Below are 60,948 nucleotides of genomic sequence, written 5' to 3' on the forward strand. Positions count from 1 at the left end.
TCAGTCTTGTGACCCTTTCCTCCCGCTCTCTCTCTCACGCTCTCTCTCTTTTTATCACGCTCACTTTTACTATGTGCCCCATTCATTCACGGGAAGCCTTGATTGCGCCGCAAACAAAAGCCAATTACGCCGGGGAAGAAGAAAGCTGGGAGGGTCTGATTAGAAAGACCAATTAGAGCCAGGCGCCCCCCGTGCCACTCCCCTAGTCGCAGCCATGGTGCTGCATCGCCACAGTAACAAGCTACAGCAACGCACACACTTAATTAGCCCCAGGATCTGTGCATTAATAACAGTGCGAATGAAGTAAGTGAATGACTGAGTGGGTGAGTTTTTGATTGACTATAAGGAGAGGAACGAGAGGGAAAGAGAGAGAGAAAGAAAGAGAAAGAGAGAGAAAGAGAGAGAGAGAGAGAGAGAGAGAGAGAGAGAGAGAACAGAGAAGAGGAAGTCGTCAGCGATACCAGCTCTCTTTGGTGGCAGCCCACCCAACCGTTTTTGGATTCCCCTCCTTTCCATCACCACGGTGACGCACACGGTCCCCCACCCCCCAACTCCCCTCAAACTGAACTGGGAGACGGAGGGTCGTGAGGTCAGACCCCAGAGCAATCAGTGGAGTTTGTTTTGTCTCTTATCCCACACCCATCCTCACCATCGCACCGGCCCATAAGAATACCGCAGGCCTGGGAGGGGAAAGTGCGCACAGGCATGCCGTCACCTCAAACCCCCATTACACACACACACACACACACACACACACACAAACCTCAACACTCACACTCCCAAAAACATACACACATCAGCAAATGCACACTCACAAAAACATTTACACACACACACACACGCACACACACAACCATCACACACCCCAGCAGTGCTCACCACACATATCCTGCTCTGCTTGCCTGTCATCCCAGATGACCAGATGACTGTCTGCAGATGGGCCAAAGGGACACGTTGGCCCCCAGTAAGACGTCAAGAGTGCAATAAAGCATGTGTGGGTGTGTGTATTATGTTCATAATTACAAGTTGCAGATAGCTTCACATAGACATACACACACACACAAACACACACTAGCAGACACCAATACTTCACAAATCTCTTCACTTTCCTACCCCCTCAGAGCATTCCACTCCTTCACCAGCTCTGTCTGAATGACATGTGTGTGTGTGTGTGTGTGTGTGTGTGAGAGTGTGTGTGTGTGGGTGTGGGTGTGTGTGTGTGCGTGCACTTGCACATGTGGGTGTGGGTGTGTTTTCCAGTTGCAAACAATAAGAGTACAGCATCTGTTGCATTCCCAGCGATCCGTGTTAAACTTCGGCCAAGGGGGCGTCAGATATCCATTAAACTGGAAACCACAGCATTCTCAGACTCGCAAGAATCTCTTCACGCAACCCTCCGATATCTGCTGCATTTCTCACTTTCTGTTGCATTTTTCAATTCATCTCAGTGTCCTCAGAGTACGGGGTTTGGCTCCATGTTCCTCTTACACGGAGACGCTCACAGGAGGCTCTGTGTGACACTCTGCTCTTACTCTGAGCCATGTAACACTTGATGTGTGTTACTCTGCTCTTACTCTGAGCCATGTTGATGTGTGTTATTACGTTATTATGATCAAATGTTATTACCTGAACTTATCATGTAGGCAGTGTCACAGTTACATCTCTGAGCTATACATATATCTGTGGATGGTTACCTATGGCTGAATGGATAACTGAAAGGATGAGTGGATGGATGGATGGATGGATGGATGGATGGATGGATGAGTGGATGGAAGGATGGGTGGGTGGATGGATGGATGAGTGGATAAAAGGATGGATGGGTGGATGGGTGGATGGATGGATGGATGGATGGATGGGTGGATGGATGGATGGATGGATGGGTGGATGGGTGGATGGGTGGATGGGTGGATAGATGGATGGATGGATGAGTGGATAAAAGGATGGATAGGTGGATGGGTGGATAAAAGGATGAATGGATGGGTGGATGGGTGGATAGATGGATGGATGGATGAGTGGATAAAAGGATGGATGGGTGAATGGGTGGATGGATGGATGGATGGATGGGTGGATGGATGGATGGATGGATGGGTGGATGGACGGATGGATGGATGGATGGAAGGACAGGCTCACGTTTAGAAGCAGCAAGCAAGCTGAACGCCTGCAGTGAGACACAAGTGTCTGTGTGACGTGGGAGTGCAGGGTAAACACAGCTATTGACGTGCAAATGATTAGACATTGTGTACATTTCCACAACGCTACAGTAGACATTTCAAAGGAGGCGCGCGAGAGGGAGGGCGGCGGGGGGGAGATCCCGTTGGGTGGCCACACAGCGCTAAGAGAGGCTGATTTCTGTTATGACAATTGGGCTTGTTTAAAGTTTGCCAGCTCTCAGTCTCTGCTTCTTTTTTCTCTCCCTCTTCCTTTGCCTCACATCAAACCGACTTTGCACCACCCTCCTCTCCCTCTCTTCATCATTATTATTAGCTTGTTTAAAATGCAAATGCTTTTTCACCAACAGCTGCCTAAGACAAAGACCACCCAGTAGGCCTCAAGCATTGTTGATTGCAGATAAGCCCCAGCGGAGTGGCAAAGGGAAAGTCTCTTTCCATCTTTCTCTCTCTCTCTCCCTCTCTTTCCCTCCCTCTCTCTGTCTCCCTCTCTGACTTTTGGCCAAGCAACTCAGCATGAGGCTTACAAACATAATCAGCGGCACAAACAGAACACAGTCCACGTCACCGCTTCTCCTCCTCCGTGACCTTTTAACAGGGCGCAACAACATGCGTGGTGACGTGACACCACCGCCACCGCCACTGCCACCGCTGCTGTTCCTGCTGCTGCTGTTGCTGCTGCTGCTGCTGTTTACCCCAAAACACATGTAAACAAACTAATAATGATGTGAGCCTTGAAAACATCTCCCCATTGTTCAGAAAGGCAAACGTTGACTCCAGCTACGTACCCACACGCACTCCAACAAAGCTGGCATAGGTGGTACCCTGCTCTTGACAAACGGCGAGGCACGACCCTGGCAGGCCCCTTACTCTGGAGTTGGGCTTGGCTTGGCACAGTTCAGCCAGGGCCTTTAGTCTTCTGCGAGCCATTGGGGCAGATTTCAGCAGTCTCAAAGGGGGGTTCCCCGTCGGGGGCCACTGCTGACCTGCCATACAGTGAACAGTTGTATGCTGTGGCTGGGGGAGCTTTAGCTCTTAAGCCCTCTGAAAATCCCGCTAAATTTCCATAAGTATGTTTTTATTAACAAATGTGCTGAAAACACACTTTTAAATATGCGCTGCGGTGTGTCTGTCAAGGGTTCCGACGTTCTCATATTCTTCCTCGGGAACGATTATTCCTCGTACAAGCAGTTCCCTGAATCGCACCGCTTTTTAATTTGTTCAGCGTGCCTAATCCTTTTCCTGGGGTTACTCCACCATACTGTACTCCCCGACACTAACCAAAAAAAAAAGAACAGGCCCAGGCCAGCAACCAGGCCCCAAACAACCGCGGCCACTATCTTCTTCCAGCTGCACGGACGGGCACTTCATCAACAACCGTCCCACGCCCCCCAGGTGGGGCCTTGGGTCTACGCACAGGCTCAGGGTGACAGAGTGCATTGGCTGAGCTCAAATGAACCAAGGGCAACCTGAGGGGAGTCAAGAATGTCTCTGGCCGCAGGCCAGCACTCTGCAACCTCCGATGGGCCCCTGCTCTGGTTGTCTAAGTGAACTTGGTGAAACGCTGAGATGCGCTGCATGTCTGCATTATACACATGTGTGTGTGTGTGTATGTGTGTATGTGTGTGCGCGTGTGTGTGTATGTCTGTGTGTGTGTGTGTGGATACTGGGGCTTACAAAAAGACGGTCTCTGCTCTTGTTTTTCTCTTGGCGGCTATTTATAGGACGGGTATTCATCGTCTCTGACCATTCTTGCTGCCATCCCTCGCCTCTGCAGACAACTGTGAGCAAACTGCCACAGCGATCCTCACCCGAGGGTAAATGGAGGGCATTGCCTGGGCATTACCCGCTTCCTCGGTACTGTCTGACCCCTTTTGCTGACTCTAATGTGTATGCTGCGGCACGGAGACTGTTCTCGTGCCACTTTAAACAGACACCCTGGCACCAGGGGTCAGGGGTCGCGGTCGTGTGACGCTGGCAGATTAGGAAAATCAGGATTGCGTTCACAGCTCTGATTGAGTTTGAAATTGCATCTCACCCGCTGGCTAGCGGAGGGTGAGAGAGGAGGCTACACACAAGAGTGTGTGTGCGGGGTCCTCCACAGGGACGAGCCAAAACCAAACCAGCATTCCACAACACCTGCTCAAGGGGACAGACAGGGAAGTGGGGCTGCTGTTCCAAAGATGACTGCAGAAAAAGACCCTAACCCGACTAAGCAATGAAAACATACCGTATTGATTAACCAAAATGTCCCACTTTGCCGGCTATCTTATTTGTTTGTTGGCATAGATGTCTCTGAACTGCCATATAAATCAATGTGCTACTGTTAGCACCTAATCTATCCAGTCTGTCTACTCCTAAATATTATGTAGGATATTATGTTCCTCTGACCAAGGCCTAGCTTGGGACTTACGACATCACAGCAATAAATTGTAATTGTAGCTCAAGCAATAGCACAGATTAATGACAGATTTGATAAATTGCCTGAGTTAACGTTTCAGTACTTAAGAATAGCCTAAAAGAAAAAGCTGAGAGGCAGAGACTCTGCCGTCCCCAGACTCACGCACAACAGCAACTTATACCTCCACTGCTAAAACCAGGGAATGATGTCATGCCATTTCCAAACTTGGAGTGTACAGAGAGAGAGAGAGAGAGAGAGAGAGAGAGAGAGAGAGAGAGAGAGAGAGAGATGGAGAGAGGGAAATATAGGGATGGAGAGGGAACAGGGTCACACACAAGCACACACACACACACACACTCAATGACACGACTGAATGGAGGGGCTGACAAGAGCTGAGGTCTGCTTAAAATATTCAACCTTCTTCCATTAGCCTCCCACGCATGGACAGGACCTGTACAGTACATTTTCGTAAGTGAGAGAGAGTGAGGGAGATGGAGAGGGAAAGAGAGAGCGCACAAGATGAGAGAGACAGGGGCTTTTGACATAGAAAGAGAGGAAGAGTGAGGGAGAAAGAGGCACATATGCAGAAAAGGTTGGATGAGAGAGAGAAACGTGCGTGTACCAGGTGAATGGCTAAATCTAACCCTACTGTCCTATTCCAAAAGCCAAGTCAGCGGTTTTTCGGTTTTTTTTCTCTACACATTAACGGTCTGGCATGCACCTTTGGATTCTCCTGTCTCTGGGCCATTCACCTGAGCTTCAGGTTCAGGTGAATGGCCGCTTCAGTTTCCTGTCTTTCGTTGCCTTTTCTTCACCTTTAACTAAAGACTTAAGCCTGCATCGCCTCATCTCGAGATACCGTGATATCCAAGTGTATATCATTTTTCAGCTTCCAAAGGGACAGGCTTTCATATCCATGTCACGTCCATCCATGTATAACACACCTGCTATAGAAGACACACTCCCACTGGGCTAACATTCTTTTCTATGGGACTCATCAGTCTCTCTTTGTAAGCACCCCCCATGCAACCACTTACTAATATTCCCAGCTGCAAGCTGCAGTGAGTCTGTAACCATGTTCCACAGAACTACTTGAAACACTTCAGCAGTGGACAGGTGCTATGGATCTCAGTCTATAAACTTTTACAGGCCTGAAGGGCTGTTGGGAAAAAAAAAAGATACTAAACAAACTAGGGCTATTTGGCACCTGAGCCAGACAGTGGATATCTATGACGTCGGCTGGAAGAGCACTGAACTCAGATTCATAACCCAGACCACAGCTCAAGGGTCGGCGTGCCCCTCAGCTCTCCCACGGTGAGTGGGATGTCCTGAGAGCCGGGGGCGAGATCTCTTCTCCTCTCAGACCAACACAAGTATTGACACCCAGTGCATGTTCAGCCCAGCTCTGCACATGCGCTGAGGATATGATGGGAAAGGAGAGGACCACAGGCAACAGCTGGAGTAGTGCGTTGTGCTTAAAAACGTTTTTTTTTTTAAATCGGTTGCCTAAAGAGGATGAAGTTTCAGTGTGTGTGTGTGTGTGTGTGTGTGTGTGTGTGTGTGTACTGGGTTTTTTGGCAAACACAGTACAAGATTTCCAAACTTTCATGTGGGGGGTCACTCCTGGCAAGAAGCATCGCAGAGAGGAATTTGAGATCTGTGGGCTTTCAGTCTCTTATTCGCTCCTTTGTTGTCCATCTGCTGTCTTGCAAGGCATTTCTCTCTGTTTCTTGGCCCTTTTGTTTTCCCTTAAATCAAATGGCTTTATAGCAATGCAGGGGGCCAGTGTAGAAGACAATGGAGGATGCTATCAATATTGACATTCTCCCCAGAGATCGCCTTGTTGGCTGGGTGAGGTCAGTGATTGCTGTTAGATTTGGCAGCAGATGGCGCAACACCGGTTTAACGTCTCCGGGAAGGACTGAAGGTGTGTGTGTGTGTGTGTGTGTGTGTGTGTGTGTGTGTGTCACTGCTGAACATTGTGAGAATCACACAAAACACAGAGGTGTTCTGTTGAGCACGGCAACAATGGGGTCTTTGCTATGGGTGCTATTGTGCTGCTAAATTGCCTTGTAAATGCGAGAGCATTAACATGACGGTGAGTCACAGCTTGAAATGGATCCTCCCAGTAGGTACAGTAGAAGCTTTCAGCCTGAGTCAGACAGGTTTCTGTGCCCCAATACCCATCTGACTTCACCATACGTGTGTGTGCTTGCGTGTGTTTGTGGAGAGAGGGTCTTAGGAGTAATCTTTCCGTTTCCAGGAATACATAATCCATATGTAATCATTTCCATGTTAAAAAAAAAAAAAAAAAAAAAAAAAAGACCCCCCTGACCCACGGTCTTATATTTACAATGAATTTTATTAGAAAAGATGCAAAACATCTAAGCACCTCAAGTAAAGGCTTTTAGCAGCATTTTCCTGTTTTAAACATGCACAAAGTGTTAAAACACTACCCATGGTGACTTTAATTCCAGTCTCTCCGGCCAGTAAAGGTGAGACGGAGGATGGTGATTGATTGAATGTGGGTTTCCTGGACTTCTTCCTGGACTCACCACTCCTAATGAAACACACATACACAGAGGCCTCTGGCCTACCATCTCATCATGAATAAATGATAGAGGGCAGGGGAAAGAGAGATGGAGGACAGGGAGGGCATATGGCCCCCGGGAGAGATGCCCAGCTGGATCCAGTGTGACAAGATGGCAATGCTGCTCGGGTTTGTCCACAGCGATACAAGAGGCTTGGTGCGGTGGGGCCTGGTGAGGTGAGGTCTCTCCACACACACACACACACACACACACACAGTCTCTTCAGAGGCCAAACCACTCGGTCACGCCGCCCCTTCGTGGGTCGGGCTTCTGCCTCTGCTTCTCGTCTTCCATGAACTTCTCCTGCATCTCTTCGACGGAGCCCTCGGTCGCCTTGGCGTCCTTCTCAGGGAAGATGTTGGGGAACTCAAACGTCTGCTCCTGAGCCTGAGGGGACACAGAGAGGCAGGAGCGTGAAGACATGAAGGAACCAAAAGAATATTCAGAAACTTACAACATTTGACTTTAAGAAAGAGACACGGAGAAGGAAAAAAAACAAAAAAAAAAGGTCACTCAAATCTGAAACACTTGTGTTATGTTTCATGTAGCCCATATGAAAGATCGCCAGGGGCTGTTCTCACAGTCAGCCCTTCACATCTATTACAATAAATGACCACAAGAGCAGAGCTTAGCTTAGCTTTCACCCCACCAGCTCTCTAATCACCACCAGCACCACCACCCCCCACACACACCCACAGAGGGCTTTTCTTACCACCCACCCCCAACCGCCCTCATCTCGTGGAGATCACAGCTCCCCAGCTTCAACTGTGTCCCTGTTCCCTCTTGGCTGCGGCACATGGCAGCCAACCAAACGCTGTTAAAGACATTGCCACGTCCATCCATGGAGCGCGCGGCGTGCGCGTGTGTGTGTGTCCGTGTGTGTGCTCGTGCCTATCCAAAGACTGCCTCTGAGTCAATGACCCCTGACCCTCAGGAAGCGTGGGCAGTTGGGCTCTGAGCCACCACCGCCAAGAGAGACAGAGAGAGAATGGCCACACACACACATACACACACGCTCACTCACTCAGTCTCTCTCTGACATGGTTGGTCTTCATTTATTTAGAAGCACAGGACCACATCCATTATTTATCCCAGCCAACATGAATGGCCCAGCTTAATGCACCAGCGTTAATGATAGTGGGCTCTGTTACCATCCCACATTTAGCAATCAGGGGAGAAACCTCTGCCAGGGCCGTACTCACTCTCACATGCGGCCATATAGACGGGACTCTTCAGTGTGTAGTGCATGGGGGTTTGTTGTATGTACACAAAATGGCCTTGCTGCAAACATTTTATCCATCATGAATTGTTCATGTTACAATGGCCCCTTTCAACTTTCAACAGACTAAAATCAGTCATCGTGCACACTCAGTGCTGGTTTTGACACATTGAATCTATGATGCAGAATCTTAAAAAAGTTACAAAAACCTGTTATGTTACTTACAAAAATAGACAGAAGCTTTGCATACAACTGCAATGTGTTTTTTTTAAAATAACCTTCTTTACTGTGCTATGGCTGTTTGACTATTCAATAGGTCACAACACACACGTTCACACCCACTTAGGCTAGCACAAGCCTCTTTGGCTAGTTGATGCTTCATAAAGCATGCAGCGGGTGGTGCTAAGGCTTCGGCGCTCACGGGAAGAAAAGAGGTCCCTGCACGCGGCGTGGGAGGCCGTGCCACGCCGCTCCGCGGCGTTCTCCACGGACAACCTTTGCCGTGGTAACATCTTGATAACATCCCCTTCGTGTGAGCCCTGTTTGTTTAACTTCTCATCAAACCGCACGAGTAACTCAGAGAACCGCGACTCCTGCTCCAGATCAAGAGCCGAGACAAGACTGAGGGAGTGGAAACCGGAGAGGGGCCTTGAGAATGCATCCGCATTGCGTCACTCACAGCCACTTAGGGTTCGGCGGAGAAGCCCAGCGAAATAGGCAATACATTCATTCGGGCGCGACAGCGAAAATAAATAAATCTCCTTGGTATTTTGGTTCTTGGGAGAGTAGGGGAGTTGGATGGGGGGGGGGGGGGGGGGGGGGGACGACAGGACAGGGAACAGGGTCACCCAACGAGGAGTTCTCCTCTTCTCCTTCTCTCACTCTCTCCCTGTATGGCCCTGAGCGCCGAAGAGAATGCTTAGGTAAATACGACGTGGAGGTCCACTCTCTCCTGTCCTGCCGCTGACCTGGAGTTCACTGTTGAAGATAACTGTAAAATACACTCTGTATTATTGGCCCCGGTTTTAATGGGAGGGTGAGAAGGGTTCGACCGGTTACAGTGAACAGCGTGTTCCCACAGGACTGGTCAGAAGCGCTAGCACTGAAATAAGGCCAAAGGCACGGTGAACAAAGCAAGGAATAAGATAATGTCTGTGTGTGTGTGTTTGTGTGTTCTGTGGAAAAAAAATATAAGCGGGATTTCAGAAAGGCAGAACTCTTGGTCCGTTCCATCGATCTTCGGCTCTACACTTCTAGAAACAAGAAAAAAAACTGCAAAGGAGAAAGACAGAAAAAAAGCGAGTAAGAGAAAGAGAGAAAAACTGAGAAAGAGCAAGTAAGAGAAAGAAAGAAAAAAAAGAGCAAGTAAGAGAAATGGAAGGGATAAAAAAATTAAAAAAACGTCCAACTCTGCTATCTAGGATATGTGAAAGCCCTCTTTCTGAAAACACACAATCCGCACAGAGGAGGAATAAAACGTTTCGGCATTTTTTTTCAGGGGTGTCAAAATCCCTCTTTCACCTGTAGTAAACCCTTTTCTCCTCTGCTTGGAAGAGTCCAGTGAGAGTGTCTTCCCTCTCCAATTCTTTCCTCCATTTCCTCAAGTTCTCTCCATAACAACTCTCCGTTTTACTTTTGTGTTTGGACACCGCAAGTAAACAGAAATGATGGGGATTAATGTCCACTGAACAGGAAGCGATTCCCAGGAGCGGCCTTGCGTATTGGGATCAACAGGACTTTCAGGCACATTAAACAATCCTCTCACTGCTGGCAACGGCCGCCAGCTTGCACGCATGTTTGTGTGTGTGATGTGTCTGTGGAGCCATGGAGTGTTGTGTGTGTGTGTGTGTGTGTGTGTGTGTGTGTGTGTGTGTGTGTGTGTGTGTGTGTGTGTGTGTGTGTGTGTGATTGGTGGGGAGGGGGTGGGGGTGGACACATGCATTAAGCGCCCTTCTCGCAGATGTATACATTGCCCCACGGTCTGGTCTGGACTGGTCATGACAGGGGAGTTCAATGGTAAATTATGCACAAACAATCAAAAATTGGAACATGCACCCACTGGATCAATCAAGCTCTCTCTCTTTCTCTCTTTCTCTCAATTTCTCTCTCGTTTCAATTTGTCGATCAAATTTGAATCCCTTGCCTCTTCAGAGCTTATCCACTGGAAGGTACTTCGGAGGTCAGTATTGGATTTCTCTCTCGCTCACACACACACACACACACACACACACACACACACACACACACACACACACACACACACACACACACACACACACACACTGATGGAGATAATTTCCAAACACTGTTAATGACTTAAGAATATAAAAATCAAGGGGCCCTTGTCTGTGCAGAGAAAAATACTGAGCCATTTAAAATCAAGACCTAGAAGGGCACTCGGAGCATTAGGCCTTGGCGCTAGTCTGCGCTCTCCATCTCGCAATATGTGTGTGTGTGTGTGGGGGTGTGTGTGTAGAAAATGAACTCAATTCCTGGATCCACCCATTGATCCGGATCCACTCTAAGATGGGTGGTTTCTTCTCCGGCCCATGCTATACATCTCCACCACGTTTCATGAAAATGGTGGAGGCATGTGTGTGTGTGTGTGTGTATGTGTGTGTGGTTTGAGCTGGTGAGGGTGAAAGCTAAACTAATGGGCTGATATTTTTGCGTGATCCTGCTGACAAACAAACAAACAAACAAACAAACAAACAAAGCCAAACAACACAGAAAACATAACCTCCTTGGCAAAGGTAATAAGACCTCGGGGAGGTCTGGGACAAACACAGAAAAAGCTTTGCACAAATAGCAATAGGAATGGTGTGTGCGTGTGTGTGTGTGTGTGGAGGGTAGAGAAGAGGAGAGGAGAGAAAAAAAAGGTTTGATGTTATTGAGTAGCAAAGAATGTTGTTCTTTGTGTATCCAGCAGACCAGGAATGCATATGAAATCAATACGGAGCCTGGCCTCTGGTCTGCAGCTTACCACTCGCCCTGAAAAATAAAGATGCAGGGAGGAAGCCCTGCCGGCCGGAGCGCAGGAGCTATTCACTTGAGACAATGGTGCTGCTCCATTACACCGGAACCCCAGCGAACGCTCTCTGCAGGGGTGTCTGGCATTGATATGCACTGAGGGATGGGGTGGGGGGTAGGTAGATGGGGGGGGGTTGAGATGGTGACGCAATCGCAAAGCACAATCACGCCACATCACACAGATGGCCAGCATGATTGGTGTTAGTTAGCAGCCGCAGCCTCAGCTAGTGGTGGGGTGTCATGTGTGTGTGTGTTGAGGGGTGGTTGGTTGGTTGTGGCAGGATGAAAGGCCTATCACTAGAAATGTCCACAGGGCCTGCACACACACACACACACACACAGGGGCCTCAGTATTGGCCAGCAGGCCACAGTCCACAGACCCCCAGCTGCTGCAGCCTTGTGGTGACTCAGCACCTCCTCAACACATCTGCTGCTTGCCCGAGGTGTGTGTGTGTGTGTGTGTGTGTGTGTGTGTGTGTGTGTGTGTGTAACCGGCCACAAGCTGGGTGAGTGGTCTTCAAGAAAAGGCTGGCTTTCTCGTGGGGGAAGCTCAAACTGTGACTCGCAAGCTCCTGGATGGTTCCTTCAGTCTGGACAGAATGCACTAGAACATCTCTGATGCTGGTGATGATGCGCTTGGGTCTATATTACAATCAAGGGGTGGACAAGGGGTGTAAATCAGACCAGTCTACTTCCTGTATTCCAGTGATTTTGGACAGTTCCTTTGCTTCCTGAAGGTTATTCATGTTTAGAATTCTAGTCTTCTCATCATTCTCATTTAAATAAGTCAAGTGGACTCTGGACATATTTCACTGTTGAAATCCGCTTTGGAGCATCTCATGCAATGACAACTTTGCTTGTACATCTGTGGTGTATGAGTGGCAGGTAAACCTCTTAAAGGGATAGGCCTCTAAGTGTGCAGTTCCTCTTAAAGTGCACAATGCCATAACCTGCTCCTGGCTGCCTAAAACTGCTCCCTCTCCAGTGAAAGGAGGGAGGGAGAGAGGGTGAGGAAGAGAGAGCATGAGGGGAACCCTCAATGCCACGCCCACTCGGTTGAGGAGTGCGCTCCTCCTCGGCCGCCTCCCTCTATCCCAAGATTCACAGGCTGCCACAGCTGCAGTGACTGGCAAAACACAATGACACTCCCAATCTGGCTAATGCACCACAAGTTCAACCACGGGAGGAAGTAAGCAAATCTAAAACACTTGTGCTTCTCAGCATATGCTATTTGCATGTGTTGGCTCTGTGTTGTCTGCGCATATGTGTGTTTGTGTGTGTGTGTGAGAGAGTGAGAGTGTATGTGTGTTTCGGACACTTAATGATGGGGAGCTTTGTTTGCGTAATGTTGGGAGTCTATTAACAAGTTCATTACCACACGCGGGGAGCAGGAAATGCGGCGAGGGGGCAGGCTTGTAAACAGCTGCCGCCGCTGCCAGCCGCGCTGGGTGGCCGCCCTCCTGACTTCCTGCAGGCGCTGCGCAGCGCGAGCTGATGCGTAGGGAAGCCACACTCATCTGGCTGCCCTCAGAGACCTCACGTCCCTGGGGCCTAACACATACCACACTCAACAGATTAGAGGCTAGAGGAGTGTGTGTGTGTGTGTGTGTGTGTGTGTGTGTGTGTGTGTGTGTTTGGGTGTGCATATGTAAGTATGGGTGTGTGAGAGAGAGAGAGAGTCTGTGTAAGAGGACATTCCTCATTCGTGGAGCTAGAGGTTAGGGTTACCTAGGGTTTACATTCACCAAAGGCATCACCAAGAGGAAGTCTCAATGACACGTGGATGGGATGGACTGGACCGCATCTCTTGCCTTGATCAGAACATAGGCTAAGACTCCAAGCAATGGGATGAAAAAAAGAACCCCCGTCCCCCCTCCCCCCTCCCCATACATAGACATGTGAGTAAATAAATAAACAAACTGTAGTGGAACTGTGTCTGAAAGGCTGGGACAGCGAGCGAGTGGCGGGGGCAGACCACAGGCCTGTAGCTCTCCGCCCATAGCTGGAGCATGACCGTAAGAATCTCAATAATAAGATGAATTACATCGATTCGGTGAAAATCCTCCACCACAGTGACCGATTAAAAGAAGCATGCATTTGCTGGTTCACAAGTTTGTGTTAATGTTAGCATGAGAATGTTCGTGTGTGTGTGTTGGTCTGTGGTTTCCGATAATGGCTGTTGATAATTTCCTTTCATTCTATGATTTAATACTACAATGATTCTCTCAGCTGCCCCCGTTGTCATCAGCTATGATCCCATGCAGCTCCTGCAGTACACAAGAGCAGGAAGGCCAATCCAGTGTCAGATCTGTCTCCTCATCCAGACCTCCAGTCACCATGACCCAGGCTTCACCACTGATCTCAGGTCACCATGACCCAGGCTTCACCACTGATCCAGTCACCATGACCCAGGCTTCACCACTGATCCAGTCACCATGACCCAGGCTTCACCACTGATCTCAGGTCACCATGACCCAGGCTTCACCACTGATCTCAGGTCACCATGACCCAGGCTTCACCACTGATCCAGTCACCATGACCCAGGCTTCACCACTGAAGGGAGTATGGACTCAGGCAGCAAGAGTATGGGAATAAGGGAGTACTTTGGTCTTACCTAAGCGTGTGAGAATGTAAGTGTGTGTGTGTGTGTGTGTGTGTGCTGGGTCAGTCTGCCGTGCCAAGTACACACATTGTTCGTGGAGTGCCTCAGCAGCACTTGACCCAGACGATGCCTGTTTGGGTGTGTACCAAGCATGTACGATAGATAAATAAGGCTTCCTCTTCCCTGCAGAGAAAAACACACACCAGCATCAGTGAGTATGTGTGTGTGTGTGTGTGTGTGTGTGTGTGTGTGTATGTGTGTATATACAGTGCCTTGGATGTTTTACCCTTTTATTGCTTTTATAAATCAATCATGGTCAATATAAGTTGGCTTTTTTTGACAAACAAAATCACAAAAAAAGCCCTCTTTAATGTCAAGTTGAAAACAGATTTCTACACAGTAATGTCAATTAAATAAAAATATGTAATGAAAAATAAGTGATTGCATAAGTATTCACCCCCTTTAAAGTGACTGACTAATTCAACAGAGGTCCAGCAAATTGGTGCTAGTAGTCTCACAATTAGTGAAATGGGGATCAGTGTGCAGTGAATGTGTCTCAAGTGATTGTAGTATAACGACACCCTTGTCTGGAAGGTCCATTCACTGGTCAGTATTCAGTAATCAGTATTCCTGGCTACCGTTACACCATGAAGACCAAAGAACACTCCAAGCAGCTCAGAGAAAAGGTTATTGAAAAGTCAGGGGAGGGATACAAAAAAATGTCCAAGGCACTAAACATCCCCTGGAATTCTGTTAAATCCATCATCAAGAAATGGAAGGAATATGGCACATGTGTAAATCTGCCTAGATCAGGCCGTCCTCACAAATTGAGTGACGGTGCAAGAAGGAGACTAGTGAGAGAGGCCACCAAGATACCTATGATTACTCTGAAGTTGCAGCTGCATACAACAACCGTTGCCCGGGTTCTTCACCAATCAATGGAAGAGAGCCACTGTTGAAAAAAAGCTCCACTTTGGTCTCATCAGACCACAGAACCTTCTTCCACTTGACCATGGAGTCTCCCGCATGCCTTTTGGCGAACTCTAGTCAATATTTGATATGAGTTTTTTTCAACAGTGGCCCTCTTCCATAAAGCTTTGATTGGTGAATAACCGGGGGAACAGTTGTTGTATGCAGAATCTCTCCCATCTCAGCTGCTGAAGCTTGTAACTCCTTCAGAGTAGTCATAGGTGTCTTGGTGGCCTCTCTCACTAGTCTCCTTCTTGCACGGCCACTCAGTTTGTGAGGATGGCCTGATCTAGGCAGATTTACACATGTGCCATATGTTTACTGCCTTGGACATTTTTTGTATCCTTCCCCTAACTTTTTACGAGCTGCTTGGAGTGTTCTTTGGTCTTCATGGTGTAACGGTAGCCAGGAATACTGATTACTGAATACTGACCAGTGAATGGACCTTCCAGACACAGGTGTCGTTATACTACAATCACTTGAGACACATTCACTGCACACTGATCCCCATTTCACTAATTGTGAGACTACTAGCACCAATTGGCTGGACCTCTGTTGAATTAGGTCAGTCACTTTAGAGGGGGTGAATACTTATGAAATCACTTATTTTTCATCATTCATATTTTTATTTAATTGACATTACTGTGTAGAAATCTGTTTTCAACTTGACATTAAAGAGGGCTTTTTGTGTGATTTTGTTTGTCAAAAAAGCCAACTTATATTGACCATGATTGATTTATAGAAGCAATAAAAGGGTAAAACATCCAAGGGGGTGAATACATGCAAGGCACTGTATGTGTGTGTGTGCCGATACAGTTTTGGGAGAAAAAAAATTCTGCTGAACCCTCCATAAGCAAACACAAGGTTCTGGCCTCTGTAAGTTGCTGGAGACAGATTTGGGTAGGGTGGGCTTCCCCACATCAATAGCCTCCCCACAAAGATGGCTGTGGGGAAGAGCTGGGTGTTGGGGCTGGGAGCTACTTATTCTAGCCTCTGGATCGGAGCAGAAGCTCAGGGAGTCAATCTCTTTCCACCTCTGTGTCGTTGTGGCCTGGCACAGCTTGTTAAAGAAATATCGGTAACCTGTGTGTGTTTGAATGTGTGTGTTTGAATGGGTGTGAGTGAGTGTATGTGTGTGTGTGTGTGTGTGTGTGTGGCGGGGTCAGGCTGGGAGCATATGAGGATATGTGGATGAAGGTGGAAATATGCACGTCCGCGCACACACACACACTCACACTCACACTCACACTCACACTCACACTCACACTCACACTCACACTCACACTCACACTCACACACACACACACACACTCACACACACACTCACACTCACACACACACACACACACACACACACACACACACTCACACTCACACTCACACTCACACTCACACTCACACACACACACACGCCCGCCCATTTCCAAGAGGGATATGAAATGAAAAGGAGGGCGCATGTGTAGGTGGGTGTCTGTATTTCCTGTTAGTGCGGGATTGCATGTGACGGGGTGGCTAAGTGCTTGTGTGTGTCCACATGTGTGTGTAAGTGTGAGTGGGCAGGAGGCGGAGGGGTGGGGGGTGGGATGTGGGATGTGCAGCGTGTCTTGTTTCAGGCCACAGGACGGGGTCACGGCATGTTTGAAGCCACTGACTCAGTCTCGCCTGCTGTGCTCTGCCCAGCGACAGCCTGAGCCGCGGTGGGCCTGTCGGGGCTTGTCCCCGCCACCAGCCAGCACCATATTCCACTACCCCAGAGACGGCCCCTCTGACCACATCCAAAGATAAAACAGCAACGACGGCCAATGACCTCACCAGCTACCTGACCTTCCAAGCAAGCCTGTCCTCCTCCCATCACAACAAGCCATCCTAACCCCCCCCACACACACACACAAACACACACACACACACACGTAAACAAACCACACACATGCACACACTAATTGAAAGCGGTCACCCAGCAGGGGTGGGGTGGCTGGTGGCTCCAGGAGGAAATGCCAGGGGACAGGAAGTGCATCAGCACGGGGTATCTGTGGAATCTGCCCGTGTGCTCAGGAGGCACTTTTGGGTGGTGTCGCCGGTACCCCCCCTCCCCAAACCCCTCATCCCAGCCCCAATCAAAGGGGCTGAGAGAAAAAAAAAAAAAAAGGGGGGTCAGGCCTAATCAGAGACGATAGCTATGGAGACGCCATGTTTACTGTCCTATCTAAATGAGAGGCGTCTGCAGGAAATGGACGTCACTGGTCAGCAGGAAGGAGGAAGAGGAAGAGGGTAAGGACAGAGGAGGGAGGACCGAAAGAAAAAGAGAGAGACAGGAAACAGGGCCGAGATAAAAGAGATGGAGAGATGAAGAGTGGGAGAAAAGAAAGAGAGGAATGAGACTGTCAGTATCATCTCATCAACCACTGTCACTCAAAGGACCCATTTCATAGTTGGCCCACTGAGGGGCTGAGTGTGTGTGTGTGTGTGTCGGTTTGTGTTTACAAGTGTGTGTGTGTGTGTGTGTGTGTGTGTGTGTGTGTGTGTTCACTTGTGACAGCAGGACGCCAGAGGCAGTGCTTTCTCCTCTATAATTCATGCCGAGCAGCTTTCACCTTCTCCTGCCCGAGTTCTTATGAAAGCGCCATCTTCCTGAGGACGGGTTACAGAACTCCCCCAACTCCGCCGTGGCCTAGGATCAGGTGAGGGCGGCATCACGGCAGCAAAGAGTTGTATGCAAACTTTCTGGTGCCCATCCTTCCAAAACTATTTATTTTTCTAGAAGCTTGATGACAAGATGCTACACACCCCCCCCCCCCCCCTCCCCACACACACACAAACACACACAGAGACAGACACACACATTCATGTTGACCGGAGAGGAAACCAGAGAAGGACGATAGGAATGCTGGAGGTGATGCTTCCCTCCCCTCACTCAGGCCAGAGAACATGAAAAACATGAACCCTTCTTCAACTCACGACCACCCTCCCCGCCAGAAAAAGAGGGAGGGGGGGGGGGGGGGAGAGAGAGATGAAGAAAAATAAAAGTTGCGTGACATGGAGAAGGGACGGGAAGAGGAGGGGGGTGGGAAGGTGGAGGGGGCTGAAATAGACAGATGAGCTGTTAGGAATTGAGAGCGAGAGAGAGAAGAGAGAAAAATAAAATTCCACAAAGATAGCAGGATATCCACACCGGCAGAATTTCCTGATTCAGCAGCTGCCGTTTCACACTGCTCAAGCCTCCAAAATGCAACAGGAAACAGGAGTGTGAGCCCGGCTGGTGTGTGTATGTGTGTGTGTGTGTGGGGGGGGGAGTTGGGGGTACAAGAGGGGGTCCACTTCCTGCTGCAGACTGCTCAGTACTGGGATACAAACATGGGAGTAAGGTTTGGAGGAGAGAGGAGAGGAGAGGAGAGGAGAGGAGAGGAGGGGAGGGGAGGGGGAGGGGGAGCAGCCTTTCCTAACCTTCCCCTTCTGGTTCTGACTGGAGCCCCAGCCCATGTCCAACCGAAGAAAAATAGCCCAGCAGCCAGCGAGTCTGGGGTCCAGCTTATCCCCAGTCCGCGCTTCCAGCTGGCAGCGAGGCCAAACGGTGCCACCTAGTGTTGACTGGACCAGCAACTTGCCTTATTTCAGCTGCGGATCAACTCTGAGCTCCCAAAACTTCAATGTGCCCTCATGCACTGGCACAAACTATGGTGTTCTTGTTAAAGTGTTTGTGTGTGTGTGTGTACATGTGCGTGTGCGTGTGTGTGTGTACACGAGAGCATTTTGAATAGAGGAACAACACTAACCCATGCCAGGCTTGGGTTACAGTACATTTTGTTGGCTGGTAATTGAGCAGAGTGTTCTCCAGCTCAGGTGGAGCAGCATGACCAAAATCTGGTAAGTAGCCTGGTAACTGGCCGGGCTGGACGAGAAACACACAGACACACACAGACACACACACACACACACACACACACACACACACACACACACACACACACACACACACACGTGTGCGGGCAGGCTTGTTTCAGCAGGCTCGGCAACAAGGGCTCAAACAACAACAAACAGCCATTAGCAACAACAACAGTTGCCCTGGCCTGCCAAACTCTGATGCATGCAATAAGACCCCTGTGGAAAAGAGGGAGGAAAGGCGTCTGAAAGAGACAAACAACCGGGTCCATAGGCTCTGTGGACTTCTGCTAAGGACACTTGTATTCAAGGGTCCAAGGGGATCGAAGGCTACACACATTTTCCTGAATGAATGAATGAATGAATGAATGAATGAATGAATGAAAGTCAGTGCCTGTGGACATTTCATCATCAGATGAACATAAATGAAAATGTCACTATTAACTGTTACAACCTCGCCTCACCCACAAACTCATAGGAAATGTCATCTTAGGTTCAAGCAAACATCCGTAGTAATGGCCAAGTAAGGCGCTATGGGAATTGAACCAATTTGGCAGAGCCACACAGAGGGCTCAAGTGCAGTACACACAGTGGTAGTCTCACACACAAACATCTCTCTCACACACACACACACACACACACACACACACACACACACACACACACACACACACACACACACACACACACACACACACACACACACACACACACACACACACACACACACACAGGCCTTCTGGTCCAAACATGGAGCGCAATAGTGATGGACAGGCTTCTCTGAAGTCGAGCCAGACTTTGACAACGACCCTCCATACTTCTCGAGATTTGGATTTCTCCATCTTCCCCAAAACAACCCTGTATCCCCTCCCCCCCCTCCCTATTCCCTTAGGCCCCCACCCCAAGCTGGGACTGCCTAGCTGCGCTGGCATACTTCCATCATGCCCTCAGTCACCCCCCAACACACACACACACACACACACACACACACACACACACACACGGGAATTGCTGTCTGTATCAAGAGCGTCCATGGAGAGACCCTGCTAACGTGGGGCCTGGGTTTGACCGCAAGCCTGGAGTTTGTAAAGAGAGGAAGAGAGGGAGGGAGAGAAGGAGAAAGAGAGAGAGGGAGAGAAGGAGGGAGAGGGGGAGTGAAAGTACCCTGCTGGAATATTATGGGGTGAGGGGGAGGTGTGTCAGGCGGAGGGAGGGAGGTGTGTGTCTGTGTGTGAGTGTGTGTGTGTGTGTGTGTGTGTGTGTGTGTGTGTGTGTGTGTAAGAGAGAGAGAGAGGGGGTTGTGCAGGGGGAACCGCTGTGGGTATCAGACCACAGAACACTCCCTCACATGTGGTGTCAATTAGGAACAATCCTGTTTTTTACCCACTGCTGAAAAGAAAGGAGGGTTTTCTGTGTAGTATGTATGCATGTGTGTGCGTGCGTGCGTGAGTGTGTGTGTGTGTGAGTGAGAGAGAGAGAGAAAGTGTGAGAGAAAGACAGAGTGTGTGCATTAGTGTGTGTGAGACTACGACTTTCTCTTACTGCAGACCTGCACGACCTTTCGAAAACAAAAAAACCCCAAAAATCTCAACACATTTAAAGTGAGTGCTGAGATTTAACGGCCTTAATGCTGCTCGCACGTAAACAAGCGAGACCTTTAAAACACTCATGGAGTGACACTCATTACCATCGTCATTTATGTGCGCTGTTCTCGTTCTTGCATATTTTAGCATGAGCCAGACTGTGTGAGCATTGTGGGTGCATATGGATGAGGATCTGTATGTGTGTGTGTGTGTGTGTGTGTGTGTGTGTGTGTGTGTGTGTGTGTGTGTGTGTGTGTGTGTGTGTGTGTGTGTGAGAGTGTGAGTGTGTGTGTGTGTGTGTGTGAATCTGACTGTCCCCCAGCCTGCTGGTTAGCGTGCGTGCATGTGGCGGCGGGACCAGGCGCAGCTCCACAGACAGTGTGGAGGCCCACAGGAAGTCAGCTTGACTGGAGGACATTTCCCCCTCTAAAATATTCATCCGCGCTTCAATTATGTATCCTATTGCAAATTGTAATGTTTTGACAACTTCAATTATTCATGCCCCCGTGCAGATTGATGGGCGAAATAAAAGAGGATAAACAATCTGCTGCAGAGCACCCCCCCAGCACCATCTCTTACTACTTCCCCCCACATATACACACATATGCACACACATAGCCCCCACTTGACCCACTCCCCCAACCCCACCCCAAGGAAAGTTATACAACCAGGCCTGGAAACAGAATCACTCTAAGGCTTTCATATTGGTAAGGGGGCCTAGGTGCTGACATGCTGCACTTCCAAAAAATAAAAATAAAACCCCAGGGTGGCAGCTGTTTAGGGGGGTTGAGGGGTTCGCCAGCATGGCCGTGCCCCGTGGCTAACCCCGGCCGCAGGTGTGACCTTGGCAGCCAGGGTGTCGCTCCTGCAAATCCCTGGTCCCGGTGGGTCAGCCCTCCGCCGGCGGCCGGCGTGGGATAATAACCATGTCTCTCTTATGGCACGGCGGTGGGCTGGCTGGCACTTCCTGCAATAAGGCTAACGTGAAACCAAAGATGACCTACTGCCCTCAGACCTGGCCTGAGAACAGTCAAAATGCTTTCACAGGAATGGGCAAAGCCTGTGTGTGTGTGTGTGTTTGTGTATGTGTGTGTGTGTGTGTGTGTGTGTGTGTATGTGTAAGAGAGCGAAAGAAAGAGACCGAGACAGAAAGAGAGAGCGGGTAAGTGGGAGAAGCAGCCTGAAGGCAAACAAAAACGTAGCAGTGGAAAATAATGAAAGATGAAAACTGTTCCTCAAAGCAACCTACCTGTGCCCCAGGACATTCAGAGGGGAAATTTAAGCTACGGCAAGCCCCAGAAAACAAACAGAACTAAGCGGAGAAGAAAGGAAGGCAAATGCCTGAGCCTTTGGCCTTGTACCTAACCTTGCCTGCTTTAGGCGGCTTGTTTTGGTTTAATAATGTCGACTTGCTAAAAAGTATTTTTTTGTAAAAACGCAAATGTCATTAACTCTCTTTTTTCCCAGGCCTCTCCCAGGCCCTCAGACTCACGAAAGTGGCCAGAGCAGAATGAGAGGAAGAAAAAGAAGAAGAAGAAAGAAAAAGAAAAAACAAGGTATGTTTAACTGAGTTTTCCAGGTTTTATGTAGCACAGCTACCTGGCTATCTGAGGAACCTTGCTTTGTGAGATCTGGAAGGAGGGGGGAATGGGTCTGATGCAGTACAGTCATATAAACAAGACATTTGTTTATCAGCTTCCGTGTAAGGACTACCATGAGTTTACAAACATAACATTAGTTTTAAAGAGGACCTATTATCCTTTTCGGTTTTTCCCCTTTCCTTGTTATATAGCTTTTTCTTCTTCAAAGTTACAAAGCCCAAAGTACACAGCAGAGGATACAATTCTCTCCCACATAAAACACTTTTCCCAGCTGCCTGAAACTCCTCTGTTAGAATTCCAGCCCTGTCACCTTTGTTACAAGAGGATGCAATCTCGTAACACAGTCCTAGCTGACCAATAAGAACATTCTGGGCTCATCGGAAGGTAGGGCCCAGGACACAGGACACAGGACGCAGGAGCTTTAACAGAGCATTTCAGACAGAGGGTGAATCAAATAATAATCGCACTTTGAGAAATTAAAAAAGTGGGTGAGCATGAGGAAGTGTGTGTGTGAGACAGAAACAGTGAGACCAAGAGCTAGTGTAATGGTATCTCTGTGTTAGTGTTGTGTGTGTGTGCATGTGTGTGTATATGACTGAGAGAAAGAGAGAGAGTGAGTGAGAGTGGGAAGAGCACAAGAGTGTGTGTGTGTGTGTGTGTGTGTGTGTGTGTGTGTGTGTTCATGATGGTCAGGTGGAGGCGGGTGTCTGATGGATCTGTGGCAAGGGTCTAGACTCACCAGCTGAACGTAAGCCACTTTGTAGTCTGGTCTCTTTACTCGCTGGTTCAGGTGGTTCCTCTTTTTGTTGGAGCCTGAGGATTAAAAAAAAATAAACAGAAACAGCATACCAGTTATTTGCACCAAGCTCTAGCCACAAACACCGTATTTTCCCCAACTATTAACCGCACCATATATAAAGCGCATTACAGTATTTGATGTCCTTTTTTAGTTAGTAAGCTGGAGGAAAGGAGAAGTTCTCAGAAGTAAACACCTTTTTTTTGTAATGCAGAAGAGCAGAGGTGTGTGGTGTGGCGGGGCTGTGGTGAAACAGGAGCTCCGTGTGAACGGCACCTCCTCCAGGTGAGAACCAGATGTACCAGCCTGAGATGAGGGGCAAATGGCAGGAGCCACTTTTGTGTGTGAGTGTGTGTGTGTGTGTGTGTGGGGCATCTTAATTTAAAAAGTTCTAGACCAGGGTGCTGCCATCTGAGGAATGCAGGTGAACCATTTCCCAGCTGTGTGCATGATGTCACCTCATGAAGCCTGGTTAAACCAAAACGAGCAGAGGGACATCCACCATGAAGAGTGTGGAAAGGGGGGGGGGGGGGGGGTTCTATGTGGCCAATTGCCCGGCAGTATTGCCCTAAAACCTGCCCATAACATAGGGAGGGGAAGTGAAAACCTACGCCACTAGTGGTTTTGAGCAGGGATAGTCTGCTAATCTTTCCTTGCAATAAATTAGCTTTAATGATCATCTAATCTGAATTTGATGGTAATTAAACATCCACACATATTGTGTTCATTTTAGGGAGTGGTGAAATATGTTGAGATTTGACAAATTCACTTTTTCTAAGCTGTAACAGACTTTAGTTGTAATTGATGAGCACCCTGGTAGTTGTGCAACTGGAAATTTCTGTTCTGCCCGTCAACCGAGTCAGAACAAACTTTTCTCTATGAAAAGTATTATCATTTTGTTGGTTGTTCTCCCCTACTTGATTAAGCTAGCACTGTACATTTTTATTAGCCCAAACATTAAGCAGAGCCTTGGTTTTGAAATGCTGACCGGCTCCAACAATTCTCCATTTTCAAATATCTGTTAAAGTCATTTAGTAGCGTCTAGTATATTTGATAGTGACTAGTTATCTTATCGTTTTAGTGGTGAACCTCTTACCTGACTACACTCGACCCTGCCTTTCACCTTGACTACGCCTCAAGCACCAGTTAGCCCTGTTTGGCCCAAGGGTAACCTGACCAAAAGCCCCTGGCCGGTGGCCCTGAGGAAACCCTGAGGATGCACGGTCAATCCCCAGAGTGACAATGGAAACACAACTGGCCTTGGCACGCACTCGCTTGCTGCTGCAATGAGTCACCAGAGAGAGGGTGTGTGTTTGTGTGTGTGTGTGTGTGTGTGTGTGTGTGTGTGTGTGTGTGTGTGTGTGTGAGAGTGTGTCCACATGTGTGAATGTGTGTGAGTGAGTGGATGAGTGTGTATGAGTTACTGTGTGTATGAGTTACGTGCTATAATCTCCAGCAGTGAGGAACCAGGGAAAGCCCTCCCCAGTGTCGTAAAAACCACCTCCCTGCCACCCTCCCTCCCTGCTGCCTGAATCTGTGCTCGTGTGATGGCTGAGTAGTGAGTTATGAGCAAGACCCCAGGCTTCAATTCAGGCAGAACCAGGACACCCCAAGGAGGACCCCCCTCTCCATTTAGTGTAAAGGGAGGCAGTGTTATCCCGCTTCGCCTGCCCTTCCCCCCCAATCGCATCCCCTGCAACCCTGTCAGGTAAGAGGACTAGCATCAATTGCCACCACTTCACCCATTACGCACATACAAGCAGGCACACACCACCACCCCAAAACGCTGCGTTTGAGAGCTGCGGTTTGGCTGGCGCCTATCACGTTACACGCCCCATGGCCTGAGTGGTAGCCATGGAAACTCCTACCAAAATACCCGGCGTGACCCAGCGCTGGAAGAAAGGGGGCCTTGGGAGTCGGGGGGCCCGGGGGCCAGTGGAGCCCCTCATTTCCCTGCTCAGTCATCCTCCCAGCCAGCGCCAGCCAACTGGAACCTCTGACGCAAGCAGGGATGCCTGCTCTGACGCACCGCGCCCCGCAGCTCCCACACCAGCCCATTCTTCCCCTGCTTTCATCTGCTGCCTACCAGTTACCACCCTGTTGTTTGCTCTTTTTCCCCTTCCCTCGTCTTCCTCCTTCTTTCCCCTCTCCCCTCCTTCCCTCCAGCTCACATGTTTTTTTCCCCTTGCCGAACTGCCTTGTAAATGGGGGAGCCCTACATGCCTTTTACACGCCCACCCCCACCCCCACCCACCCACGCACCCAGCACTCCAGTGAGGGGGCTCCCGGTGGTTTGGGCCCAACTCAGCTTCAGTTACCCCTCCTACACCCCCCGACATCCACCCCCCTGTGTCCTCAGTGCTGAAGCTCCTATAGCCCATGGTCCTGCTTCTATAGTGGACACCCCCTCCTTACAGCCCACCCCAGTGAGCTATATGTACTGTGGAGCTGCTGATGTAACAGCAACACTTCTCCCGCACCAAGACTCTACAGAGAAAGAAAAAAGAAATACAAGAAAAGAAAAAAAAACAGAGCACATGTTGTGTAACTCAGATTGGGCCCAGATTGTGGCAAAAGTTCAAAATAATGAGAAAAAGAAGGAAAAGTGTTGGTGTGTGTGAAAAAGAGAGTGAACGAGACAGAGAGAGAGTGCAAAAGAGAAAATGAAAAAAAAAAACAGGGAGAGGAAGAAAATAAGGGCTAGGGCATTCTGGGCCAGCTGCTGGTCATAGCGCTGCAGCAGCAGATTGCGAGATAAGCGTCTGGATCACGCGAAGGGCTCCCTTTCCTCTTTAATCAATCGGCTGGCGGCTCGGGAATGGGAGAGGCTTGTTAGGGGCCGCTGTTGAAGGCCTGCTCTCTTTCAACCTCTCTCTATCCCCTCCTCTCATTCTCACTCTCTCTCTCTCTCAGCTGCTTTCTTCGGATTTCACACCTCACCGAACACATTGGGAAAGTGTGTCAAGGCCCTTCTGAGGAAGGTCATGCATGAAAGATAGGGACTAAAGAAGAGAGGGAAGAAAGAGAGCAGGCAAGAGAGAGAGATAGAACAAGCTGATGCCTTTAGTTCACTGCTTACTGACACCTCTATTGACAGAGAGACAGCAAGGGAGAAGCAGTGGAAGAAAGGATAAGGACCCTCTCAGGCTTCTGTGATTGTCTCAGGGAAAGATCCCTGGTGTCCCTGTTGGGGGGTCTGGACCTCCAGCATGGATGTCTGCAGCAGTGACTAAATGGTCAGAAGTGCTTCCGCTTCAGCATGTCTAGCTGACCTAGGCTTCAGCGGAACAGCTGGGTGGCTTTTATCATATTCCTGAGCTCTGGCCCCTTTGGCTCATATGGCCAACAGCACAAACAGAATGTTCAACAGTTGTGCGTTAGTGGGTGCATGTGTAATGTGTGATTGCAAGCAACCTCACACTTACCAAACTGGATCCTGGTGCGGACGGCAGCCACTGGCACGTCGTAGATCTTCTGCAGGTAGTTCCTGACGTCGTATTTTGTCATCCTGTGAGTTTGAGTATGTGTGAGAGAGCGTGAGAAAGAAAAAAAAGAGCGAGAGAGAGTCAGTGAGTGGAAGAGGACAAATAGAGCAGGATGAGGACAAAACAAGATAGAAGCACATTATTGGATTGTTCCAGTGTGACACACGGCCTCTTTGGTGCGGAAGCCAAGGCATATTTCTGCGATTTCGTTACAGTTTGGACCTGGGGGGACGGAATTTTGTTTACGGTGCTGCTCGTCTCCTTTCCTATTCCTCGAAGGGGGAGACATTGGAAGGCGAATAAACAAAAAGGCCTTTCAGAATGAGGCAAGACGAGACAGATTTCTGAAAAGCAAAAGTCCGTAAGGCACCCAGCTTTCGAGAGGTGATTGACCTCATTTAGTCCTGTTTTTCAGGAAAAAGGAATCCCCTGCCAGAGAGAAAATAGAGATGGGAGTCCAAGTGTTTGGCCCTTGAGACATCACTCAGTGCATGCACCCTGAAGGACAGGCGGCTCTTCAAAAAAAAGTGTGACCAGGCGATTAGAGTGGTCAAAGACAGAGCTTTAGCAAGTTGCTGACAGTGTGTGTATGTGAGAGAGCGATTGAGAAACAGAGAAAGTGTGTGTGTCTGTCTGTCTGTCTGTGTGTGTGTTTGAGCGATGGAGAGATTGAGAAAGAAAGTGTTTGGTGTGTGAGAGAGAGAGAGAGAGAGAGATTGAGAAAGAATGTGTGTGTGTGTGTGTGTGTGTGTGTGTGTGTGTGTGTGTGTGTGTGTGTGTGTGTGTGTGTGTGTGTGTGTGATTGAGCGATAGAGAGAGGGAGAGGAAAAAGTGTGTGTGGTGTGGATTTGCAGCGTGTGACCGGGCAAGCATTTCCTCGAAAGTTTAAGAAAAAAGGGCTTTCTGTTCCACATCATTAACGAGGACAGGACCTAACTGAGCCGCCAAAGTCTCTCCTAAAGCACCCCCCCCCCAAACAGGCCCCACCAGGAACACTGATGGGGGTTAAACACTATGGCAACACAGACTCACACAGAGTAACTCGACGGGGCCGTTTCTAAATCCCATGCTCCATGGCTGCTGGGTGAGCTAAGGGGAAGCGGAGTTGCACAGGAGAACATGGGGGCTGCCTTCAAACCAGTAAACAGACTTATAAAAAAGTGCTGAGCTGTGCGTGCAGATCGTTATACTGAGGAGGGAATACCCATCTTTTTTACAACTTCACAGTGTCAAAACAGCACTGCCCCTGACAACCGGCCAGACCGAGCGCAAAAACGCAGCCTTTGGTATTTACACAGGAGTACAGTAGTTGGATGGCTGCAGGTTGCTATGGAGATACACCCCTGAGCAGTGTCAGTTGCCCACCCCCACAGAGAGGAGTTCCTCCAATCAGACTGGTCTACTAGGGTGAGATTTATATAGGGACAGCCTTGGTGAACTCTGAGAAGCCATTTCGGAAAGAAGATTTGGATACTAAGGTGGCTTAGCTGTTAAAAATGTAGAGGACTATCCATGGATCTGCATACATGGCTGAAGCAGCCCATTACTATTTGTACATCGTCCCAACTGCACTTTTTCTATTTAAGATGTTCCTGTTGTTTGTCTAAGAGAATGCCACTGCCAGAAACACACGTATGTGGCCTGCAGGTAAGAAGTACGCGATCAAACACTTTATCAAACAAACAAGCTTTAGTCCGTTCACACGTACCATCCAACAGATAGGACATGAGAGGACACATGGTAAAGAGCAGGTGTAATGGGAAGCGGGACAAACACAGACACACAGGTCTGAGGAGGACATGGGGAGGTGGACAGGCAGGTGTTTAGATTGATGGTGGGGTTGGGAGACAGACAGACAGACAGACAGGTAGAAGGGCAGCTGTATGGTGGGAGGCGACGGGTGACCCATGGCCTGAGGCCTGATCCTCACGCCCGTTCATCTGATCCGATGCCCGAGTCGAAATGGCCCTTGTTCCTGCTTTTCTGTGGTTTCTTTTCCCAGCTAAACCCCACCCTACCTACACAAAAGCCAGATCACACACACACACACACACACACACAATCACACACACACTCATCTTCAAACACCTAACTAGTCCTCCAGCTGGTCTGCAACACACACACACACACACACACACACACACACACACACACACACACACACACACACACACACACACACACACACACACACACACACACACACACACACACACACACACACACACACTCATGCATATGTGTGTACACAGACACCCATCCACCCACCCACACACACAGACACAAAACCCCACACAAAACACAACAATGCTTCAAAGTCCTCAGCGTCCTGAGAGCGAGTGACTCACAGAGGTCTGAAAAACCCCCAAGATCAAACAGGAGGCCGACCGAAGCACTAGAGAGCGCCCTGAAAAGGCCATGGAATGCGGCCTGGCATTGTTGGGTCTGGCTCTTTGATACACTCGCTCCCGTCTGCGGCACAAAAGAGATCCCAGAGCGCCAGAGAAAAGGATCAGCTCTTGTGAGAGGCCGAGTGCGGAGGGGAAAACCCCAGCACAGGAGCATCTGAAAGAGATATCATCAGCCCCACACAGAAGCTGCCGCCAATATAAACACTGAGTGGTGCCAATACTCCCTCCTCCAAGTGTGAAGAAAAGAATAAATAAAAACAAAAGGGGAGGGGAAAAGGGAGAAGGGGAATTGGGGGTAGAAGGATTGGCGTAGAGGGGTGATGGAGGTTGGGTGTGTGGTTTTTTTTTCCCATGCAAAAGAGAAAAAGAAAAAAAAAAACAATCTAAACAGACCTGGCAAATCTGGTGAAAAACAAACATGGCTCTGCAGCCAAACCCAGACGCCACTTGTTAAATGACTATTTGGATGAGAGGAGACAGAAAATGCTGGAGAATTCGTGCCTGAACATATTTATGACGGGGATTCGAATCACAGGCCATCCCGTGGGAAGCCACATACTTAGGGGTTAAACAATCTGTGCAGTCACGACCTTATTCAACTTTTTATTACTTTTAGGGACATTAAGAGGAAGGACTTGAGAACACCGCGTCCTGGGTCACGACTAGGCCTGATATGAGGCGGTGGCAGGCTCACCTGAGGAGTGGTTCACTAGGGTGATCACAGTGCTGTTTGTGTGTGTGTGTGGGCCACTAGAGCCACTGAAGCACGGAGGCACTCATGACACAACCCAAATGTGACCTAATGAACTGCACCAGGGGTGGTGTGTGTGTGTGTGTGTGTGTGTGTATGTGTGTGTGTGTGTGTGTGTGTGCTTTCAGAGCATCAACATACAGAAGTGGAGATGCGGAAGAAAATCAGTTAACCCATTTAGGCCACTTGCCCACATGTGAAATGACGGGCACAAAAGGGCACAAAAGGTCCCTAAACAATAAAAGCTAGGAGCAAAGCACCAGAAAAAGAAGGAAAGTAACTTTCAGGTTAACACAACTCTGTTCAACGCCCCGTTTGATTCCAATGCTAACACTATGCAAGAAGATGAGAAAGCGCATGTTTGTGTTCAACGCGTATGTGTGTGTGTGCGTAATGACCACATCGTGGATAACCAGCGTCACCCTGTCTGATGTTGGCCTTCAGGTAGGGCGGCAAACAAAGCCCACCTTGTGTGGCGGCTCCATTACTGTGCTCATTAACGGCCCAGCTGCCTGGTTCAGATTACTCCACCCAGCACCATAATTACGGCCCTATTTCAGTGACAGGCGAGCAAGCGTCATCAATAACTCCCACAGCTCGTAGGCCTGCCATGAGGAGGGTGGCTAGGATCGCCACTCCAGCGAGGGGTAAACAACATTCTGGAGTATGAATGAGCCTATCAATCATGCAGCTCATGCATAAGCATCAGAGTTCATATCAGTTGTCAATCAGGTGCTGAGACAGACAGGAACTCTCTGGAAGTATCCTCCAGAAATAAATCAACAAAGAACACACAATTTGCTGCAGACCGCATCATGTCAATAGGTGTTCATTACAGACATGGTGGTGTAAGTCATCTTTCACTTTTCACTTTCTCAAATACAGGCATGGCAGAATGAGAGAGACAAAACTGCTCTGGCCCTTCCAAACATTTAAATGTTTCAAATACATGTGTCTTGACACTTTACACTCCTGGCCTGGACTTATGAGGTTTTCCTGCCACCAAGTGGTGAAAAGGTACACTACAGTTTGAAGAGGTCCATTGGTGTATCAGAATCATAATTGTATGAGAATTTGTACTGAAACTCACAACTTTATTTATAGTTACTTATCTAAGTAATACATCCATAGTTACAATCAAAATGAAGAGTAATCTTTGGTGAGCGCATCACATATTCCATCTTCAGGTAGCATTGTAATCTATCTCTAATCAATCAGTCTCCAAAAATTAGAGGAGACAGCCTTCTCAAGGTTCTCTCTAGCTCCTGTAGTAGTCTACACTCCACTGCACAATACTTACTCCAAGGGCACACGGAACTGGACTGTGTCCGGTGGCTGCTCCTTGCCAGGCCTGACAAGGGTGAGGAACCAATTAGGGCGGAAGACCCTCAGCTGGGGGTTCCCATACTGGTAGAGAGGGAATCTACAAGAACCATAGAACAAAAAAGGCATCAGATAATGCAGTGCAATATTACTATGTTCTAACCAAATCTGGACGTGTTCATGAGTTTTTGTTAAAAGTTGTAATAAATAACGTAGTAATCAACCAAAAGTGTCTGATAATTCGATGGTGCCTTTAGATTTAAAGATGACCTCACAAAATTAAAATGCAAAATTGCTGAGAAGTCAGAAGTTTAGTGACAGAATAATCAAGTACAACTATTACTAGCATCATTTGAGCGACAAGGACAAGGCGTCACGCCGCTGTCCGGGGTTAACGAAGGGATCCCATGAAGGGTCAAACGGCAAAATTGCTGAGAAATGACAGTCAGGCTAATATCGTTACCGATCGTTATCCCAATGGCACTAGTAGAACCATTTCAGCTAACATGGGGATATTGAACGTTACTTACTTTAACGGAGAGACGCTAACGTTAGTATATATTTAATTATAGGCCATAGCAAATCATTTCATAGGGTTAATAGAACATCACAATCAGTGAACTAGCTGCTAGACAACGTTAGCCAGCAAGTTAGCAAAGCAGTTCAGTACGCTTAATTTTAACAGTTGCAGTTCAGATTTTGCAACTTAAACTTCATTTTTCAAGTAAACAGAACTACATGCACACAACGGATGATACGTACATGAGCCTTCTTGCCATAATTTAACGATAGGGTTTGTGCGTAAGTGTGTTGTTTTCAAGGTCTCCACAGCATCTTGGTTACGCATGTGCTTTACTTCCGGTGACAAAATATTGAACACATGCGCAGCTTTGCGCACCATTGACACATTCAAATTGAAATCAGGGAAGTATTTTATCAAGAGGCCTGACAGAGAATTTCCAATAGGGGCCTGTGAAGATCAATATCACATGAATATCCTTAATCATACATTTCTAAATCAATGTTTATTTCCCACCACAGTTTGTTTTATGTTTTCAGTGATTAAGGTATGGACAATTCCAAAAAACTGCTATATATTCTTTTTAAGCGCAATTATAGAATTATACAGTAGTATGACTATACAACATAGTATACAGTTGTATGGCTACTGATAATGTATCTTACACTTGTGGGTGGTTGCTTTTAAATACCAATATACATATGACAAAACGAAATGTAGTATGTCAATTTTTCTCCATTTGAAAGTAAGCATTCTTTAGTAGTCTATATGGGACTTCAGCCACAGCATCACTTAGTACAGCCAAGATCTCTGGCAACTAAGTCACATTTCACACAATTAACATATTTCCCATTCAAATATTTTTCATCCAAAAGGAGCTTTCTTAACGTTAAAATTAAATGTAATGCAATGTGAAATAAAATACAATGTTGTGTTGTTGGGTAGAACTGTTTTAATATTTGATATAAGTAAAGTACAGATATTTTTTAATTTAGAAGATGCAAGAATAACATAAAAGCATCAATTAATCAGAAATGAGGAAACTTGTTAAATAGCTTTTTCCGAACTTCTCCCATGTTCTATGTCCTTTGGGAGAATATTGGGAATAACATCTCAACTCTTTCAGGCAGGCCTGGCCATTCCGGAAAAGTATAGGACAGCTATGGCTCGTCACGTGACAATTTCTAAGGACCCCAAATCGTTGATCAAGCGTTTCGGATGTTTGAAATGCAGGAGCAAGTCGATGGTATAAATTGTAATCATCAATCCAGTTGAAATCTCCAACATCCCGATTCCTACAGGGGTAACGCATTAATGTGCATTAAGTAAATACGTACAAATATCCAGTCATTAGATAATTTCTAATCGTAAATTATAGCTTTACGTGTTAACTGGCGGGTAACTTCCTACTTCAACTATGAATGAACCGGTTGCAAGTTGCTAGTTAGCTACCCAGCTAGCTACTATTGTTGTCTTCTCCAGCTTCATGTATATGTGTGATTATTAAGGACTTCCGCGCATTGCAGTGTCTTATTACTGGATCGTTTATGTTTTGTGTTGAAAGTATATGAACAGCCTAATCTCGTGGTTAATGTTTGCTAGTGGATAGCTAGCCAGTTAACATAAGTAACGTTAGCAGTTTAAGTTAGCTAGTGCGCAACTAAATACGTCTTCAGATGAGTAGCCATTTACCTTATAGTAGTTGTGCAAATATGCATTATTGCTGCCTCTCACATGTATGCACCCGGCACACGACGATTTCGTGAATTTGGGCTGTTGCTTTCAAAGGATGATGTATGAACTTTGTTAGCCAGCTAACTAGGTAGCTGATTTCTTTAGCCAGCTAACAGAGTTTTAGGCTGAAAGTCAAGTGATTCAGGTCCTGTTACCTGTTTACTGAGCCCATATTTTTGGTCCCTGGATCTCTAGTACCCAACTTTGCCGTGAAATGTGAGGAAATGCCTATGTACGATTGTGCGACCTATTTAGCTAACGTTATCTGTTCCATTCCTTCAGCATCAGGTGTTGCTGTAGCTTCTCAACTTCTAGAGATAACTGAGGAGAGGCATTCGTCATGTTTCTGTACAACTTGACGTTGCAGCGAGCCACGGGGATCTCCCATGCCATCCATGGAAACTTTTCAGGTTGTTACCCTCTTCCTTCTAGCTACTTGTGCAAAGTGTTCCTATTCTTTGGAAATGTTATTGTAACAGATGTATGTGTTGTACACCCATAGGAACCAAACAACAGGAGATCGTTGTCTCAAGGGGAAAGATCCTTGAACTTCTACGGCCAGATGCCAATACAGGGAAAGTTCACACGCTGCTCACCATGGAGGTGTTTGGCATCATTCGTTCTCTCATGGCTTTCAGGCTTACTGGAGGAACTAAAGGTACGTGCAAGAAAATTGTTTAAATGGTTGTGAAAGTACTAAGCACTGTGTGTCTCCGTTCATGTGTATGTTGGATAAATGGACTGCAGATAATTAAATTTCTCTCACCTGTGAATAAATAATGTATTTCAATGTAACCAAATTACCACCACACGATCCTGAAATAGAGGTACATCATCACAAACCAAAATGATTGGGACCATGTCTTAAACATGTATGATCTAATTAGGGTAACTTAATTTCCATCACCGTTTTATCATTTGAAAGAGAAAGAAAACACTTTAGTGACCAAAGTTGTTAGTCTAGTTACAACTATAAGTAGCACTGTAGTAGCACTAACCTGACGTACTACAGTGTCCAAATGAGCGTTTATAGCTGGATGCACTGCAAGACACCTAATGACTTCCACAAGGACACATACACAGATCAGTATCGTGTATCAGTATCGTGTAACAGTGAAGGTGAAGTCTGTTCATGCTGTAGAAGTGATGAGATTTTCATGTCTCTTCTCTGACTTGTAATCCTGGAGAGAATGTAATCACCTCTGATCTCAGCATTTATAGCTGGATGCCTCATATCAGGATCATGTAACAGTGAAGGTGAAGTCTGTTCCTGTTATTGCCTTCGGTAGGGTGTTTGTGCCTAGTAAGGACTGTTTCTAATCAATTTTTCAATGTTGCCTTAACAGACTACATAGTGGTGGGCAGCGATTCAGGTCGTATTGTGATCCTGGAGTATCACCCATCCAAGAACATGTTTGAGAAAGTGCACCAGGAGACTTTTGGCAAGAGCGGCTGCAGGCGCATTGTGCCGGGCCAGTTCCTTGCTGTGGATCCAAAGGGCAGAGCTGTCATGATCGGTAAGGTGTTGGAAATGAGGTCTAATGTTGAGTGTTTGCTTGATTTAATTGAAATGTGATGTAGTTTGTACACAGGTCATGGACTCACCCTTAGTGTAGAGGTGTCCTTGTCCCTGAAGTTTTCCCATTTTCCCTTATTTTCAGATCAGTTCTTAATTGATTTTCCTGCTTTTCCCTTGCATTAAACAAGTGAGGTATATGCTGAAATATTATGCTGTAGTATTGCCAACTCTCATCACTGCATCTGTTTACTGTTTTTCACAACTTTGTTTGCATAACCTCTGGTAAAATGCACCCAAACGTGACACATTCTCACAGCAGAAATGGTTAGAGACAGTCAGAGAAATACTTCAAACTACAGGTGGTGTGGTGTGTTTTTAATTTTTTTTCATTGAAAGTAGATTTTCAGGTGTTTGTGAAGTCCTTTGCAATTCAGTGATGGTAATGGTAGTGTTGTCAATAGGACCATATTTCCACGTGTACCTACTGTGCACAGCCAGTGATGTGTTGTTTAGGATTCATATGAATCATGCACAAATCCATGCTTGCATACATCAAGTGCTGCAGAAGTGATGAGATTTTCATGTCTCTTCTCTGACTTGTAATCCTGGAGAGAATGTAAACACCTCTGATCTCAGCATTTATAGCTGGATGCACTGTGAGACGCCTAATGACTTCCTCAAGAATACGTACAGCTGCTTCATCAGGGCTTTCAGGCAGTACAGACAGTGAGACTTTTTTAAAAGATCAGGGGTCGCTTACCTGGCTCCTGGCAACATACTGTCCAGCAGCATATGGTTAGAACAAAGCAGCAAGCAGAATGTAAATTGTAGTGCAAGTATTCTATGCGGTTCACTTTTTGTACAGTTAAGCGAACAACAGTAGTTGTCTGGATGCGTCGTCTGTTGAAACAGATGTTTTGATACTAAAGCTGCTGTAAATGACACTTATGATATATTTTGGAATACCTAATCTAACTGCCGGGAAATTCTGATTAATATGAGAGTGGAAGTTGTTTTAAACAATGGTCTGTTGGAAATTATCAGCTTTAATTTCAGTGCCTGATTGGGTAAAACCATCATGAAACACCCCAGACAGGTGCATTCTTGCCTGTTAATTAAGTTTATAGTGCACAGTGAAGGTAGCTGGTTGACAGGTTGGCACACCCTGGATTGTGATGGTCTTGATGACATTTCGACCTCTTGACCTTTCTCTCTCCCCCTCCTTCCTCACCTGCAGGGGCCATAGAGAAGCAGAAACTGGTGTACATCCTGAACAGAGACGCGGCCGCACGTCTCACCATCTCCTCCCCGCTGGAGGCACACAAGGCCAACACGCTGGTGTACCATGTGGTGGGGGTGGACGTGGGCTTTGAGAACCCCATGTTCGCCTGTCTGGAGATGGACTATGAGGTGAGAGCAACTGCAGTAATGAATTGGAGTAATGAATCCAAATAATGGCTGTTTGAAATGTGCACTTTCAAGTTCTGTTGTAAACAGCAGATGGAGCAGTTTCCAACATCTTCACAAATAGGCTTTTTTTTTTAAGGTTGTTTCCACAATGGTTAAACATAGCCTGTTATATTAAAGGCTGTCCATTGGCCTTTTCTTTAAAGGTTTTTACAATTTGTTCACAGTGACTCTGCATTTGTAAATGTGTGTTCCTTTTAGAGCTTTTTAAACATCTCTCCTAACATGGAAACCTGCAATAGTATTTCATATCTCATTTCTATCGATATTGAATCAGAAAAGAACCAAATTGGATTGAATCAAATCGTTAGCTTGGAATCGAATTAAAACGGGACATCTGTGCCAGTTCCTAGCCACCTACCCAGTTTGTTGTGCATACGGTGTTTGAAGGGCCCTACGTTGTGTATGATTCTTGTGCACAAATTCAGGGATGTGTCATTCATGTTTTTCAAGCACCCAAGGTCATATTTACCTACATAATAAATGGCAAAATGCCATGCATGCATACGCACTCATTAAGTGCTGGAGAAGTGATGAGTTTCATGTCTCTTCTCTGATTTGTGTTCATGAAGAGAATTTGAACACCTCTGATCTTGGCGCGTATTGAGCAGTCATCATTAACTACTGTAGTCACAGTTAAAAATCCTTTACAAAGAAATGCTTGAGTGTGAAATGGTTTTTTTAAAACCTTGGTACAAATGTTTTTTTGTAGACAGGATGGGAAGTAGGATAATTGTGATTGTCACACATATACCATACTCCAAATATAAACCTTTTAAGGAAATATGCAAAGGCCCTGGCTTAATGTCTGTGTTTGTGTCGTCTCACCCAGGAGGCAGACAATGACCCCACCGGAGAGGCCGCTGCGAACACGCAGCAGACACTGACCTTCTACGAGCTGGACCTGGGCCTCAACCACGTGGTGCGCAAGTACAGCGAAGCCCTGGAGGAGCACGGCAACTTCCTCATCACAGGTTTAGTGACACTCTAGCAGTATCTCCCCTGTATCTGTGTGCTACTTGTGTGTGCTGGTTTCCAAGAAAATTGCGCTCTTCCTTTCGATGTCTACCGGTTCTTATTATAGATGATCGTCACATGTGTATAAACTTCACGATGAGTTACATTTATACCTATTTGTGTAGAGCAAGTTCCATTGATTGGGTACAGAAGTTATCTCAGTTACTCCATTTTATGAATTTTCACTTCACTGGTTAACTATCGGAGCACCTTGTGAAAAAGAAAGAAAAGCTTTCACAGCATGACATTACCAACTATATTGCCAAAGAACACTAGCAATGCTAGCAAGTTGTAATCCATGCCGGCTGTGCTGCTGTTGGTATTTAGTGTTTGTTGCCTTTTGGGTAGTTCTCTTGGTGGTTTTAGACATGAACTACTAACTGTTGTTCTAAAGAGTGATGGGGAGGAAACATGCAAGCCAGGGGGGCACCAGGAGTATGCCTAGGAACTGTTGCTGATTAGCCAGGCTGTCCACGCCAAAGTGGTTGTGCAAGTAATTTTGATTTGGCTCAATGGACACTGGTGTAACGGACCATCCATGGAAGTAGCTGAAATTCAAAGCATTTCTGAGGAGGAGGATATGATTCATCAGAGTGAATCCAGTATTGGTTTTGCTATTCCACAACTATGTTAACCTGACGTACTACAGTGTCCAAATGAGCGTTTATAGCTGGATGCACTGCAAGTCACCTAATGGCTTCCACAAGGACACGTACACCCCCGCCCTCAAATCAGTATCTTGTAACAGTAAAGGTGAAGTCTGTTCATGCTGCAGAAGTGATGAGATTTTCATGTCTCTTCTCTGACTTGTAATCCTGGAGAGAATGTAAACACCTCTGATCTCAGCATTTATAGCTGGATGCACTGCAAAACCCCTAATGACTTCCTCAAGAATACGTACAGCTGCTTTTAAATGTGCTGCTCGTCATCTCCAGAAGTCTGAGGCAACATGTCTCGAACAAATTGGTATCTTTAGCCTTGTATAGCATGGTTTGATTGATTTTGTTTCTATTTGCACCCTCATATCAGGATCATGTAACGGTGAAGTCTGTTCCTGTTATTGCCTTCGGTAGGGTGTTTGTGCCTTGTAAGGACTGTATCTAATCAATTTTTCAATGTTGCCTTAAAGCAGCAATATGGAGTTCTGTTCCAAAACTAGTAAGCTAACTCCCTAAAAGGCATGCAAAAACCTTGCAAACACCACCAACAGCCCAGCTGACACTGATAGAAGCTTGCCAACACATTAACTGGTGTCTGTTGGCAGTTTAGCTGGCAATGCCATCAGGGTGTCCGCTGGGTTTTAAAAAGTATTAAAAGGTGATAAATCAAAATTGCCAAATTTAAGGCCATTAAAAGTGTTAAATGTAGTTTTAGAGTTTTTTTTTTTTTTTGTTTTAAATAGGTATTATTTTTTCAAGTGTCCTATTCTGATTGAAATTCTATCTTCTAAAGTTTGTGTTAGTTCGTTTAAATGCGGGCTTTAGCAAAGCTGGGCACATAATCAAAGATCTTCCGTATCAATCCTGAAGTCTCAACTTTGTATGTTTGATGCTGACGTCATATTCAGTGGTCGTTCGACATCTCAAACACTGCGCGCTTCAACTGGGTAGCCAACTGGCTGGCTTACGTTTTTGACTTGCTTAGGCATATCTTCAACGTCCAGACAACTATCGTCGTCGTCATGGGCAAATGCAAGTTTTCTGACAGCTGGGTGTAGTAGGGAATAACCGGCAGGCTTATTGTTCGGTTTGTACAAAAAACATCAATGTCAACTGGATGGGAGCTAATGCACTTCGGTCGCATATGCAATCCACTAAACATAAAAATGGAATGCGCGGTCGGCGAGAGCAGTTCATTCTACCACTCTGCCAACTGTCTGTGCTGCTGCACCACCACCACCGAAAGCTAGTGCCACGGTACAAGCCAACGCTACGGCTCCAGCAACTACGTCTGACCTCCGGGTGACTATGGGCGCCACACCAACACTGCGTGCGGAGGCTCTTTTTTGCAGGGTGTACCAGCCTGTTACACAGAACTACATAGGTTATATCCTGGATAGTTAAGGGGGAAAACACAGGTGTTTATCTGTCCTTCACATGACCATATTCATACCATATTCATGATGAAAATGAATTTGAGCATGGTACCTAAACTAGTTGCCTATAAAACCATATCTCAAAAAGTGCCAAATTGTTGCATAGTGTTACTTTAACAGACTACATAGTGGTGGGCAGCGATTCAGGTCGTATGTTGAACAAAGGTCCAATTCAGACCAAAATAGGCAAAAGACATCAACTCATTAATAATGTTAGGAAGGTATAAAATACAAAATAAAATGCTTAAATGCACATGCTAACATATCCCCTATGATGGCACTTGGTCCAATAAAACAACAGGTAAGTCTAACCGAGTGCACTCATTCCTAGTGACAAGCACAATGACCTGGACATATGCCTTCCAGTTTCATTATATAGATGCCATAAATTGGCATGTATACATTCACATTGAATGTATATATCAGGAGTATCATCATTAAAAAGTAATCTGACCATGTTGACTGTGATTAATTGTAAGGTAATCACCACCTTGATTTTAAAAAAAAACTTTGTACTGTTACTATGTGTCTGCACCAGGCCTGTGGTCCACCAATAGGCATCTAACCTTTCCTTAAATTCCAGCCTTTTTAACTGCTTTTCTTATCATTGAGTTCCTCTGACTTAACGGCTCCCCTGCTCCCACCTACAGTTCCTGGAGGAGCAGACGGCCCCAGTGGAGTGCTCATCTGCTCTGAGAACTACATCACCTACAAGAACTTTGGGGACCAGCCTGATATCCGCTGCCCCATCCCACGCAGAAGGGTGAGTGGTGGGAGGCAGTTGTGGGCATTAGGGGTCTTATATTTAGTCCTGATAGCCAACGATGTCATCTGGATGTGTTGCAGAAATGATGAGTTTTCTCATGTCTCTTCTCTGACTTGTGATCCTTGGAGAGAATTCAAACACCTCTGATCGCAGCACTCCTCTTGGCTAGCGCATTAGATTAAAGCTATCTGAGCTGAAGTCGGATTGAATAAACAATCCTTAATGGGTGAAGCCCTATTGGTGCATCCTTAATGGGTGGAGCCCTATTGGTGCATCCTTAATGGGTGAAGCCCTATTGGTGCATCCTTAATGGGTGGAGCCCTATTGGTGCATCCTTAATGGGTGGAGCCCTATTGGTGCATCCTTAATGGGTGGAGCCCTATTGGTGCATCCTTAATGGGTGGAGCCCTATTGGTGCATCCTTAATGGGTAACTGTGTAGGCGATAAGGCTCCATATTATTGGTGAATGTCTAATCTTGAAAAATGACGAGTTGTGCATCTCTGTCTATTGCAGAATGACCTTGATGACCCAGAGAGAGGCATGATCTTCGTGTGCTCAGCCACACACAAGACCAAGTCCATGTTCTTCTTCCTTGCCCAGACGGAGCAGGGAGACATCTTCAAGGTCACCCTGGAGACTGACGAGGAGATGGTAAAAATGGAAAAGAATAAGTGAATTAATGTCTTTGAGAGAGAAAAAAATAAGAGAAGCATTTCACAAGTTGAATTCATTATGGAGTTCACCAAGATGAAGATTATGATAAGCATAGTTTATTCAATTGTATCATCGAAGTTGAAGGCTCTGGCTAGCTGAGGTCTCTAAATAAATACTCTAAATATTTCCTGATACTGATACGTGGGCCCCGGAAAACATGATGATTTCTCATGTCTCTTCTCTGACCTATTACTGGAGAGAACATGTATGCATCTGATCACCGCCCACAAACGCAATACATGGCGATTTTGAGAGGCTTGTTTACTTGATATAGGAATGATGACATTGAACCTGTTCACTTTTTACATTGTCAAGGTCACAGAGATTCGGATGAAGTATTTCGACACCATCCCTGTTGCATCAGCCATGTGTGTGCTGAAGACCGGCTTCCTGTTTGTGGCCACAGAGTTTGGCAACCAGTGAGTAAGCGGTTCTGTCTATGTGGTTAAATGACTGTCTGGGCATCAGCACAGTTGGACTAGACCACCAAGTGGCTGCCCATATTGGGTCCATATTGTTTATGGAGGAGATTATGAATGTTGGTTACCGTTATTTGCTAGCCTGAGACTCTCAAGGAGTCGGAGTTCAAACTGTACATGCTCCTATAATCCAAAAAAGTAGGAGGCCTATAACCTTTGAGAAACATGACCTTTAACCTTTGAGAAACAGGTTTTTTTTTTTTTTTCAATCATTCTATGTCGAGGGGATTTCTCAGTTAATGTCAACTTGACCTTGCAGATCCTGCATATTACTTGCATCAGCCGTATACTAACTACAGTGAGGTTTATATTAATTCAAGTGTGTGTGTGTGTGTGTGTGTGTGTGTGTGTGTGTGTGTGTGTGTGTTTGTAACCTTCATCAGCTACCTATTAGTTGCTCATCTGAATAGTTTTGGTGTTTTGTGTGTGTTAGTTACCTTTACCAGATTGCTCACCTGGGCGATGACGACGAGGAGCCAGAGTTCTCCTCCGCCATGCCACTGGAGGAGGGTGACACCTTTTTCTTCCAGCCACGACCCCTGAAGAACCTGGTGCTGGTGGACGAGCAGGAGAACCTGTCGCCCATAATGTCCTGCCAGGTGAGCGCTGGGCTCAGGGTCAGGGTTAGGGTGCACCTACGCACTCATGTTATGGATCCGCATCAGTGCCAGTATTCACCCCCTTAAACGAATCTGGTATCAACCAGTGTGACGCTCCATGTTGCATACTACTGTGTCCTTTCCACGATGGGCATAAAACTTTGACATTACATTTTTTTAGGCGATGCTTACCAGCATCTTGAATACTTATGACTTTACTGCAACAATAAAGCTGTTGCCTACTGAAGAAAATGGTGAACGTAAAATTCGACTGGCCTTTCACTAATGAGGTGATGACCTGAAAACCTTTTTTTTTCCTCTTATGTAAGCCTGTTTCATTTCCCAGAGTGCAGGCTCTACTTAATATTTACCAGAAGAAAACATGTTGCATAATCATTACTGCTTTCATTTTCAGAAATGGCCATTCTGTTTGACTTGGCAATAACATTTAATACTTTCATAAAGATTTTTATCTGGTCTGGGTTATGTCGTGGAAGTCTGATGATAACCAGTCTCATTTGAGATCAGTCTTATAAATTAGATATTAGTAATAATTGGAGTATAGTTTATTGCACTTATGCAGAAGGATCAGAAACACACTGAGTGACAAGCAAGCAGTCTGTGAGAATTGGATGAATTGCTCGGTTCTATTTAACCAGTACAAAGATAAGAAGGAGACCATGGAGTATCAAGGACACACAACCAGTCCTCCTTAGTATTTCACATGGCATGCTTTGCATGATGACATATGCAAATATATTACAAACTACGCAAATTGCAAATCACTCACACGCATGTAAACACGCACACACACTCCCCACTTCTGCACTTTGATGTAATTTGGGGGAGAAATAGTGGAATGAGGTTGCAATTTCCTGTCAGTGGTGTTGTTTAAAAAGACAGTATGAGACGTATGATAAGATTGGCAGAAATCCCACCCATATTTGACTTTCCCATTGTCTTGTATTTCTCTTCATCCAGTGTTTTTTTTTTTTTTTTTTTTTTTTTGTGGAATACATAGAGATGCATTGCTTTTATATGAAGGAAAATCTTGTTTTGCCACAATCTTCATCTGTGTTGCTGAACTTAAACAGGATGTTTTCGTTTCGACACATCATTCTGCAATATTATGGGCAAAAAAAGGGAAGACTACATCCTGTGGCAGCAGTGTCACTTAAAATCATTAGGACGTACACTGCTGCATACCGTAGCCCACCAGGTCTTTCAGCCGTATCTGATCTGGTCTGGTGTCAGCAAAGGGGTACTTTTCAGCCGTCCCTGATAGTGGTCCAGTGTTGCCCTCACACAACTTTGAGTTAGTTGCAAGCCTTTAATGAAATCCTTGGTGTTTCCTTAAACATAGGAACATGAGAGCCACACTAAGGATGCAGATTTTGCATTGCCAAATGACAAAGAACAAGTATTAAGTATGAGCGTATGCAGCTTTTCTGTTGGTGGGGGGGGGGGGGTTGGTTAAGCTAGCTACTGAGTGTGAGAAGCCTATATTTGCTAAGTCATACAACTAGGAAAACACCCTTTCATCATGCACACCATCTTGTCATCAACACTTCATCCAAATGGTGCAACACCTAGCCCCTCTACTGAGCTCTTAGTCATACCTGACCATCAGAGGTCTGCCCACTGTCAGACGGTGGAGGTGCACTGACGCAGCTGTGGTTGTGGTTCAGTGTGTTGGTTTCGAATAAGCGTGAATAAACGTCAGGTCATGTTGAGGTTCTCAGTTTGCTTATAGACTATACTCTGGTATAGAGAGGCCAGTAAAGATGGTCATTTGACTAGCTCTATGTAGTTACTTTAAGTCTTCATTTCAGTTTAACAGAGTTTCATTTGCTTTATGCAAGCCCAAAGACTTGTGTGTTTGCATATCCTTTTAATGTCTCTTGTCTGCCTGAGTGCAGCTAATGGTGCCATTGAACTTTGTCCCTCTGCTGCCGTGACCTCTGTCTAGATTGCTGATCTGGCCAATGAGGACACTCCCCAGTTGTACGTGGCCTGTGGAAGAGGCCCCAGGTCCACACTAAGAGTGCTGAGACACGGGCTGGAGGTATGTTTTCATCGACGTGTGTGTGTATACTAGTATGAAATACCTCTGTGTGTGTGTGTGTGTGTGTGTGTGTGTGTACCGTTGTCACATCTACTAGCAAGGTGAACGACTTCCTGGAAATAACACACATGCATACACACACACTGTCCCACCGATGTTTGATGTAAATCTAAATTTCCCAAGGAACCTTTTTTGTTGTTGCAATCAAACACACACATATAGAGAGACCCATGTCAACTGCTGATGTAAGTATCTGAATCTGGGTTGTCTCTGTAGGTGTCGGAGATGGCTGTGTCCGAGCTGCCCGGTAACCCCAATGCTGTATGGACGGTACGCAAGCACGTGGAAGGTACTACAGTTTCTTTGAGCCTCCATTTCCACTCTGAACTTTTGCCTATTGCTTTACACGTGTAGCTCTCTTGGTTTCCTTCTGCCCCGAAGTTACCTTTTGTAGCATTTACTGAATTGCTGTGATGTCACAGAGTACTAAATCATGGCCATGTTTTGATGCCTATCTAGTTTGTCTGTTCAGCACCTATGGCTTATTGAGCGTGCGTTCATTGGCAGAATCTAGCCATTCCTTTGAATGACTGCAGGCATGACGGATAAGAACACTAACAGGACTCCTGTAAAAGTCTTTGATATGGATTCATTCCACAGTGCTGAGAACTTGCATTGCAGTTTGTGTTAACCAGAGGAGTTGCCTAAATGCTGCAGTGAAATTAAGCCTTTGGCTGTTCAGAGGGAGAGACGGCTGCACTGTTTGTATTACAGGACGAGACGACCACAAAATTAGAAACGGAGAAAGGGTTAAAAACACAAATCTATGAAACAAACTTAACTGAAATAAATGTTAATGTGATTAAGACTAGCAACAGCCAAGAGCCTTTGTCCAATGATATAATTAATATCTGTTAGGAGTGACCTCGACTTTTTTGTGGAAGACTTAATGCTGGGCAGCTTTACCCCTGCAGGTGGGCTTTATTGCAGCTTTATTGCAGAGTATTTGTAATGGCGAAAGTGAGAACTGAAAGAACTCTCAGATGTTGCATCAATGTTTCCCCAGTCACGCACACTAGTATTCATATCAAGTAGCCCGTCTCTGAATGGTTCTGTGGTCCCAGTGCAGCTGTCTTGACAGGCTTCTTTGTTGCAATGAACTATGGGTAAATGCATCTATCCACGGACTTCCCTGAAACCATGTGACTCTTGTGAAATCTTGAAGGGGCCTGCACGTCCGGCAGGGAGTTCCTTAGGGAAGCAAAGGGAAGAAAGAGGTGGCAGGCAGAGACAGAGTACTAGGTGTGCTCTTGCTCATGCACATACTTGCTCACAGTAAGCCATTACATTCTTCTGACATGCAAGTGTCAACCAAGCAGGTCCCACCCAACAGACTGCTAAGCTAAATTAGAACAACCGTCTCCCCATTTCTGCGAACACTTTTAAACAAGAATCTATGATGGCTTTGTGCTTTTGTTTTTGCTCCTGCGTGCTTTAGCATTCACCATTGCACCGTCTCCCTCATTTGACTTTGGTCAATTCAACCATTGACTTTCGAATTCAATTCAACCATCCTGTCTGCTCACTCTCTCTCTTGCTGCCTCACACTTTCAAAATGAGACTGTACCGTTAACAGGAGATTATAAAGCTGGATGGCCATTTTCACCTACCTGGGTGTTTACTATGTTAGACTGGCCCCCCATTTCCTATGGCAGCCTTGAGAATGGAAGAACTCCAGTTCATCTTGAACGAGTTGCAAGTCAGGATTAAATATCAGAATTAATAATATTGACAATAAACAGTAATCCAATTAATCTCATATTGATTTGTATTTTGCATCTATATATCTCTTAATTAGACTTGGGTTCTAATGTAAGAGTCTCTGGTCAAGTGTCCTGCCGTCTGGAATTCTGTGTCCTAGGGATAGCAGGAGGTGTGATGGAATGTGTGCTTTCACCTTTTATCACGGGTCATATCAGACTGCCATTGTTCTATTCTTTATATCCCCACAATCATTTTTTTTACCAAGTAATCAGGACTGTTTTGATCATAAAGTTTGTTCACAGCTGGATCCACTAATTAACAACTTTTAAAATCAACTCTGATACAGGAACTTTTTGTATCAGAGTAGATTTTCATGTAGGGTCGGGGCTATTGGTTGACAGTCCTGTTTTGGATACTTAAACCGTTTCATTGTCTTATCAGAGATCATGTGAAATCGTGCTCTCTCCCTTGGTGCGCACCACGGTAAAGAATAGACCTGGTTCCTGATCGAAAACCATCCTCTTGACTGAGTCTCCATGTATCTGTGGTTTTAGAAAATGACCATCAATCTTTCCCTTGTTGCAGCTGTATAAATGAACTTGCTGGTCATAAATGTCAACTTATAAATGTTCTTGTGGTCATGCTGCTTTTTAGCATGATAACAGAAACTTCACACCCTTTAGCAAGCGAGTCTGTGGTGTGAGTTTAGAAGTGTTTAGGGGCTTTCTGGTTTGTTTCTCACTCCTGTTCATTTGCGTCACAATCGCAGATGAGTTTGACGCCTACATCATCGTGTCTTTCGTCAACGCCACACTGGTGCTGTCCATCGGAGAGACTGTCGAGGAAGTGACGGACTCCGGCTTCCTGGGTACCACCCCCACCCTCTCCTGCTCGCTGCTGGGGGAAGATGCTCTGGTGCAGGTAAGATGGTGTTTCCAAGGAAACTGTATGCAAGTTTATAATACGTGTCTGGTATAATTCCAAAGATGTCTCAAAAGTTTGCATTTTAACCTCCCTTTTAAAATCAATGCATTTAGTGCCGATCTCCATTAGTTAACATGTACAGATGCTACCAACTGGACAGTATCTGTTAATTAACTAGTATATTGCCATGAACGCTTATTAACCGTCTCATTTGTTCCACCCTGCAGGTGTACCCAGATGGCATCCGTCACATTCGTGCAGACAAGCGTGTCAACGAGTGGAAGACCCCGGGCAAGAAGACCATCGTGCGCTGTGCCGTCAACCAGAGGCAGGTGGTCATTGCCCTGACGGGAGGGGAGCTAGTGTACTTCGAAATGGACCCAGTAAGTCCTCTCCTGTGTGTGTGTGTCACTGTGTTTGTGTCTGTTTGAAATGTTTATAGTAAGCCTCTGCGGACAGCTGTCAACGAATGCCTGCTGACAGATCGGGCTTTGAAATGCTGATAGCTGGAACCAGAAGGGAAATTAGTGATTTCCCTTGGATTTGTGTTCACACAGTAGAAGGTGTGACCTCTTCCCGCCTAATTAGGCAACGTCTTGGTTTCCGTCCCAGAAGGAGGCCTAGAAACAAAGGGTTTTTCCTGAATCTTTGTCTAGATATGGTTTGATCACTGGGCATGTTCAAGTCATTGTGTGAAGCCAGTGTTTGTCAATTACAAACTGAAACGCTACCATTACTGTGGCCCAAAAATACTGCATCCCTAGTTGATGCACATTTAATCTCTTACCTTCCTCCCTCCTATCTCCCGGTCTCTCTCTCCCTATCCACAGTCAGGCCAACTGAACGAGTACACAGAGAGGAAGGAAATGTCTGCTGATGTAGTGTGCATGAGCCTGGCCAACGTTCCCCCAGGAGAGCAGCGCTCCCGCTTCCTTGCCGTGGGACTGGTGGACAACACCGTCCGCATCATTTCCCTCGACCCCTCGGTATGCCTAAGACGCTCTCTCTCTCTCTGTGTGTGTGTGTGTGTGTGTGTGTGTGTGTGTGTGTGTGTGTGTGTGTGTGTGTGTGTGTGTGTGTGTGTGTGTGAGCAGTCCTGTACGGCTCTGGTTTTGGTCTAGGTTTCAAGGGAAACTTGCACATAATGGCCTTGGAATGTAAGAAGGTCATTTGCAGCTCATAGGGTGGGTGGTGGGGGGTGGGTAAACAAGTTTGTTTCCTCCTATGCTGTCCAGGGCTGGAACAAAGCCATGGTGATGAGTTCAGGACAGTGGGTGAGAAGAGCTTACACCCTGTGCTGGAGCCTTATCATCTAAGGATAAAAACTGTGGAAAAACTGATCTCCATCTAGTGTCACACTGTGGGGATTTCCATTGGAATTTCACATGAATAATCGGAGTAGGCTGGCATGGGGTAGTCTGGCAGATTAGGGCCGGTCCGTGGGCGTGTAGTGGTCTCCGTGGTCAGTCGTCCATTTGTTAAACAACAGGAAATTATGGTTTCAGGCTCGTTCCATGTGAATAAGTCTGTGTGGTAACCGTTTGAAACCCCTCCAAGATGACACTTTTAGGGAAGCAGGAAGCTTTCTATTCCTCAATAAATTGAGGTTCCAGGAAATAAGTAGTTCATTTTATAAAGTTAGTGAGCATTTGGCTCTTTTTTTTTTTTTTTTAATAATATATACTTACTCTCACTGCCACCTAATTATATTTTCCTTCACTTCCTTTGTCTCTGCTATGTACCCTAAAAAAGAACCGGTCTTGGATCTCCTTTGCTTCTCCAGTACTGAAATTGTATCCCTCCTCCTCCTCCCTATACAGGACTGTCTGCAGCCGTTGAGTATGCAGGCCCTGCCCGCACAGCCCGAGTCCCTGTGCATCGTGGAGATGGGCGGCGTTGAGAAGCAGGACGAGCTGGGGGAGAAGGGCACCATCGGCTTCCTCTACCTCAACATTGGCTTGCAGGTCTCATATATACACACACACACACACACACACACACACACACACTCACAGTTTAAACAGGCACACATGCTTACCCTCATTGCCCACACATAACCGGCAATGAGTTTTCCACCAAAACTGTAGAGGCCATATTTATGAATGGTGTGTAGCCTGTGTGTTTCTGGTCAACGGCTAAGCAAACCCTTCTTTAACATAGCTTGTATGCGCACAGCTAAACAGCGATGATTAGTGCAAACTATGTACGATGATCACCTGTTTAGCTGTCCACGTCTAACTTGGCAAATCGCACGATGATCAGCTTTCAAAGTGAATGCATTTGGGGCTTAATTTGGATCACCTGATTAACGTACAATTAGCCAGGCTGGAAAAGAGAACATTGGCCCTACATGTTTCCTGGCGTTATGTAACTGCCATACGAGTCACATAACCTCATAGCCCAACATTCAGGCTGCTATAGAAATTGTAAGCTGTTGCGTTCATTTCACAAATTGGCCCCACAGAATCCTTGCTGGTGGTGAATATGAAGCCTAAATGATGAGGACAGAGCTAAATTGTGACACCATGATGATGGAAGTGGTTTATGTTATGGTGTTAGAGTGTGGGTTGATAATTGGGCTATTAGGTTTTTATCACTAATAGGGTTTAGAGTTTCTAGGTCCTTTTTTTTTTTTTTTTCTCCTTACTGGTTTTAAATTGTTTCTTGTAAAACCTGTTTATCGTTCCTTCTGACATGGTGTCCATTTGCTCTGCATTTTTTCGTTTCTATTTAGGCTATCTTTTCCACAAGTAAAACATTTACTTTACAAAAGGTGGCTGCCAACCAATAATGACAACCTCATATGAGGTGTTTGTAGAAATGTGTACTGATCTATGACCACTGAACATGGTGATGAATCTTTCATGTCTCTTCTCTGACTGTGCTGGAGAGAGTTTTGTTGTTTCTGATTTCAGTGTGTGAATGTGCACACACACATCTGTAAAGGTATGATGACTGGGCAATGAGTTACGCCTTTGAATTCTACAGAACGGTGTGTTGCTAAGGACCGTGCTGGACCCGGTAACCGGAGACCTGTCTGACACACGCACCCGTTACCTGGGCTCGCGACCAGTCAAGCTCTTCCGAGTCAGAATGCAAGGACAGGAAGCTGTAAGTACAGACTTTGAGGCAGTAAATAAGTTAGCTGTAGTGTAAAGCTTGAATGTATGTTTAATTCTGTGAATTCACCTCACATCTGAATCCAATCAGTCCAGATTGTGTCGTGTGTGTGTGTGTGTGTGTGTGTGTGTGTGTGTGTGTGTGTGTGTGTGTGTGTGTGTGTGTGTGTGTGTGTGTGTGTGTGTGTGTGTGTGATGACCTCTCATGGTTAACCTCTCACCCTGCTAGGTGCTGGCCATGTCGAGCCGCTCGTGGCTGAGCTACTCGTACCAGTCGCGTTTCCACCTGACGCCACTGTCCTACGAGACCCTGGAGTATGCGTCAGGCTTCGCCTCCGAGCAGTGCCCTGAGGGCATTGTGGCCATCTCCACCAACACACTCAGGTGCATATACACATCTACAGATGTCTGACTCGGCAGTCTACAGTTTAACAGTCAAACATCCCTCACCACTGGTTTCTGTTGACTCACTGTGCTTTTTACTAAAATGACATCCTTTGTGAGCTGATGACTGTTAGGTGAAAACTTGAGTGATTTATCTCAGCACTCCGGAGTTGTAGATCAGTATATTTATTCAGTAACAATTGCAATCGGGCTCACTTACAGCACAAGGATAAGACTGAAGCAATTTTATGGCACAGGGTTTATATACTTAAGATTTATCTAATTCTGACACCATAAATGCTTCTAATGTCCGCAAGAATAGCCACGCTCGACTACAAGTCCTTTTGTGTCATCCCAACTGCGCTTTTTGTAATGCAAGGATGTCAGTTTTACACAGGGTAGAACAAGCACAGTTCAACCCTTATCACCTCCTGAGCTCACCCAAGCAGACTAAATGGTGTTGGCACCTAATAATCTTAAATTACACACAGAGAAACACAGAAAAGCCATGTTCCTGCTTACATAAGCACATGATTCATACAAGGTAATTATTAATCCAAGGCACTTGATTTAATGCATTCTTAAATCATGAACAGTGTTTCGAAAATTAATTCTATCAATGACTAAATGTTAACTCGGTCATAAACTCAAGTACTTTGATGGGATGTTGTATAACAATGAAAAACTTTTAAGTACTAAATGTCCAGCATCCAAAATGCATTCAGAAGAAAACCTGCATGGATTTTATTACAGCATGTAGTTGAATGGTACAGACCAGCTCTCAAAGCTCAGACTATTTCCCCATGTAAGATATACCCAACTGGACCCCACCATTTTCATAAGAAGACTTCCTTTGGTGATGCAATTGACAGTTGTTTTAATGGAGGGTGAAAGACACAAAATTCTTCACATGTCACACTCTTCTTGTCACAATTTCTTCTGTGTAGAAATCCTACAAGATTTCTAAAAGTTCCAAAAAGTTTCTACTTGGGTACTTTCACATTTGAAACAAGTGGAACGTCATGGGAAGTGGGGAATCGGAATTCCATTTAGTCATTTTCTTTTTATCTGAGCTGATACATCTGCTTGAGAGATGATTCTGAATCACCCCCATGTGCTTCTCCACCTCCCTGCTTACTTACTGTAACGCCGTGCTCCAGTGAGCAGAGATGACGAAAGCGTGAGAGAATTCAATAACACATTCATGTTGGTGTCTGCAGCGTGTGGTGGTCTGGGTTTCACACTCTTAGGTCCTGAATTTCCCTGCGGGGATTAAAAAAAGGGTCATCTTATTATTTGGTTTTAGTTGTTTGTGTTCCTCACATTGAGAAGTGGAAGAACTTTAAACAACAGCAAAAATAATGAAGCATTTTCTGATCGCCCTTATTAATTGTCAGTGAACACCAGCTGCAAAGAAACTTAAGATAACTTGAATAGAAGCTAGCATGGCTATGAAGAAGTTAATAAGGCAACCATTATATTCCGTTAGTGCTGCTGTTGTATTTTTTTTTTTCTTGTGTGTTGCTATGACGAACAGGATTACCATGTACATTCCATTCCCGCATTATGACTCAAAGCCTCTTTCCCTTGTAGGATTTTGGCACTGGAGAAGTTGGGCGCTGTGTTCAACCAGGTGGCCTTCCCCCTGCAGTACACGCCGCGCAAGTTTGTTATCCACCCCGAGACCAATAACCTGGTGCTGATCGAGACGGATCACAATGCCTACACAGAGGCCACCAAGGCCCAGCGCAAGCAGCAGATGGCTGAGGTTTGTTCCAGTCACTCAGTGGTTGCCATACTGCAGCTGTCCGCACACGCACATCTTATTCACACATCTTTTTTTAGATTCACACGAAAGGCTTCACCCAGTTTTGACTCACACATTCACACACACATATTCACACATTCGCTCCTTTCTGGGAACGCCATGAGTAACAGCCATATCTAAGGCAATGATAAATTGACAAACCCCCCCCCCCCCCCCCCCCAGGCGTGCAAAGTCAGAGTTTGTCAATTTAGTCATTACATTTAAGTATTGCTAGTACATTCAATGGAAGCGGCCTCTTTCTTTGGAATGAGACATGCTTTCATGGGTTCACCCATGCACCAACGTGTATTCACACAAAGATTCTTATGGTTTTTAATGAACATCCAGATTTATCACCGTTGCGGAGCTATTGATGAACCACCTGTTGTGTAACTTGCCTGTGCCCAGGCAGGCTTTACTAGGCAGTGAGTTATAGTCCTAAGACAATGGTCACAGTATTGGCTCTATGAGCTGGTCAAAGGGCAGCTTTCAAACTTTTTTCACATTAACATATCATCGTGTAGAACCATGTTCCTATTCCTGGGTTCCTATTGGGTACCTTCTAGATAACTGAGGCAGGTTTTATTATGTGGCGATGAACTATGGTCCAAATAACCGCTGCAGATTAAGGAAATTTGAATGATAGAATTGGGTTTATGGCAAGGAAATAAAAACATCCTGCATGAATATTCCTTGACCTGTGCACCCCTCACCCCGCAGGAGATGGTGGAGGCGGCCGGCGAGGACGAACGGGAGCTTGCGGCGGAGATGGCCGCTGCCTTCCTCAACGAGAACCTCCCGGAAGCCATTTTCGGGGCGCCCAAAGCTGGCGCTGGCCAGTGGGCCTCACTGGTGCGGCTGATCAACCCCATCCAGGGCACTACTCTGGACCTGGTCCAGCTGGAGCAGAATGAGGCCGCCTTCAGGTGAGCAGTGACGGGGGGACCAGAACACAGGTGGACATAAGGGGAGAGAATGGACACGGGTTTCTTTTGTCATGGGAAGGATGAGGTGTTGGCTGACCACTCTTAATTATTCCAGGCTTAATTATTTGCATTGTCTGACATTGTGGGCCTTCATTTAAGATTGACATTTTCCATGAACATTTTTGGTATAAATTAATTTTTTAATGTAAAGTTTGTTTTGGTTGCAAGAGCAAGTTATATTCAGTCAATCAAGTCACTGAACTCCTCATTTACTAATACTGGTAAATTCAGGTTGACACTAAAGTGTCATCTGTGCTCTAAACAAATTAGTTGTACGAGTCCAAACCATCTGTGTTGACATATCTGGCATCTCCAATGTAAACATATGGTTTGCTGCCCTTAGAAGCCACCACACGGATCCAAACTGCCCTTCCCACATTACACTTGGATCATTTTCATTCCGGTAGCAGCAAAATGTGAAGAAAACAGTTTGCATGTATAAAACGGGAACGTAAAGGGTAGAAATGTTTTTAGGATGTTAATTCAGACAGACCAGACGATGAAACTAATTCAATGCGCCATGTTATAAAATGACTGCCTGTCCAGTTAGTGGAGTTGAAGTATTGATGATTCATAATCATGAGTGTTATAGTTATATTTGAGACATTGTCATGCATAATGGATCTTCACCTTCTAAGACTGTTCAGAACAAAAACAGGAATGGGAAATTGCACACAATGACCTTTTTGTTTTTATAGCCTAGTTATGCAAAACATAGTTTTCCAACAATCCCTAAAAAAAAGTATTCAGTTATGCCTGTGACAAACGGCTTCAGCAGGTGTTTGTTCATTCATTCATTTAATTCCCTTTCCTTGCTTTATTCTCTGTCCACTCCCTTTTTTTCACCTTTTTGGACTCTGGTCTCTCTCTCTCTCTCTCTCTCTCTCTCTCTCTCTCTCTCTCTCTCTCTCTCTCTCTGACCTGCTGTAGTGTGGCCATTTGTCGCTTCGCCAACGGGGGCGACGACTGGTATGTGTTGGTGGGCGTGGCCAGGGACATGATCCTGAACCCTCGGTCTACGAGCGGCGGCTTCATCTACACCTATCGCCTGGCGGGGGGCGGAGACAAACTGGAGTTTGTGCACAAGGTGAGCGGAGCTGCCGGATTGTGGGCCCAGATTTGGTTCAGTGTGGTGTGGAAAAACCAACCCCTCCCACTTTGGTCACTGTTTACCTTCAGTGGTGGAAATATGTGATATGCTCAATCCAAACATGCAGCCTTCAGTGTGGGGTAAATCATTGAGGGTCATTAAATCAACGTAATGCTACAATATAATGTTTTCTCTGCTTGGCACTGACCATCTTGCTGGTTTCGTGAAGTGTTCACCCATCTGCTTGGTGCTTTTGTAGACCCCGGTGGAGGACGTCCCGCTGGCCATTGCACCATTCCAAGGACGGGTGCTGGTGGGAGTTGGGAAGCTGTTGCGCATCTACGACCTTGGCAAGAAGAAACTGCTGCGCAAGTGTGAGAACAAGGTACGTGGTGTGTGTGTGTGTGCACTCAGGGAAGAAGAGTATTGTCAGTCCAAGATGACAATGCCTTATCCTCTTCCTCAGCAGAAGTGTGTGTGTGTGTGTGTGTGTGCGCGTGTGCGCCCCCAGAACAGTTTCAGTGTATCGAATCCAACCTCCATCTAATGGTACCATTTGCTGACAGTTGTGGTTGCAGCCTCAGCTGTGTCCCACACAGACTGTGAGTGCACTAGTTTGTCAGTGTGACCACACAGAAACAAACAAACACACACACGGCTCCCTTTGTTTCATAACACAACCATAGTAACTGAGGATGTTGAGTTAGTGGTGGCAGACTGGTCTGCCTTAACTCTTCCCCCAGTAGGCAGACGTCCTACTCTCCCCCACGACTTTCCTGCAGGGCTTAGCGCTTTGGCTCCTGAGTCACGGCATGGCAGACTGGCACTGCCCAACGACACCAGCATAGCACTGGCATGTGCCCATGTGGACGTGTGTGAGAAGGCCTTTACTTGACCTTGTTGTTTGTTTTCTTTCACGTGTGTGTGTGTGTGTGTGTGTGTGTGTGTGTGTGTGTGTGTGTGTGTGTGTGTGTGTGTGTGTGTGTGTGTGTGTGTGTGTGTGTGTGTGCGCGCGCAGCATGTGCCCAATCTGGTGACTGGCATCTACACCATTGGGCAGCGGGTGGTCATATCCGACATCCAGGAGAGCCTGTTCTGGGTGCGCTACAAGCGTAATGAAAACCAGCTGATCATCTTTGCAGACGACACTCACCCGCGCTGGGTCACCACTGCCTGTCTGCTGGACTACGACACCATGGCTTCTGCTGACAAGTTTGGCAACATTAGCATTGTAAGTATATGTTTATTTGTGTGAGTGATGTGGTATAAGCAAAATGAAAACAAGTGGGTTTAGGTTTGTTACATGAGCCTGTGTGTGGCAACACCATCACTGAAACATCAGCACTTAAAGTGTGTGACTACATCAGTGTGTGTGTAGAGCAATAGAAACTGTGTGTGTGTGTGTGTAGAGCAATAGAAACAGTGTGTGTGTGTCTGCATGCTATATGATCTGCCCACTCCAGACCACTGGGACTCTTTTCTGAGTCCTCATTGTTACTGATTTATTTGCGCTGTGTGTGTTTTTTTTTTTTTTTTTTATGGCTGAAGTGCAAGTTGGTAGAAGTGACTCGCATAATGACTCGCTTCACATTTTACATCTAAGTGGTATGGAGTTAAGGGTGTCTTGTAATGATATCATCTTGCATTGCCTATTGTGTTGGTGAATTAGTCACCAAATTCCACTTTTGTCCTGGGCTTCATTCAGTGAGCTCTCACTAATTAGAAACCATGCAGACACTCTTACGAATGACGAACTCTTACGAAATGTGAATTTGTTGCAATGCAAGTCAGTGCACTCTGCCTTTTTAAAATGTATTTATTAATTGCTCAGTGAGATGTTTATTACAAAATGGACGGAAAGGTCATGTATTATCAACTGAATAAGTGGTCATTATAAACGTTGCACATTCTGACCCATTTTTAAAATCCTTACAGTCAGTATTGCTATTCCTGCAAGATAATATGGTTGTCAGGCATTACATCTGATCATCTTTCCCTGCAGGTTCGTCTTCCTCCCAACACTAGCGATGATGTAGATGAAGACCCCACTGGAAACAAGGCATTGTGGGATAGAGGTCTCCTCAACGGTGCTTCTCAGAAGGTACCTACTCCACTCTGGCTCCTTGTCCTCTGTTGCCCAGTTCTCTCAGGAGAGGAAACCCAAAAACAAAACGAGCTAGAAAAAGCCCCCATCAGCCCCCGTCATCAGAGGCTGCCGAGATGGCAGCCCCCGCAGAGCATCTCCCCAGAGCAGTTCCCACAGGATGGCTTCTTGCCCCCTTGAGTGGCTGTCTGCAATGGGGTCGTGGTCTGTGTGTGTGTGGGTGTTTTTGTGTGTGTGCTTGTCTGGGTGGATTAGGCGGTAAGCCACACTCTCCCGCCCCGGTCTGCCCCTCTCCCGTCTGGCCTATTCCCAGAGCGGGTCACCCGGTTCAGCCCCCAGGCAGCTGGGCTGCTTGGCCAGGCCTCGCCTCAGCTTGCCTCGTTAGGGCCACGAGCAGCCAAGAGTGCTCCGTGGAAATGTTTAGGTAGACACTTGGGAAATTCCCTAGAGTGTGTTTTTAGATTTTTATGCAAGTATGACGGTCTGTCTGCTACAGCAGATAGTTTGTGTAGGCTAAGCAAAATGTGTGTGTGTGTGAGAAGTCTGGAACCGAGTGACTTATGACTGTGGGTTTGAGGTGTGTGTGTGTGTGTGAAACCAGCATTTTGCCTAAACATCTGGCCTAAAAAATGTCCTCCCTCTATGGCTGTACCCCACCCTCTTCATTTATTATTCAGTCTATTTTTCCCTTCTTGTGTACTCTTCCCCCTCCCTTTTCCCTATGGCTTACACTCTCCTTGTCTTTCCCCCAGGCAGAGGTGATCATGAACTATCACATTGGGGAGACAGTGCTGTCCCTGCAGAAGACCACACTGATCCCCGGAGGCTCCGAGTCGCTGGTCTACACCACCCTGTCAGGGGGCATTGGCATACTGGTGCCCTTCACCTCCCATGAGGTACAGCAGTGCCATGGCTAATGTCAACCCGAACCCCCCCCCAGGGGGAGAGTCAGGAGTGTTTGTCCTTATTCGAGTCATTCAGCTAGCATGAATTTCCCTCTTTCTTAGATTTGTGGTCAGCAAGAGCATTGTAAGTAAGATGAAGCATGTGTAATTTGATGAATCAGTTCGGTGGGGGGGGGGTTCTTGATTGCCTGAGTCAGATCTGCTAGCCTTTTGAAAACGCATTATCTAATGTAGAGGAGAGAGAGAGAGATGTCCTGTACTGTGCTTATCTGCTGGTGATGGGTGTGGGCTAAGTGGATGTGATTTGTTTGCCTTTCCTCCAGGATCATGATTTCTTCCAGCACCTAGAGATGCACATGCGTTCCGAGTTCCCTCCGCTGTGCGGCAGAGACCACCTCAGCTTCCGCTCCTACTACTTCCCTGTGAAGGTAAGCGGTTGTATATGAACAGAAGTGTACAGACGACGACCATGACTCCTGGTGTAAACAGATCAGATTTCAGTCACTGCCTAATTCTAAAACAATACGTGCATATGTTGGAACATGGTCTGAAAGCCATGCATACTGAGGTGTATGTGTATGCATGGACATCAGAATCAAATGTGCTTTTAACCTTCCTAAAGGCCGTTTTTTTTTTATTTGTATCAAACGTATTTAGAAAAGGTGAGCAGAATAATATAGGGCCTTCCATACTTCTCGCATTGTGATTAGCTGAAAGGCACTGTAATGAGTGTCATCATCTGATGGCAACATCTTACAAAATTGAGTGGTGTACTCCACTTCCTCAAAGAGCAGTTATTCTGAGCTCTTTAAAAGTGAGATGCTCCCTTGCAGAAACCTAACTGCATGCATGCGGGCCTGACAAGATTGACTGTGTGTGTGTGTGTGTGTGTGTGTGTGTGTGGGGGTGGGGGGGGGGGGGGGGGGGGGTCACATGCTCACTCACCCACCCACAACTCTGACGTGGAAATGTGTTTGCCTGGCATTTCGTTTTCTAGGTGAAATGAAATCGAAACGGGTTCAAGTATTTTCATTAGGTTTGGCTCAAGTTACCTTTTTTTTTTCTTCTTTTTTTTGTGCCTAGCCAAATGGTGGTGGTGGGGGCGTTCTCCCTCAGCCATGACTTTGTACCTTAGAAAGAATGTGTTTTAATGAACTACACAAGGCCTGTGGAATGGATGTTACTATTATGAAGCTGCTCTCTGGTGCAGATCTGCCTCTGGCATGTGTGCGCTCTCTTTCTCACACACACACACACACACACAGACACACACACACACACACAGACACACACACACACACACTTCCACCTTTCACTGTTTGCACAACAGTTTGAGGAAAACACTTACACAGTCGCACTTTTTTGCTTTTAGAGTCTGTTACTTGACTGGCTGTTCCTCTTTTTCTGTAGAATGTGATTGACGGGGACCTGTGTGAGCAGTTCAACTCCATGGACCCCCATAAGCAGAAGAGTGTGGCAGAGGAGCTGGACCGGACGCCCCCAGAGGTCTCCAAGAAGCTTGAGGACATCCGCACACGATACGCTTTCTAAGAGAACACTCACACATACACTTTTGCAGGATCTTAGGACTTTTATAAACATTTTTTATATGAAATGTAAAACGGCCAGTACGGGTGGCAGTTTTAACCGTGACTAAAGTAGTGACCGGTTTCTCATCGCTAAATTCAAGCTTTTTTTGTAGTGGAGTCTGCTCATTCCTTTGGAAACTCGCAAGGAAGAAGTCCACTTACTGTGATGCTGAAGCATGAGACATCCTTTCACATACACAGAACCGTCAAAGTTGTGTTTTTTTTTTTTCTTGTACGTAATGAGGTTTGTGGTCTTTGCTAAATTGTCTGCTGACTGAGTGTCTCTGCCCTGCTATGTCGTGCCAAGCCATAGGAGAGCAACTGTGCCGCACGCCATGGTAGATTCCCGGAGCCATCTTGTAAATAAAGGTTTTTTGTTTTTTTTAAACAGTGTATTGTATAACTACTTGTGTTTGTGGGTCTGTATTTGTCTTGCTTTGGTGAAATCTGGAGTGAGGGGCAGCAGTGTGGGATGTGTGTTCAAGTTTCGACTACTGCATAACCACTCACGTCTGCTTGAATTAAGCTCAATTTTTGGTTGTCCGTTTACGGAGACACAGAGAGCCCTCTCCGAGCACCTCTCCGTGGCCTGACGTGCACCTGCCAATTTTTGTAACTATCCGTCTCCGTCAGTACATCGGTACATAGCTGGCTCACACCTCCCAAATCCCCTCAGACGAATTTTTCAGTTGCAATAACAGGGTTTTTACATTGCACAGTATCTATTTCTCGACAACTTTTAAAAAATCTTAGCAAAAAGAGGTAAAACAAACCACTTTTATGTACAAATACGACGGATTTTGGCCCGCCATCTTCTTTTCTTTTTTTTGTATTGCTTTGCAACACTCACAATCGTCGGAGAACCATACATGAAAATGAGTCGTTGAAGTATGTTTTGGCCTATAGTCGAACTTTTATCATCAGCCACTCAAGATATATAATGCTCTGCAGATGTCTTGTCATCTGTTAATATGTCATCTGTTATGTGTTAACTGTCATTTTAGCAGTCCACCTGTAGGGAAGGCTCTGGTGTTTTTTCCACTTCTGCAAGCTGAACAGAGTTGTGCCCTGAAGGTGAGCAGGCTTGTGGCCTGGAAAGGAGAGTGTTCACTAACCACACACTTAACAGTCCAGCTGCCTTTGAGTTTGAGGATGAGTGGTGGGAAACTCCAGATTGATTTTTTTTTTTTTTTTTTTGTAAAATAATTCCCCTTTTTGTTCTGATTGCATGACTGATGACCGTACTATTTCTTCTCCCTCACATTGACTGGTAGGGTAAAGAAGACCAGGCTATACCCTTCACATCCTATAGAACAGGCCGGTTGTGTAAAACCCTTTACATACAGCAAAAAGCACACTGGGGATAGAGCTGGTGGTCTGCTGGCCCTCATGGGTTTTCGGGCCAATGAAGAGTTAGACAAACGTCCCAGCGTTCTGCTTTAAAAACATCATTTGTGATTTAATTTATACTTATTGTTTATTCAACATTTTTTTTGAGGTTATCAATGCGTAACATAACGTTTTTCACCTTGAGAGCCTTCTAGTGCCATGAACATCTGTTAAGGGGCTGATATTTTAAATAGACTTTACCAAGGATATGCTTTAGGAATTGCTATATAGCCTTAATATCCACGCCCAGTTAAACTAAGGATGGTGGTGGTCCGAGAGCAGATCACCCACAAGTGACGCAACGAAAATCCAGCGGGGGACCAATATATGCTTGGTAGGGTAGCTTGCTATGCACACTTGCCAGTGACCGACCAAACATAGGAAAGCTTAATGATAAACCATCGTCACTTTATTTAGTCCACTGAAGTTTTCCACGTATTTCATTAAGATTGGTACATCGTTAGTTTGCAATAAGCCTGGCTGTTTGCCGTTTAATATATTTAAAGTTGTCAAAAGTGGTGGGGACGAAATTGGTGATGGCAAAAAGTGGTGGGAGCCATAGACATATATAACTATATATGTCTATGGTGGGAGCCACTGGGGAGCATGTCCCCAGCGTAACTGACACCTTTGAGCGTATCCATAGCGTTCTCCCGAGCACTCCGCGGGATGCGTTCATTTAGCCTACTTCATGTATCACCTTAAACTCGGCCTTGTTGCGGTGAATATAGTTCTAGACATACCTTAAGTTGTTTCCCTTACTTTGGTTGCTAATGTCTTTAGTGCAACGGTTTACCAGCCTTTAAGGGATTCCTTAAGTAGGCTAAGCCCAGGATTAGGAGAAAACCTTAAATACGTAAGTGGACATTTTAAGGAAACCTTAAGGAGAGGGGTATTTTGTGCAACCGATTGCATTTTGAAGGAAACCTTAATTTAGCCTAAAGAACACACAGACAAATCTAGGCATGTCTACGTTACTTTATCTTTCTTCACTCACTGATCTATAGGTGCAGCAGTCAGACTGGTGGAAACTCGTACCATTCAGATCTAAACCTGTATAATCTCATACAGACCAAAAGCGCTTGCAAATGACATGGTGGTCCT

The 60,948-nt window shown here is 46.1% G+C and overlaps 2 protein-coding genes and 1 non-coding gene across 4 annotated transcripts; 2 read left to right on the top strand and 1 right to left on the bottom strand.

The window, feature by feature from the left end:
- Positions 1 to 6,912: 6,912 nt before the first annotated feature.
- Positions 6,913 to 31,689, bottom strand: mrpl23 (mitochondrial ribosomal protein L23). Its single transcript, XM_012832377.2, has 5 exons — positions 31,569 to 31,689; positions 30,784 to 30,906; positions 26,262 to 26,344; positions 22,780 to 22,853; positions 6,913 to 7,547 (listed from the first exon to the last, which is right to left on the bottom strand). The coding sequence occupies exons 1-5, from the start codon at positions 31,583 to 31,585 to the stop codon at positions 7,383 to 7,385; spliced, it is 462 nt and encodes a 153-aa protein (XP_012687831.1). The 5' UTR covers positions 31,586 to 31,689; the 3' UTR covers positions 6,913 to 7,382.
- Positions 31,690 to 32,501: 812 nt separating this feature from the next.
- sf3b3 (splicing factor 3b, subunit 3) lies at positions 32,502 to 58,843 on the top strand. Of its 2 annotated transcripts, none has more exons than XM_031564365.2 (27): positions 32,502 to 32,651; positions 33,343 to 33,470; positions 33,563 to 33,718; positions 34,407 to 34,577; positions 35,817 to 35,989; positions 36,879 to 37,020; positions 39,809 to 39,921; positions 40,440 to 40,577; positions 40,956 to 41,059; positions 41,553 to 41,718; positions 43,688 to 43,783; positions 44,060 to 44,132; positions 46,317 to 46,468; positions 46,699 to 46,854; positions 47,302 to 47,457; positions 48,292 to 48,435; positions 49,460 to 49,582; positions 49,820 to 49,974; positions 51,568 to 51,742; positions 52,502 to 52,707; positions 53,698 to 53,854; positions 54,117 to 54,242; positions 54,876 to 55,088; positions 55,860 to 55,958; positions 56,714 to 56,857; positions 57,190 to 57,294; positions 58,277 to 58,843. In XM_031564365.2, the coding sequence occupies exons 2-27, from the start codon at positions 33,401 to 33,403 to the stop codon at positions 58,415 to 58,417; spliced, it is 3,654 nt and encodes a 1,217-aa protein (XP_031420225.1). In that variant the 5' UTR covers positions 32,502 to 32,651; positions 33,343 to 33,400; the 3' UTR covers positions 58,418 to 58,843. The 2 variants fall into 2 exon arrangements, with proteins under 2 accessions (XP_031420225.1, XP_031420224.1); XM_031564364.2 differs by having other exon boundaries at positions 32,502 to 32,629.
- LOC116220088 lies at positions 40,790 to 40,863 on the top strand. Its single transcript, XR_004163464.1, has one exon. It is a non-coding gene; the product is annotated as a small nucleolar RNA SNORD111 (small nucleolar RNA).
- Positions 58,844 to 60,948: the final 2,105 nt, after the last annotated feature.

This window comes from Clupea harengus, chromosome 3 (genome assembly GCF_900700415.2).
Source record: "Clupea harengus chromosome 3, Ch_v2.0.2, whole genome shotgun sequence".
In the NCBI taxonomy this organism is placed as follows: domain Eukaryota; kingdom Metazoa; phylum Chordata; class Actinopteri; order Clupeiformes; family Clupeidae; genus Clupea; species Clupea harengus.

Coding starts and splice junctions, on each gene's coding strand:
- mrpl23 (XM_012832377.2), bottom strand. Junction 22,854..26,261: donor CCGCACCAGGATCCAGTTTG/GTAAGTGTGAGG, acceptor TTTAATCCTCAG/GCTCCAACAAAAAGAGGAAC. Junction 7,548..22,779: donor AAGTGGCTTACGTTCAGCTG/GTGAGTCTAGAC, acceptor GTGTCCCCTCAG/GCTCAGGAGCAGACGTTTGA.
- sf3b3 (XM_031564365.2), top strand. CDS start 33,401: ATGTTTCTGTACAACTTGACGTTGCAGCGAGCCACGGGGATCTCCCAT. Junction 33,719..34,406: donor GCTTACTGGAGGAACTAAAG/GTACGTGCAAGA, acceptor TTGCCTTAACAG/ACTACATAGTGGTGGGCAGC. Junction 47,458..48,291: donor TCATTTCCCTCGACCCCTCG/GTATGCCTAAGA, acceptor CTCCCTATACAG/GACTGTCTGCAGCCGTTGAG.